Raw genomic sequence first — 60,948 nt, 5'->3', positions numbered from 1 at the left:
GTGAAATACACCATATGCTAACTTTTACCTATCAGTTGTCACCTAGGAGCCACGTTAGGGGAAATATTCAAGGCCAGGTTGGATGGGGCTTTGAGCAACCTGGTCTAGTGGAGGGTGACCCTGCCCATGGCAGAGGGTTGGAACTAGATGATCCTTGAGCTCCTTTCCAACCCAAAGCATTCTGTGATTCTCCCTGAAGCTACAAACTGGTGACATGCTTGTGCCTTGCATCATGGAGAAGAAAGGCTTTTGTTTTAATTTTAACCCTGATCTTCCTATATTAACTTTCTTTGTAGAATTGGCTTTACTCAAGTTACACTTGCTAAATAAATAGTTCATGATCTGTAGGTCTACAGGTAACATAACTTGCTTGGTTTGCTTCTAGTTTGGATTACATAAGGTAGAAAATTAAATGTAAATTATGTGTTACTCTCTTTGGGGTTGTTTTTGGGGTTTTTTTTTTTTGGGTGTTTGTTGTGTCGGGTTTTTTAGGAGTTTCCCTTCATGGTAGCAAAGTTGATCTTTGCTTCTGTTGTTTCAGCTTTATACATCTTACTGTAAGTCTCTTACTGTAATTCTTCAGCTTTGTGAATCTTGAAAATACAGGAGATTCCACATCTTCTACTTCTAAGGTTTATGTTGTGCTTTTTGTATTTGGAATGCCTGTTTCAGATTCCCCTAAAGCTGGCCATTGCTTGAGAAGTGGCAAGATAACTGAGTGGCATAGACTTTTAAAAATTACGTATTTTGGAGTAATTTCAGCTAGAAGCTTACTTGGGAATAGTCTTGCAGTCTCAAAGCAAGTTTAGGAATTGGGTTTTTTTTGCCACAGCAACAAGCTATATGTAGTTTAAGGGAGACCATCAGTCTTGCAAAATATTCTGGTTCTCCTGCCTTGTATAGCTGCTTCTTTCCACTGTCTCTTGGGGTTTTGTTTCAGTTGTTTTAAATAACGTTACTAGTTTATTGACTGCAGCTTACAAAATTCATATAAAATCTTTTGTAAACAGTGGAAGAAAAGTACTAAGTGTGGTAGTTCAGTGTCTGGAGCACACATTCAAGGTTAGTTTCATCTGAAAGAATCCATTTTGCTCACTTTACTAGACAGTGTTGAGTTAGAGGGCTGTCAACAAAAGCAGGCTCCCATCCACACTACAGTGGTAACACCTACACACCCTGCATCTGTTTCAATGTAGCCTATAGAGCCATGGATCTTTTGATGTACACTGGAATTGCTCCCACCTAAAGTGCTGAAAAGTCTCTGGTTTGGCTGTGGCAGCAAAGGTGCTGAGCACCACAAACTAAAACCCAAACTAATGATAGCTCATTAGCAGCTCTGGGTTCAAGTGACTGTAGTCTAAAGGGACAAAATAAGACACGTCATTTGCTTGTGTGTGATTGTTAGTGGCTCAAGAGTCTTAACTTTGTTTGACTGATTTCCTTAGGAGTAAAAGTTTTGGAAACCTGGTGGGGTTTTTCTGACTCACACAGCCTAACATGAAGGCTGTGTACAATAAGGCAGCACTAAATTTCCAGAGCTTAGCACAGAGTTGTCCCTAGCAACATCTCATAATTAACTGCAGAATTATGAAGTATTAGAGCCAAAAGAGTAAAGATCAACACTGTCATGCTAAAAGTGTGCTTGGATCTGTGTTAATGCTAACCTTTGGAAACCTTTTCTGATGCTTGCAGGTGGCGCTTCGTATCTAAATATGGAGCGTTTTGAAGATGTGTCAGATGGTGAAGTGGATCACGCTTTCTTTGACAGTGATTTTGAGGAAGAGAAAAACAAAGCCGAAGCCAGTGGTGACCATATAGAGAAAGGAAGTACAAAGGCAGCTTTGTCAGACCCTGATTTGGTTTCTAATGTGATGGATGCGAAGTGTTGTGAGGAGGAAAGTGAAGAAAACCAGAATGATTTGCTGAAGGATCAGACCCTAGAAAATAGCACAGATTTTTTTGGAGATGCTTCATCTTTGTCACTTTCTTCAGTTGCAGAGAATGCAGGTACATCTGGAGCGACATCTGCAGCAACTAGGGGAACGCAGGAGAATGTTCCTCCTGGAATCCCTAAAATAGTTAAAGAAGGTGAAGAAGATTATTACACAGATGAAGAAGATAGTAGTGATGATGGCAAAAAACAGAAAGTCAGACCAAAGTCAGCCAAGCAGCCAAGCAACATAAAAAAGGCTAGCAAAAAATACACTAATATCAGCTCCTCCTCCTCTTCTTCCTCCTCTTCTTCCTCCTCATCTTCATCCTCCAGCTCAGATACAGATTGTTCTGATACAGATTCTGATAGCTGTTTATCAGATTCATCTCATTCTTCCTCAAAGAGAAATGCTCCCAGGCATGCTCTTCTGTCTCCAAAACAAAAATTCAAGTCAGCAATGAAATCAGCAGAAAGAAAACCAAAACTTGGTGACTACTTGGAGGAATCTGAAGACACAGTGACTGATGTAACACCTCTGTCAACTCCAGACATAAGTCCTATCCAGTCTTTTGAACTGGCAGCATCAAATGACAAGAAACTAAAAGTTAAAAGACAGGAAAATGTGAACCAAGAATTCTATGGTAATTTTGAGGAATTTAACTACAACACAAAATTTGTCAAAGCTGTGGGGCTGGGCAAGCCAATCTGACATCTTTATTTTTCTTATTAGATTCCGAGTTCGATCGCAGGTACAGTCGAAAAGTCTTGCATGATGCCATGGACCTGAATCAGCTTTTGAAAGGTAACCTTTAAATGTTCTTTGTAGGACAACTGTTTTTGGGAACAGTTGAGATCCAGTACAAGATGATGAAGTTTTAATGTGCCACTGTGTTGTTTTTTTTTTTAAACTGGTTTGTGATTAAGCTGTTGGTCTAATTCTTGGAATTTTTATGTAGGTAAATAGTACTGATTCTGCAGTGGAAAGAAGCAGCATGTGTATCAGCATGTGGTGGTATGCATATATAAATAGGGTGAATCTCTAGATAAGATTCGATCTATTAACAAACTGAATAATAAAACTGCCCGTGCATGTTGAGAAATGAAAGTTTACTGTACAATGCCACAATTTACTGACTTCATTAACAACTTTTCTGATAAAATGCTGGGTTATCGACCTTCAAAATTGAAAGGCAGTCCAAAACTACTTTGCATGATAACAGTATTTCTATCTTTGAGTTTCTGGCACTTTTTTTGATAACAATGGAGTTATTCTTTTTCTGAACTAAGTGCCTGCCTTCTAAAACACCATAAAGTTGAGTGAAGGTATTTTAAAGGGAAAAATAGATAATCTTTTTACTAAAACTCGAGTGGTTGCTTCTTGCCAATAGATTTATTGGATCTTAATAATGAAGTCTGAGAGAACTTTCACTGCATTCATTGCAGACCTTCATTGCATGGGGTGAGAATGCACTGGACTGTTCCCTGTGTGTATTTTAAGGTCTACACAGTTCTTCAGTGTTTGTTTTCATGGCCCAGAGTTTTCAGTGGTAAAATCCATAGAATAAAAGAGGCCTGGCTCAAGAGATCTGCTGATCTCAGGTGAGAGAAGCTTCTTGCAGTCTAAATCTGGTATGTTTTAACCCAAGCTTGCTGTGTTGCAGTAGGTCTGGCATAGCTTAAACTGTGTGTTGTCTTTGCTTTGCACCTTGCCAGAGCTGAGCCCATAGTGAGTAAAGATTCAAAATATATTGTATGCATCCTTTAACTTTCCTGTGAGGGGAAAGGACGAGTTTACTTGTGTGGAAAATGTTCTGACAGTAAGAAAAGGAGACACAGCCAGCAAGAGAAGTAGAGCTGATTTTCATCTCTGACAGTCCTTGTGCTCCAGCAAGTCTTTTGTACTAGAAAAGGTTTAAACCACTTATCAAAATGTGATGTTAGGAGAGTTGTTGCTAGGCAATTGGAATTATGATGTCCTACATCTTTATTTGTTCCCTAATAGCAGGAAATTATTTAGTAACTGGTGATTATAGAAGGATTCGTCTCATCCCTAAAACAAATGGGTATTATAGCTCTGACTAGGTATTCGGAGATGAATCTCTGTTTGGAGGGGTGAAAGGAGTTTGTTCCCACGACTGAAAACCAGTTTGAAATAATAATGCTTAAGATTGAGTACCAAGAAGTAGAATTCATATAGTCTGGCAGCTAATGCTCCTGGTGCCTCTCTAAATTGGCAAGCACAACATAGCTTAATTACTTTGGGTATTTTGTCAGATGGGGCAAGATTGTTAATGGTGGAAAGTGACTAGTCTGGGAAAGTAGGAGCTAATGTTATTCTGAGTTACCACTTCCAGGTTTTTCTGTACTCATTTTAATTAAAAGTGCAAATCATTCCCCCTCAACCCAGTCTGCATGATGTGTCTGTGAGAGCTGCCTAAGCATGAGCATTGCTTCAAGTGACAACAGTGTTAAGCCCCAAACTGAGTGCATGAAAGGGTATTTAAACAATCATCAGGATGTCTATGACTTGGGTTCCAAGTATAATATTCTTCCAGTACTTCATACTGATGAAGTGTTTTGTTTAACTTTTTTGTTGATTATGTTTGTAATATAGTAGGGCCTAAGCATTTACAGCAGTTTACATGTGTTTATTCTCCCAAGGTCCCCTGAAACTTGCTGGCTTTCAGTGTGATCTGTTACTGTGTTGTTTCACAGGGGGCACGCAGGAATTTGTTACAGTTTTACCTATTGGTACTGTGAATATTTGGGAAGAGTAGAATCTCTTATATTAAAAAAGAATCACAAGAACAAGGAAAGGGAAGAATCTGTTTGAACAGCAAGTTTTGGACCAGAACAAGAGTCTGGTGATTAAGCAGTCAGGTGGTTTGTGTACCTTTAAAATAGACTTCGTTGGAAGCATTTAGGAAAAAAAAAATGTGGTTAAATTTAAAAAAGAGATGAAATAGGGTTTCCTCTGTTATGTGCCTTGGATACATATTTGTGCTCATATTGCAAACTCCTCATTTCTATAAGGATTTTTTAAAAAAACATACGTAGATTTAAAAAAAAAATCTATCATGCTCTTATATCTCCTAAAGCAATGCTTATTCTTGATAGAAGCCAAATTTATTCTGAATAATTTAATTCTCACAAATAATGTAACTTTAGCTGGCAATCTGGTAGTCTCTGTGCTGTATATGGTGCTTGGAATGCCTTTGAGGTGGGTATTGCTGTCCAGCCTTGTCACTGACTTTTAGAATTAGCCTGTAGCGACCAGAACTCTTAATAAGAGGATGACAAAGGTGTGTGATAGCACCAAGTTACTACATCTGAAGGTTGTTGTTTTGTGTGTGCTGTTACCAAAGGGAGCATTACTGGGTACTGTAACTTGCTATGAGGCCTCTGTTCTCCCTCTGGAAAATAACTGAGCTAGTTTTATTCAGAATGGCAGAAATCTTGTTGGTGACAGTCGCTGGGGGGCAAAGTGAAGATTATGCATGAAAACTGGAGAGGAGCAGGTTCTCACGGTTCCTGAAGACAAATAAAGTATGTGAATGTAGTCTTTATTTTGGCACTGACCAGACAGGAGTCCAGCCCTGTTTCAAAGTGAAGGAATAACATGAGTGGGTCTCGGAACCTGCAGGTTGTATGGCTGTACTGGCATGGGTTTGCATGCCTGCTGATGAAGGAGCAGCATGTGCACAGTAGAGCAGTCTTGACAGCAGAGGCAGCACAAAGGAAGATAAACATACCTGGGCTCTGTAACTTCTTTATTGTGCATCTGTAAGCTACTGGGTTAAGGTATGGGGTGCATGCTCACGCTCCTTCTGAGTGTCTTCCTGGTGTCTGATGTGCAGTTCAGAGCGGCATGGAGGGAGCACCTCCTGCAGCACCATCCCTGAAGAGCTGAGCTTGCCCTGCTCACCATCTGGCTGCAGAGCCTGGAGTACTAAAACCAGCCTGGGTTATGTTACAGTGCAGGGCCACCTGCATCATACTTGTTCCAGTTACTGCTCTCAGTGATTACTTATTCATTATCCCTGCATTAAGCATAAAAATCATGGGTTTATCAGTGATACTGCTCTGATAGCAGTGAACTGCTGAATTGTTTAATTGTTGTTGGTAGTTTTTTACTTGTGTTCATGAAAATTACTTGCTGTTTGGGTGGTATGCTTATTTAAAATGTATGTAAATGCATTTTTGCAGACATAGAAGCCAGTGTTTAGGGTGCATATGGCTGATACAGAGCTGATAGCTGTCATTGTGCTGTATAAGAGCTATTGTAGCATTGTGGAGTTAGCCAGCCTACTTTAGGAATTCAGATGTGTTCCCAAGAACACAGGTATTCCCAATTCCAGTTACTCAAGGTTAATAGGGTTTATATTTTACAGACCTTGACTTGTCTTTTTTCCACCACCTGCATGTGAAAAAATACAGGTGTGAATATGATTTTTTTTTCACATGGAAATACAGTTCTTTCGTTGCTTTATGTTACGTAGATTTCTCTATGTAATTCTTTTGTGAGTCAATGCTGGTTCCACTTTACTATAAACTGTAAAGATCTCTTTTTAGAAAATGGGAATAGCTGACTCCGAGCAATATTCAAACGCCATAATAATAAATGTCAGAGTGCTCTCCTCTGCTGTACTCTTGAGTAATCTGAACTCAAAAAGAGAATTAAATATGCCAACGCAGAGACATAGATTGTCAAAAATTGGGTTTGGAAGTGCTTTCATAAGACTCCATATTAGCAAGCTGGGAATAAAAGAATGGAGAAAATTTCCAGTGCTGTTTTGCAGGATCCTATGCTCTGATCTGATGTCACAGGTAACTGTAAGGAATTGAGGTTATGCAGATAGAGGTGGGTTAAGCATACAAGTGTGAACTAAACACTCATCCATTTCCATTCCATTGTGCTAGAGGCTTTAGACAAGTCTATTGACTTCTGCAGAATAGAGAGCTGTGTGCTAAAAATGTGTGTGTGTCTATCACGGGATTACCTAAGGTACGTAGAGGGACAAAGAATTTAGTACTTGGTGGTTTCTTCTCTGTAAAATGGGGTTGATACCTGCTTATTTTACAGAAGTGTCTGTGAGAATTAGTCTGTAAATCCGTGGTATTAGCTATTATTAACTTGAGGAGGTGGTGTGGTGGGGTAAGTAGGACAGTGGGCCATGGGCTGAAGACCTGAATTCTATCCTTGAAGCACTCCCTGACCTATATGCTCTCTGATAAATCCTTTTGCCTCTTCTGCACCCTGGATTTTTCTGTTGTGAAATACTCAGAGCTCACTTGGTGATAAGCACTGGGATACAAATATATGATTATGAAAGTAAAAGCTCCATGTTTCTCAATAAAAGCTATTGTGGGACATTAAACAGCAGCTTCAGCTGAACATGTAGCAATTGCTTTAACTTTTTTTTCTACTGTAATTTGTTGGTCAGGAAACAGAATACATTTTTTTTGATCAATGAAATTTTCTCTTCATAGGGATATGTTTATTATCTGTGTGCTCCTTTGCGCTGAGTTAGTGTATTTGTATAACAACTGTTAAACAATAGGTAAATATCAAGTAGACTCATAAATGTATACATAAACACCCAAGCTCTAGTACTGAACTCAATGTGTATAGCTTTTTCACTAAGTTAAGTTTATACACGTCTAGTTTGAACTAATTGTGTGTGTATGTGTATACATATGCATCATTTTTGCAGGTCTTGTAAATCATATCGTGGTAGAAGAGCAATTGCCAGCTTATTCTCATATTTAGAGTTTGAGAACAGATGGAAAACCATTAAGATTGTAAAGGGATCCAGACATTCCCCACAAAGGAATGGGGGAGGAAATTCTACAGCTGTAAAATATCTGTTGTCTTTCCCATGACATCAATAAATGCCTAGTTAGCCCTATTAAAGCATAATTTTTAAAGGGGAACATTTATACCTGAAAAGCACATTCTCCTTTTCTTCAAACACTGTCATAGCACAAAGCTGTCAGTCTTTTCTTAAGGAATTCTGCAACATGAAATAATGGATATTTGAGAAAATACTTGTTTAGAGATACTACAGGGAAATAGTTTTAGATTCAAACTGCAAGGCATTCGTGAAGAATTGTGATTTAAACCTTTTGTGTGTTTCAGTTGTTGAGGATGTGGTAGTGGAGCAGTGTAAAACACCAGGAAACTCAAGCACTGGAGCAATTTAATGTATTTCCCTCTACTGGGATTGCAACAGAGACCCTGAAACATGCATGACATTAATTTTAGCCTTACTGCCATCAGGACAGCTGTATCATCCTGTTCTAATGCATTTGACTTGCTAATTATTATTTGTATTTTATATAAGGATTGGCCTTCCTCGCTCAGCAAGGTCATTTCAATGCTTACAAATTGAAAGAAATAAACAGCTTGTTTGTTGCTTAGAAGGAAGTCAGGTGTCTCTCCATGGAAACCAGCTTTCATAGAAATCCTGTGAATACCAGAGAATTTTCTTTTACTGCTTACCAGTAAATGAGAAGCAGAACTGCATGCTGTGCAAGTCTTTATGTGAATGCTTCTGCTTATTGATTTATGGTCTGGCTGACAATCAAGTGGTAAATACTGATTTAGTTAAATGACTTATTACCCAGTGACAGAGTATGAAGTTACAGGTAAATCATAGCTAATTGTTCCAGGACTTAAAAACTCTTCCAAGCCTTAAATCATAACCTTAGACTGTAGTGTTGCCTCATGTTGCTGTTGCAGCTGCAGAAATAGTTAGATGAGCCATTCAGGCACTTACACTTCGTGACTGAAGAGTAGTGTTATGGAATGCAATGAATGCATGGTTGAAATAACTTTGAAACTCAAATATCTGAGTGGCATAACACTTAACTGTCCCTGAAATATTCAATAGCATTTAGAATAAATCCATTTACTTCTTTCTTGGGGTCTCGATTCTTTATTGACCGTGAAAAGCCCCTGGTTCTGTAGGTTTGTGCTGACCTCACAGAGACCACCCTGCCCTTGCCACAAAAGCAGTGTTGCCAGTGACCGCTGAAGTGCCTTCATTGCACATGGAACATACATCCCAGCTCTGGCTTCCCTGATTTGCTGTCCCAGTAAGCATGCTGAGAGTGGGAATATGAGGATGTCTAGTAGTGCTTTGCAGAAGGCAGTTTGGATAGTTTTTCATACCGATGACTTTGAAGGTAATAGAAGTCATTTGGAGGCTGCTGATTTGAAGTTCTAGGTTCAGAATCCTTGAACTGTGGAAATCCCTGCTTCAGGGAGACCTGCAGAACTTTTTCCTTGCTGCTTCATCAGACACTGTGGTTTATTTGAGCTTTGTTGAAGGAGCGATGATTTCCTGGATGTCCCTTGCCTTACACTTGCTTTGTTAGGAATGAACACTGTAGTATGAGTGAGTGTCTGTCAGTGAGTGACACAGTATACATTGATGGTATTTGCCTTTTTTCTGCTAAACTTTTAAATTCTCCTGTCACACAGTTCCTAAGGAGATGAATGTTGCGTTTGCAGTGATTTAGAAAAGACTATCTATGGATAGGCTTCAATTGGCTGCAGTTTGTTTTGAAGTGGTGATTGCAGCTTTAATTCTTCCTTAACATCAATCTTATTAGAGTTGTATTTTACTTAATTATCTTAATTTACCAGCTTGAAGAACAGCAAAACAACTGCTTTTAATGTTACCTGATCCAGTGCCGTGGTGTGTTGCAGCACTGTTGCTGCAAAGAGCTGCTCCTTAGGTCATACAGAGGGCTAATTATAAAAAGATTAGTTGAAGACTCATTGAAGAAACTAGTGAGACACTAGAGAGGTTTTTTCCTGAGGTTTTTCTTTTCCCCTCATCACCATGAAAAGCACTTGTTGGTGCACGTGCCTCATTGGGTCTGAACTTTTGGTGCAAAATTAATGAGTCTTCTGTAATTCAGCAGTGTATTAGATCAGCTACTGGGTTTTGGCAGTCTTCTGCTCAGGCTTTGCAGAGTAACCTCACAGCAGAATCTTTATGGTGGTCTTAAGAATTTTCTCACTTCATTAGTATGTTTCTTTTGAGTTGTGGTGAGTTGGATGTTACCACTTTTAGCAAGCTCTTAACAGCCTTCTTGCAACTCTTGAGGTTGGCAGTAGGAAGTCAATTTCTGCACCAATTAAGTAAAAATGATAATGAAGCTAAGAATGGACAGCATACTGAAGAAAATAGGATGGAGTTTCTTTTCTGCCTGCCCCACATGGGAAAGGCTTTTGGTGAGGTGCTAAAAGTGGATGAGGCACTGAAGAAAAGGAGAAAGCATTGAAAGGGAAGAGACTTGGGAGAGGCTAGAGAAAGGAGGAAGAAGGAAGAGATGAATGAAAAAAGTTTTGTGTTGGGGGGACTGAAGAAACTGGAAGGTGTGAGTGAAGTTAGTAAAATTTTGTCATGCTTTACTCCCATATTTAAATAGAACAATGAATGGAAATGTGAATAGATCTTCACACTAACTATGTAAGAGCTTCTGGTAAAATCCCAGTGGCGTTTGATGCTCCAGAAGTTGCATGCCACTGCCTCCTGGGAGAGCTGAGTGACATAGTGTGCTCCAAGCCCTGTGTGTAGCAGTTGCTGCAAGGCTCCTTGAATCAGTATTTCTGAAAACATTCACTGACCAACATTGAGAGGAAAATGGTTTGTTGCATGTCATTGCTCTGATTTTATTCTTTTATGACAGCTGTCAGGGAAGTTCCAGCAGAGAGATGTAATTACCTTGATGCTTGTTTACCTCAAAGCATTTCTACTCTGTGTTTATTGATTAGTTCATAGCTGCAGCATGAGAGTGTCCAAAGTATAGCCAGCTGCCCCACAGAGAACTAAAACTGTCGTGTACAAGTGAAGACACAAAATCTGTATTTCTAATTAAACATGCCCTCCTTCAGAATGCCACAGCTTTAAATGGAGTTTGAGTAGTTCACACCTTTCACAGGAAGAAAGAGCTGCTTGGAATTGGTACTGACAGTTATTCAGAAGCTAAAATGTCTGTTGAAAAAGCCTGCATCACCAGCAGCATTGGTGCCAGAAAGCTGGGTCAAGACTTCAGTTGAACAGCTGAACAACCTGATTTGCACTCTTCACAGGACATGTGGTCTTGTTAACCTGCAAGATGCTATGGATAGGAGGCAAAAGACAGAGTCATCTTTCACAGCCTTGTAATGATACAGTTATGTAATGTGAGGTATAACAAACACAGTTTTCAGATGGGGTGTTGGAATTACTTTCTTCCAGCTGTGTTCTGCAGTGCTGGTTTTGCAGGTTCCCATAAGGATTTATTTAATTATTTTCTTACAGAGAAGGACCCTGCAGCTTCATGTCCCAGCGTGGGCTGAGCAGCCCTGGCTACTTTCTGTGTGTTTCTTCTTGTTCCTTGTAGGGGTGTCCAGATGGGTCTCATCCTAGGTTTGTCTCCTCAGATGGCATTCACGGCTGTACTAGGTGTCCTGTGAGAATAACTTACTAAACTGGAGAGGTGCTGTTCAAGACATGCTTTATTAACCTGCTGATTCACACACTTGATCTGCAGCTGGTTTGCCTTGTGTCTTGGTTTTGAAGCAATCTGCATCTTCTCTTGAGAAATTAAAACAGTGGTTGGTAATGTGGAAAACCTCATGTGCAGTTTTTGCCTCTGCTGGCTACCTGTCTGATGGTACTAATTTCCACAGGGATTTTGGAATTCAGGAACCATTTGGATTTTGAGTTCTGGATGCTGTTTCTAAATTCTCAAAGACAGTAGCAGTATATTCCTGTATCAATTCTGGAATAAGCTCAGTTGAGGTACTGCAAGAAAGATTTCATTTGGCTTTGTTTTGAAGCAAGAACATGCTCATCAGTCTTTGAGGGTTTTAAGCTATTAGAGGCTGCCTCAGATGTCCCTTGCCAAAAATTACTGACATGAAAGTGCTTGCATGCCTGTTCTTTGGGTTGGGTTTGTTGGGTTTTTTTTTTTTGTCTGCTTTCTGGAAGCCTCTGCTTTGAGTGCTTGTTTTGTTGTGTGGGGCTTTTAGGAGTTAAGAGGGTTATCTCCAGAGGCACTGTGATAATAGACGAGTGTGGGGAATGACTTGAGTAAGGCTTCCTCATCTGTGTCTCAGCTCCAAAAAATCTGCTTGATCTAACCTGGTGCTGCTATTCCTGTACCACAGATAATGGTTTGATGGGGCAGCAAAGCTCTTAAAACAGCTGCCAGAAGATCTACTGCAGAGCTTTAGAAAGAGAAGACTTAGAAATAGGTCAATAGCAAAGCTTCAGTGGAACTATAAGAAATGTAGCTGGCTCTGGCTGAGAGTGAAGTTTTATCTCACTTTATCTTATTTACTATCTTATCTTGCAATATGCAAGTCTGCCTTGCTGTGTATTTTCAAGTGTGTGTTCTTTGCTCTTTTTGTCTTGAAATCTTGTATCCTGGTTTACTTTGGGGTGTTTTACTGTTTTAAATTGCCAGGCCCCAGTATTTTTTCTTCTGTTATATGTGCTCACCCATTTCTTTCCATCCATTTAATTTAATTTTTATCTTTTCCCCTTGCAATTCCTGCACCAACGTGATACAGGATATACTTTGGGAGCAAAGGATCAACTGAATCACTTCAGGAAATGCATTTTGTGGCTCTGAGTCATGCTTCCTCAGTGTCAGAGTCCTGCCTGAAACATCATTTCTGTTCTGCCTGTCAACCAAGACAAATATTTTGGATATCTTTGGAGCAAAGTTTAAATCTCTTTCCATGTGTCAACATCTAAACACTGATTTATGGTTTAATTCATGGTTCTGTAAGTTATGTCTAGTCCTGACTTCCTGATGCTGTGTTTTCTCTTGCTTGGAGATCTTCTCTGATGCTTATCTTGGTGCCACAAATGATATCACCTTGATGATGATTATGTTCAGTGTGGCTTCAGTGCTGTGCAATGGTTATGAACATATACACACACAGAAATTGCCTATGCTGATCCCTGGTACCATAGTAACTACAGTAAAAGATATCTGAGGGTGGAAGTCTGAGCATGGTGTGTCAATCTAGAAGCTGGGTGAAGTTAGAGGTCAAGGGTGATCACACTTGAAGGGGGGATCAGGGATACTGACCATGTAGAAGAAATGACACAAGGCTGATTCATATTCTGATTTCTAAACAACGGATACATTCTTCACAAATGTTTACAGAGTGTCTGCATGGGTATTGCTGATGTGTGTTGCTCAGTTGTTTGCTTCATCTGGTCAGTTCCTCTGGATTACCAGTCATAAATGGGGAGGAGGGGGCTTCCCAGTGAGAAGTAAGCAGGTGAGTTTTAACTAAGGCCAAAACTATGCTTTATTTTTTGTGGTGACACTTATATAAATTCAATGTATTGAGGACAGCTGAGCATCCCTGAAAAATTCTGACATGCTTAAGTCTGGACATGCAGATGGGGGGAGGTGAAATGTACCTTGTTTTTTCAGGTCTGTAAATAAATCCTAAAGATAAATACAAGATCTGCATTTGGGTTTAGTTTTTAATCTATTTTCTTTTTGCTCTTTTAAAGCTTTCCTGCAGTTGGAGAAAAAAGAACAAAAGCTATCCACTGATCAGCCACGTAAAGGAACAAGGAGAAATTACTCTTTCACAAATGAAGAAGTAAGGCAGATCGATCGGGAAAACCAAAGGTTGCTAAAAGAACTGTCCAGACAGTCTGCAAAGCCAAGGAGAAGTACCACGTTGAAGAAGTCAGCTGTACCACCTCCTAAACTGTACCACACTGCCCTCAACAGGCAAAGAGAGCAGCAAAGAATCGAAAGAGAAAACCTGGTAAGTAAGCTTTGAGAATTGATTTGGATCAGTAAATTGAGGGGTGTTTGCTGTCAGGTGAACTACTGCTAAATGCTTATGGGAGCTTTACTGCAGTAAGTCTGCAATGAGTTGCCTTTACTATGCTGTTTGCATAATCCTTCATAAGGTGGGAGGACAGAAAATGATGCACATTTTTCCAGGTTAAAATAGATTGTACTTTTAGGAGTTTGCTCTACTTTAGTATCATTCCCTTTAGGAGGAATACCCATTATTCTTAACAGGCTCCTGGCTCTGGATAGTAAGCTAACTCTATTCATCCAGCTTCATGCATTGTGATTACCAGCCTCTCAAGAACAGGGTTGTGAAAAATAATCAGTGTAATAGCATCAAACCCATTGTATTTGAAATACAGAGGATACAATGTGAATGTAAATTTTGGGGTTTGACTCATTTTATAGCTAGCTATCTCTTTCAATATTTGTACCTCTCTGTCATAGTATTTGTATGTAATGGCAATCACACTCCAGTGGAAAACAGATATTCAGACTCATAAGGAAATTGGCAAAGTTACTGGGTAACAACAATAATACTGATTTGAATAAGACTTTTTTTAGTTGTTGAATTGTAATACATGTAATGATGTAGTACAGCTACAGGCTGGCCAGAGAATGGATTGAGAGCAGCCACGAGGGGAAGGATTTGGGGGTGTTGATTGAGAGAGTTGGGATTGTTCAGCCTTGGGAAGGCTCTGGGGAGATCTTGCAGCAGCTTGCCAGTACCTGAAGAGGCCTACAGGAAAGGAGGAGAGGATGAGGGGTAATGGGTTCAAAGTAAAAGAGAGTAGATTCAATTAGATATTAGGAAGAAATTCTTCCCTGTGGGTGTAGTGAGGCCCTGGCACAGGGTGCTCAGAGAAGCTGTGGCTGCCCCTGGATCCCTGGCAGTGTCCAAGGCCAGGCTGGATGGGGCTTTGGGCAACCTGGGTGTCCCTGCCCATGGCAGGGGGTTGGAGCTAGATGGGCTTTGAGGTCTCTTCCAACCCAAAGCATTCTGTGATTCTGTATTTCCTATTTCCTAGTTCTTGTTTAGTGTCTTTAACTGTATTTTATTTACTTTTCAAAGTATTTGGAAAACTTGTAGGGGAAGTAATCTATTCACTCTTCTTCATCTGTGCAAATACAGGATGTAATTTCCTTTTAAATGTGCAGAGAGAGAGAGATAATTTCAATGCAGAGAAAGTCTAATTCGCCTATTGTTGTGGTTTAACCCCAACCAGCAAGAAGCATTGCACATCCCTTACTCCACCCCACCAAGTGGGATGGGGGGAGAGAATTGGAAAGGTAAAACAAGAAGACACTAGGGTTGAGATAAGAAAAGAACAGTTTAATAATTAAAATAGTAGTACTAGTAATAATAAACTGTAATGAGAAAAGAGAGAAATAAAACACAGGAAAGAAGAGTGATGCTAAGGGAAACAGTTACTTACCATTGATGGATGATGCCCACCCAGTCCCCAAGCAGTGGCCCCTGTGCCAACATTCCCTCATTTCATTGCAGAGCATGACACTATCTGTATGGAGTATCCTTTTGGTCAGTTGGGGTCAGCTGTCCCAGCTGTGTCTTCTCCCAGCTCCTTATGCACCCCCAGGCTACTCACTGGTGGGGTGGTGTGAGGAGCATAAACACTTGTTACAGATGTGCAATACTTCTCACTGGCTGGAGAGGAAATGGTTTTAGGCTTTTGTGGGTTTAGGTTGTAGAAGGGCTTTCTTCATGTGTTGTGGGGTTGGGGTTTTTTGTTGGTTATTTAAAATGTTGAAAGCAGGACTTGTTCTTCTCCATGAACCTTGATAATAGTATATTCTAAGGCTGTGGGAAGGAAGTGTGATGTTGCAGTCATGATCCAGTAGTGGTATACTGTACTGCATAGCAGATGATGACTGTAATGTTACTGTGTGTGAGGTTTTACAATGCACTTCTGTTTACTCAGAGCCACAAATCTCTTCTGTTTTGATACCCTGCAGCATTTTGTCCAAGAATGTCTTGCCTTGGCAACTTTTGAGTCAAAAACTAGGTAGATCTAAGCACACACAGTCATATCACATGGTGATGTTTTAGTACATTAGAGACTAATTGTGGTCGCTTTTAGTCTGAGAAATCATCACAGAATTGTAGGGGTTGGAAGGGACCTTGAGATTGAGTCCAACCCCCAAAATATCCTGCACTTACTCATTCATACTTTTGCTGTTGTCATCAGCAACGTGAGTGGACATGTTTGACACCAGAATCATTCCTTATGGTTTATTTTGGGACCCCCTGCTATTTTAGACTATAAAAGCGTTTTTGGTCTCCTCAAACTCAGTATGATAGATTGTGCTCTTTTTGGAAGAGTGATTCATCAGTACAGCTCTTGCCTTTTGTTTAATGTTGCTATCATTTCTGAGCAATTCTGTTTACTTTTGTATTCTGTTTGAAGTGTATGTGCACCTAGAGCATCACAGTTGTAACATTGATTATTTTTTTCCTAATATTACCTTCAAATTGACTTTTCTAATACTCTCTTTAGGAATTACAAGCATGACATGATTCTCTCAGCAACTATAAATGAAAGAACTGCCCTACTTACCCACTGAGAGGCTTTTTTAGCTTTATGTAGCTAACAGTGTGTGCTTTATGAGCTTGTTTTCTGGCCAGCAATGCTCTTCACCTCCATGGAACTCCTTTTCTTTCTTCTATTACTTGACATCAACTTTTTTCTTATACAAGGCCTGGGGGTATTGCATACAGAATATGCTGCTTGATGCACTGTTGTGAAATGTTTGTTGGAGAAAGATGTGGGATTTTGTAAATAATTCAGGAGCAGAGATCTACAACAGCAGTGTCTGCAGGGGGTCAAAGAGTTTGGATGCAGAGATTACTTATTTTTTTTCTGTGTTGGATTACAGCTTTTATAACTTCTTGCCCTGAGGGTTAACACCTTGCCTAGGGGAAACTTCAACTTGTTCTGCTAGAACATTCTTGGAATAACGCCTGTATTTACTGTTACCAGCAAGACAGCTTCATTTCTGGTGCAGGCATTTGGCATCAGAGGTGATGCAGGGAAAGCAATGAAAATATTTAAGAAATCAGAGAGGAATCTAAGTGGTTTGGTGCTCTCTAGCTTTGTGAAAGGAGGTACAGGGAGTGTATGTTGTTCCCACAGACTTTGCTAGAAAGAGCTATGATGCTCTGAAGAACAGTAGTTAAAAGATAATGATTAGTAATTTATGGAAAAAGCAAAATTGGCAAAATAGATTGTCATTAGAATTAATGTCAGGATTTTGCACTGGCTGCTTTTGGCTATGCTTTCATAAGTGGAACCTGCTTTTGATGGTTTATCTGAGCTTGCAAGACCAGAGTGTGTCTCCTGCCGATAGAGGATGCTGCTGATTCACAGAACAGTCTGCCCTTGTGTTTGAACGTACTCTTAACCCTGTCCCCTCTCCAGGGAAAAGGGATTTAAGGGTGACTGATGTGTCACTTCTTTCCCATGGCTGCATATGTGTGTCTCTATCTGTATCCACATATTATTTCTGCCAGTGTGAATAAGATGCTTAACTTCACAGGCTGGACACTGCACACCATCTAAACTACTACTAGTCTGTGTGATGCAAAAATCTATACTGATATATGGAGGTAAGTATTTGGGCACCTTAAAATACAGATTTGCAGCCACCACACCATTCTCGAGTCACTTCATGTAAACTTAGAAGTAATTAATATCTCTGGGGTTTTGTTGTTGTTGTTTTCATAATTTTTACTAATTCTGAATAGGATTTAGGTATTAGGTGACCTTAGTGAGCCAAGCTGCTATGTTCATCCTAGGGAACAAGTAACCATTTGAGTTTACACTGAAAGATCTCAGCAGGTCTGGGACAGCATTTCACAATCCTTAAATCAAGGGGAATGAGGGTTTTCTCCTTTTCTGTGGATATTTCATCTTCCCACACAACCTGTGTGTTCTTCCTACCCCATGCTGTTATGACTCACTCCACATAACACTTCACGTTGTTCATCTCCTACCTCATACTCCCCCAAAATGTAGCCTAAGCCCAAACAGATCCAACTCTGATCCCAGTTCCAGTGTTGTCATCTTCCCACAAAAAAAAAAAAACAAAATCACTTGCTGTGTTTCTCTGCAAGGACTTTCTTTTTTTACCTGCTTTGTTCCACACATTGTCCATGCTGCAGATGTCACTAATGCTTCTCCCCCACCATTTGCTCCAGTCATTGTGGCCTCTACCTGCACACAGATCCTTCAGCCAAACTGCTCCCCTGCTCTTGCAGCCTGGGATACATTTGTCTTGCCTTTGCTGGAAAATGTTAGTGTCCTTTAGAAATTAAACTACTGTACTGCTGTAAATGAATGTATATTTATTTGTCTTGGCTTGATTTAAGGGTGCTGATGGGCTGTGGTAACTGGGTGGAGAGAAAAGGGCAAGGGAGGGATAGTGGCTCTGGCCATGCCCCTAACTGGCTGCCACCATGTACAATGAATATACATATACTAGATGATCTCTCTCTGAGGATCATCTAGTGCAACTCCCCTGCTAAACCAGGATCACAAGACAGTGTCCAAGTGGGTCTTGAACATCTCTAGAGAAGGAGACTCCACGTTATCTCTGGGCAGCCTGTCCCAGGGCTCTGTCATACTCATAGTACTGAATTTTTTTCACCTGTTCAGACAGAACTTCCTGTCTTGTGATTTGTGCCCCTTGTCCTGTCACTGGGCACCACTGAGAAGAGTCTGGCCCCTTCCTCTACACAAACCCCCCTTTAGATATTTGTAAGTGTTGATAAGATCCCCTCTTAGTCTTTTCCACATTGAAGAGACCCAGCTCTATACAAGGGTCTATACAATGTGGTTGTAGGAAGCATATCAACGTTGTTCAGCCTTACTGGTCTCAGACTGGAGGAGAAAGCTGTAGGAAATGTGATTGTTAAAGGGAACATGGTCTTCTGGATGATCTTAGGAGCTCAGAAGTATTCATGGTGGGTTGGTGGCTCCTTAAAACACACAGGGCTTGAAGGAATTTTCACTTACTGGGTTCAAAGCCATTTTATGCCAAGTAAAGACAAAATGTTGGTATGTCCTGAGATTACAAAGTCCAATGCAAAAAAAGAGAGATGTTTCTGTGTCCCTCTCATCAGGGGAAGCTGCCAGGGTGTGGGATTGGCACACAGATGTGCCTGGCTGAAATACACTGTAGTGTAGTGCAAATACAGCACAATTCCCTGATCACAGTATTTAAATTATGGGCTCTTTGTGGTCAGCTGATTCTTGATCCAGACTCAATTCCTGAACTCTGTTCCTCTAGTTATAATAAAGACTAAATGGCAGGTTCAAGGAAAGTTTTGAATTGTTTTGTGGGTTTGGGGATTGGTTGGTTTTTTACTCTTAGCCTGCTTTGTGGTGATGCCAGGCACATGTAAACTTGATAGCTGTTCAGTTAAAAAGACTTTTCTGTAGGATGAAAAGCTTTAAGTTTCTTTTGAAATGTAGAGTTTGTCATGTTAGAGCTAACTAATGCAACAGGCAATTGAAAAGAAAATCCCCCATATCTGTATTGGTAAGAACAGAAACATGTCCTTGAATGCACCACTCTCTACTTCCCCCTCCCCCAGCTGGACTCTGCAAAGGGACAGTGTGGTCACTAACATCAGTGACATTAGAGGAGGCATAATATAAATAAATGTGAACAGCTGTCAAGGCACACTGGTCAGCTGGTGGGGATTCAAAGGAGGTGAAACTGAAGCCTTTGTGCATTTAGAAAGCAAAGTAAAACAAGAAAAAGTAGTGGGGTTTTTACCTTCTCTCTGAACTTGAGTACTGCATTTTCAGTGGCTCTTTTTCAACATAGCTGCATAGAAAAATGTGTACAGGTATTGGTGCTGATATATCTTGGTTTTCCTTTTTCCACCAGAATATTAGGATTAGCTTTAGTTCTCTCCTGATATACCCAAAGCTGAATTACTGTCGCTTATCTTGGCTGGTTGTACAGCAGCAATCTCTTGATACAGGGTTGAGTTCCTTTGTTCTCCAGTTGTTAGCAAGCTGACACTTCCTACTGTCATTGGCAATGTCTTTCTAGATAGTAATCTATGTCCAGATGCCTAGCTTTATACAGGATTATCCTGTTCCTAAAAGGTAATAATGCAGGAACACCTCCTGGGATTTTTTTTTTATATATTATCTAATTTTGTTGTAAACTCAATATTATAATAAAGTAGAAGGAGGTGGGAGAAATAGAAGCCGTGTGAGGCCTTTGCCAAGCTGGGAGGTCATCTTAGAATCACAGACTGGTCTGGGTTGGAAGGGACCCCAAGGATCACAGAGTTCCAACCCCCTGCCACAGGCAGGGACACCAACCTCCAGGCCTGGAGCTACACAAGGTTGCCCAGGGCCCCATCCAACCTGGCCTTGGACATCTCCAGGGACGGGGCATCCACCACCTCTCTGGGCAGCCTGTTCCAGCACCTCACCACTCTCTCTGTAAAAAATAGTCCCCTAATACCTAATCTAAACCTTCCTTCCTTTAGCTTCAATCCATTCCCCCTTGTCCTGCCATTGTCTGCCCTTTTAAAAAGTCGATTCCCCTCCTGTTTCTCTGCTCCCTTCAGGGACTGGAAGGCTGCAATGAGGTCCCCCCGCAGCCTCTCTCTGTAGGGGAGGTGCTCCAGCCCTCTAATCATCTTTGTGGCTCCTCTGAACCCTCTCCAACAGTTCCACATCTTTCTTCTATTGGAGGCCCCAGCTCTGGACACAGGACTCCAGCTGGGGCCTCACGAGGGCAGAGCAGAGAGGGACAGTCACCTCCCTGTCCCTGCTGCCACCCCTCTGCTGATGGAGCCCAGGATCCCATCAATGATATATTATATATGTATGGAGCTTGAATCAAGAGCTCTGAGGAGCTGAATCATTTACAGCAACTAGTGACATGCTTGCCATTAGCATCTGTTGTAGAGTTTATTTATTATTCTTTAAATCTGAACTGGAACATGTATTTGATTCTGAACACCCAGATTATGTTCCATGATCTGATTCTTTAGTCATTAAGATCAATGACAAAGTTTCTCTTTATTTTAGTAGTGCAGGATTAAGGCTTCAGGAATTCAGCACTTACAAAGAATGAGGAGAGTGCCAGTGTTCTCCAGTGCATTTCTCAAAAAGGAGAAACTAATGAAAGAATTAGCAGGTTTATACATATAATTGGAAAAGAGCACTTGGTCAAGGTGCTTGTACCATTGTACAAGGTAGTTCCTTGGTGATCAGTTGGTCAGTAATAAAACCACAAGAATCACGTTGGTTCCAGGTTACAGATTAGTAGGTCAGGGCTGCCACTTCAGCGTGGTGGTGATGAGCTCAGTTCTGTATGCAGCAAGCTGTTCTCCACACCCCAGAACTCATGACCACAAATAGCAGGTAAGTTACCATGCCCTTGGTACAGCTCACAGCAGAGGGCAAGGGAACTGCCAGAGCTGCTCTCTGAAGGAGCTTTGCTGGGAACACTTCTGCACCACGGAATCCCTGTCTGCTCTTCCCATAGCTCAGGGCTGTATCCAGTCCAGAGGAGTGGCTTACTGCTGAGAGGGGCCTCTTTTGGCTTCAGTCATGGGGACTTGGTGTTTGGCAAAATACAGGCATAAAAGCCAAAGCAGATAATTGTGTGTAAACAAGAATAAAGCAGACAGACATAAATATTGTGTGTCCAGAGTTGAGCTGGAAGTCACTGCACTGTTAACATATGCAGATTCCATGAGGCTGATGGAGTTGGAGCACAGATTGGAAACAGGCTCGACTCTCCTGGGGAAATAAGTCATTTGTGACTGAACTGAACGTAGCAAGAGCTTCAGTTTTTAATCCTGAAGGTGTATAAATGATCTCTGCAAGGCCAGTTGTTTGTAGTTGTGTTAGGAGATAGGGATGAGGTGTGAGTAAAACGTTGGATGTAACATTTAGTGACAAAGTCTGCCACTTCATGTCCTGCAGCTGGTGTTAGTGAAGAGCTATTTCTAGCTCAAGTCCTTCCTTTGACTTTTGCTTACTTAGGTATTTCCACTTGACGATGAACTGACTGGCACTTGACACAAGCACTTGTGACGCATGGCTGAGCCAAAATCACTTGTCCTTTCTCCCTAGTGCACTCTGTGCAGGTTGCATGAGCACTGGAATGAACTACCAAGACTGTAGATTCCTATTACAGCTACACAATGACAACTGACATCCTGTGAATACTATCTTATTTCCTAAGTCACTCTCTGTAATCTTCTTCTATTCTTCTTTTTAATTTAAATAACTAAATACCTCTGTACATGATTGGGAGTGGGGACAGATGTTTATTTCATAGAAAGGGCAGTTTAATGGCTGTACAGACATGACTTGTACTATGTAAGTGTGCACCCAGACACTTAATCATTATTACAGAGGTATTTTTAGTGCTTTGGAGATTCATATAAATCACAGTCTGTGTTGTCTCTCATGGATAGGATATGTGTTGTAACCCTGGCCAGCAATGGTTTTGTCATTGCCAAGTGTTTACAGGCCATCAAATTAACTGAAATTAGATAGTGGAGGGAATGTATAGATCTATGCAAGGAAAGCACTGGAGGTAGGAGATACTAAAAAGGTGAAGTTGTGAACTGGAAGTTGTATATAGCTAGGTGCTTCCAAATTTTTCTTGGCATCATGTATTTTATTTTTAGATGATTGAGATTTCTTAATCCTGTTTCAAGTAGTAGTAGTTACCCAGCATGGGAAACTGTTTGTATCTTACAAAATCCTGTAGCAGCTGTTCTAATCTAATGTTTGCTGCATGATTGTGGGGGTGAATATCAACAAGAGAAAATGATGTCTGTAACAGTTCAAACTACAATGCCTTAAAATTACATGATGGATCAAACAAATAGTGTCTGGCAGATGGTTGTGCTTTCCTTTTGATGTTACTTTCACAGAATTGAGGTCAATAATCCTCTCTGGGCATCCTTTAGAGAAATATAAAATGGTCTAAGTAAGTTTGAAAACAAATACTAAGAAAAACCCACTTCTCATCCTTCCATAAACTTTGAGAGGAGTAACCAAAGGTAGGACTAGCCCATCTTCCCACCCCTTTTACTGTTGCCTGACAGATGTGTTGTTTCAAGTTATGATAAAGTACAAAGAACTATATGGAGTACTAAAGATGTACTCAACATAGAATTGATGATATGTGAGGGATGTTTACTCTTCCTGTCATCTTCTAACACTGCAAAAAGAATTGCAAGTGAGCAGAACAGCACATGCTGGTCACCAGTGGAGGAGTTTGTGGTGTACATTCTAAAAGGTTGGGGGGCTTTAGCAGCTCAAATAAAAATTAGTTTGTGAATGATTGTTTTGTAGCCTCTTGTTCAACCTGTCTCCTTCTTGATGGTGTTTTTCTTCAATATTAAGGCTTTCCTGAAAAGACTGGAAGCAGTGAAACCAACACCTGGTATGAGGCGTTCGGAACAACTGATGGACTATCAGCGGCAGATGAGTTATCTGGGTGGTTCACCATCTATAAGGAGAGGAAAATCTGCTTGCAGCCACCTTAGTCCTTCCAGTAAGTACTCTGAAGCTGCAGATTCTTGTGTTTCTTTGCATGTGTTTTTTATAATTCAGAATTGTGAAGTACTTAATAGAAAATAAGTTCCTTTCTCTGTCTTCCTTTTTGATGGCTTCTCACACAGAAAACATTAAGGTGATTTATTGATATATTTTTAAATCATACTCCAAGTATGATGGCACGTTAATATTTTACTTACCATCCTACATTTCTAATAAGTTATTTTGTCGATCACCTTTTCCAAGCAAGTAAAAACATCACTGTTGTCAAGAAATATTTCTCACTTTGTCAGTGTGTGTTGTGGGGTTAAAGAGCCACGACAACACTAAGGCAGTTGAATTTCTATTTTTTTTTTTTCCTGACCACTTCCAAACAACTTGTAACACTTTGGATTTCTATTCAACTTAACTGTGATTTGGTTTGGCTTTTGCTGGCAACTATGGTAAGGGGTGTTGCATTACTAATATCACAGAATCACAAGGTTGGAAAAGACTTTTAACATCGAGTTCAACCGTTCCTGTCCCATGCTAAACCACATCCCTAAGTACCTCATAAACCCTTTTTTTAGACACATCCAGGGATGGTGACTCAACCTCCTCCCTGGGCAGCCTGTTCCAGGCCCTCACAACTCTTTCAGTGAAGAACTTCATCCTGACATCTAATCTGACCCTGCCCTGGTGCAGCTTGAGGCCATTTCCCCTTGTCCCATCTCCTGTCCCCTAGCTGAAGAGACCATCTCCCACCTCTCTACAACCTCCCCTCAGGTAGTTGTAGGTGGTGATAAGGTCTCCCCTCAGCCTCCTCTTCTCCAGGCTGAACACTCCCAGCTCCCTCAGCCGTTCTTCATATGATTTGCCCTTCAGCCCCTTCCCCAGCCTTGTTGCCCTTCTGGACATGCTCCAGGACCTCAATGTCCTTCTGATGGTGAGGAGCCCAGAACTGGACACAGCACTTGAGCTGCAGCCTCACCAATGCCGAGTACAGGGGCACAATCACCTCCCCAGACCTACTGGCCACACTATTTCTGACACAAGCCAGGATGCCATTGGCCTTCTTGGCTGCCCGGGCACACTGCTGGCTCCTATTCAGCCTGCAGTCAGCCAACACCCCCAGGTCCTTCTCTGCCTGACAGCTCTCCAGCCAACCTCCCCCAGCCTGCAGTGTTGCTTGGGGTTGTTCTGCACTTGGCCATGTTAAACTTCATCCCATTGGTCTCAGCCCATAGATCCAGTCTGTTCAGATCCCTCTGAAAAGCCTCCCTACCCTCAGGCAGATCAACACTTCCTCTGGTTTAGTGTCATCTGCAAACTTACTGAGGGAGCATCCAATCCCTTCATCCAGATCACTGATAAAGATGTTGAACAATATGGCATGAAGTTTTCTGTTGTACCAAGCATAAGCATTCTCACTCTGTGTGTGTGTTAACAGGAGGCATTTCAAGAGCATCTGCTGCACCAAGTAAAATGAGCCAGAGGAATGAAAAACCTGTGCCTGACTCAGCCAGTGGGGCATTGCAGAGACCTAAACCCACTAACGTGCGTGCTGCGTGGCTATAAGAGTGTCCTTTGCCCTGCACCCCAAGACGATCCTCAGGCTTCTGCTTTCAGTGCTTTTGTATGTTCTACCTGCAAAAACACTCCCTGCCTTGTTTAGTGATTAAAATGCATTGTGAGTGTTAAAATTGCTTGTAAAATGGTTTTAAGTGAAAGCTTTCACTTCAGTCCGTGTTTTCTATAACAGGAAGAACTTATGAAAGAGAAGGAGGTATTTAAACAGAGAAGTTAAATAGAAATAACTCATTATTCTCAAATCATAAGTGGAATTTGTATCCATAACATGGAAGGACAGAATTGCTGCACTATAGGTACAAGATGTAAAGAAAATCTTTAAAATGATACTTCAAAATCTTGCATTAAGCTCATAAGCATATGCTCCATTCCTAGATTGTCCTTGCTTTTCATCATGACTTTAGGTAAGCCTTCTGAACCTTGTGGGTCATGTTCTTACCATTGAAAGGATCTTTTTACAGCAGCATGAAGGGGTGAAAAGCAGGCTGTGTGTTCCTGCCTGGTTAGCTACAATACAGAGGCTGCCCAAGATGCTCTTCTGGCACTCTTAACACTCCAGGTGTTGAATGTTTGTTTTGTGCTCAAGGCTGTGTCTGTTCCAGATTTCAAAGAGCTTTGGGACTTGTATGGGAACTTTTGTGTAGGACAGAAGAATCTGATAGTATTTCAACAAGAGCTGAGACTGACGTGAGCAACAGTTTCAGATTCACTCTAAACAAGAGTAAGTTTTTTAATTACTTCTGTAGCTAGACAACACTAAGCAAGGGAAAGATTTCATACCCCTGCTTATGTAGATCTTTGCCCTTCTTGGTGGGGAGGTACAAACTTGAGCTTCAGGAAAACTTGAACATCTAATTTTGAGAGCAACTACTAACCTGTACATATATGTATTTAAAAAAAAGACAGTAGAAAACAGAGGAAAAACTTGTTATGCTGCTTAACCTGTTTTTTAATGTCATGTTCATACCAGATATTTGCAGTAGTGTCAGATAAGCTTCAGCAGCAACATCCCTTTACAAGGGAACAAAATTTAATGGAATTGGTACTTGCAGATTGTAGGTGGTATGCTTTATTGCTCTACATAAAGGCAAACTTGGAGTGAGCTTGTTTTGTAGGACTGTCCTCTTATAAAGAGCATAAATTGTGATGCCACTATCCATGGATGTCGCAGGAACCCTGCTTGCTTCCCCAGCTTCTTCCCAGGACAGATACAGGAAATCTCTTTGTATTGTGCATTAAAGAAGTAAAAAAAAGCAAGCTGCACTCAGTAATGTTGGATCTCAGCCCTATGAAAAGGAAAGCTTGTTCTGCTTTGCTCCTGCTTGCATGAGGGCTCAGGCTTTCAGGTGTTCTGCGTTGTAACAAGCCTTTTGCTTGGTCCTGTGTGGTAGTTTGGCAGAGCTGCTGCACCTGGTGTCCTGCAGATCGAGTTTAGCTGTTTGACAGTAGCTGAACTTCTCACTTTAAGCAGCATTGTGGCAAACAGATTGTCATTGCAATTTGTATTCATCAGTAGCAACTGTAAGGATTTATTTTTACTTTGCATAGTGCTGCTGTATTTATTTGTACTATTGTGCTAATTACAATTATTCACTAGTTAAAGGTTTTTGTCCTTGAATGCAAATGTCAAGGTCATGGTTTTAAATACTTTTGAATGTTTGAATGATTGGGGTTTTTTTTTTCCTGTGAAGAAATTTACTAAACAGATTACTTTTAATTGCTTCATCTTGTTTTCTTCAACTTTGGTATGAGAGACTGTCAATTTTGTATGTCATTTTTGTAAATTGTAAGAAATAAAATATTTATCATGAGTTAGTTGCCATTGCAGTGGCTTGTTTCAGAGTTCTGTAATTGCTACTAAAGGGCTGAGGAGGTAGGTGGTGGGAGGAGTGTTTTGTACTACATGTAGTGGGGGAAATGCAAATAATTGGTTTATTTATTCATACACTTTACCTGTTAGTGACTCTGTGGGTTGTTTTTTGGTTTTAAATAGGCCATATTGACACGTCTTTATTAGGTTTGGATAATCTGATCAAGATTTCTACAGCAAAAAACCCTGTTTCTAATAGACTTCTCTGTCTCTTTGTAAGCTGTCACTTTGTTTCCTTGTACCTTTTTTTTATGCCTTACTCTTCCAGAAGATCTCTCTGAAATAAAGTACAAGCTGCTTTGCTTCCTCCTCAGAGTGAACTGCTGCAGAGGTTTGACACTGGTAGGAGCCAGACTCCCTGCTGAAGGGACAGGATGGCCAGTTTGGGTGACAGCACCAATGTACTGATCTCTCTACTGTGAGAAATGGACTGTGGTACCTCTTACCATGTTTTTCCTCTGGAAGTGTCCCTGCCTCATTGCAGGGGCTCTGTGCTTCATCCAGGACAGGCTTCTGCTGTGTAGAGTCTCTACAATACTGATGGTCTTTAAGGTGCTAGTTTTCATCATGGACTGCATGAGAAGAGGAGGAAGGGATGATGCATCTCTGTCTGCATAGGTGCCATGAGCAAAATAGTGGATGAACCACGTTACCATCACCTGAGGAATGAGAAAGTAGATATAAAGCTGCCTCTGGAGCCACGTTCCAGTACTGCAGTTACACTGCAGCCATCCTGTTTGAGGTATGGGCAGGTGTTGCTAATGCTTGTGATGCAGAGCTGCTTTGTCTGTGGGATGCATGGTGTTCCAGTACCTTGCCCAAGAAAGCTGCTGTTTGTCTCCTGGTAACTCTCCTCGTGGCCAAGACAGGATTTTGTGACATTGAGCCTTGTAGCTGTCACTTCTGGTTCCAGGAGCACCTGTCTCACTGCACAGTCCTACAGTGCTGCTCCAGGCTCTGACTGCACACAACAATCACAGTTCTCTCCACTGTATTGGATGTGGTCAGAGCTGGGGGTAGGGGGAGACAAGTCTCTCTTCTTTCTGCATTGTGGCTCTTAGGACTAGAACATGTTACTGAGAGATTTTTCTAGTGTAAAGTGAGAGGAACAGGGGTGGCTGTGATTTGCCTCCTTTCCCTGACATCCGAGGCTGGCCAGTGGGATTCTCCAGCTGAGACCATCTAATAGCTGGAACTGCAGAATGTTCTGGGGTTTGAACAACTTAGCAAGGGCTTTGTTGGGTTTGTTTTTTCCCTTCTGCTATGCTTCTCCCCATGCCTTAAACTCTTTCCTATGGCTTCTAGATAACTGGTGGCTGCCTGTTCCCTGACAGCTGTAGGGCAGAGTGGAGCTTATTGCCTTTAGGGAAGGTTCAGTCTGCTGTGGGCTATGCTCTTCAGAGACAGGTGTATTCTTCAAGCCCACCTGAAGTTCTTAACTTCACCTCATCCAAAAGATCAGTGCACCTCCCTCCCTCCTCAGAGAGTGTCCCTTCAGAGCTGGGCTCTGCCCTTCTGTACTAGTAGGATGTAGTACCAGGCACTTCAAGTGTGAGTTACCAGGGAATAATGGCTTTGATGCAGGCATTTGCCTGCATAGTTAGTCTGTGGCTATTCAGAGGTGCAGAAGGAGTGGGACAGTGCTGTCAATCATTTCTGACAAGTGAGGTTGATTTGACTGGAATTCAAAAAGCAACTACAAAGCATCTTTATTTTCCAGCTTCCCAGAGCTGAGGGCTGGGGTTTAGGTTCCATTTCCAGCAAGCACAAGGCTGAATGCTGTGGCCTCAGCCCAGAGCTGCTGTCAGGTGAGTGGTGGTGTCACTGAGAGCTTCAAACTCTTATGCCAAGTATCTCCATGGAGAGTAGTGCCTGGAACCTGCCACAGGGTGTGCATGTGCCTGAGCGTCCACACAGAAAGAGTGCCACTCACCTGCATTTTCCATGTGTATTATTTAATGTATTGTCTCTGCCCTAGTGGAATCTTCCTGCAAATTCTCCTTTTAATAGCCTTTACTCCTCTGTGCTTTGCCCCTTCCCCTTCCCCCCCAGAATCTAGTAACTTTTTAATTTTCACTCATCAGAAGTTTCTTTTGCTTTATTCTCATTCTCTTCCTGCTCATTCACACCTATCCTCACCCTCTAAGGTTTTGTACCTCTGTTACAATGTCATATCCAGTATCTTTGTAGCCAACTTAGGAAAGACCTAAAGCCTCCAAACACTGTGAGCAAAGTAAATGTGAAATGAGGAGTTGCAGGTTGCTCATCAGGAGCCATTAGGAATGTGTGGAAGGACAAAAGGAAGATGAAGGGCAGAACAGAAGCTGGCAGGGAAAGCTGAAAGAGAAGACTTTCTTCACAAACTTATGGTTGAAAAAGTTGCAACCATGGTTAGTTACTAGTGGAAAGAAAACAGAGCAGGTAGATACTGTGAGATAAGATAGTGACAACAAAAGGAGGAGGTGAAGCCGTGAGGATGGGTTGAAAGACAAAAAATGATTAAATGTAGGTAATTTTAAAACACCATCAGTTTTGGACCTTTTTTTCATCCCCAAATGCTTCAGTTCTTCAGGTGGATATATGTTGCTTGCAGATACTGTTTTAGTAGCTTGTACCCACCTTCAGAGAGAATGGAGGTGCTGGTCTGAATTCATAACAGACACAGCCCATCATAGCAAGTGACAGAGGTAGGACCAGCTGCTGCAGTGGCCAATAAACTCCTTTCAAATATAGGAAGGGATAACTGGAAGCCAAAGCATGGAACTGATAAAGATACAAATCTCTTTCCATTTACTGCTACTCTCAAAACTGGTCAATCCCAAATCTGTGGACACACAATCTCAAGTGTCCACCCAGTCCCTCTGAGTAACTGGGTAGTTCTGAGAGCTGTATGCAGTGTGAAGATGGTGTCCACAGAACTATTCTGCTGGGGAGACTCATTCCATTTACATTCCAGAGTAATCTTTTTTCCCTCCCCAGAGCAAGGGTTAACACTCTTTGCATTGGCTTGCCTCTGCATATTGAATGGCTCCAGCTTTGACACAAGCTATGCTGATAGCCCAGGTGCCAGGGAGAGCATCTTACAGCAGTGACTATATCCACAAGAACACCCCAGCTCAGGCACTGATGCTCCTTCCCTAGAGCAGTATTGTTCACCCACTTGAATATAGCCCACAACAGGGGGAGAGTGCCAGCTGTGTAACTACGTAGCCTTTTACCTTCAAATAAGAGCTAGCACAATTCCAACACTTGGGTTTCCACAGTTGTTCTTTACCCTATTATTGAGAATAATTTTTAATCAAAAAATCCACCTTACTTCACAGGAGGAAGGTACAGCTGAAATAAAAGCTTAGTTGAGTTACTTAGTTCTACCCCTTTAGCCATGCAGGTAAGTTACAGTCTCACTGAACCATTCTCCCTCCTTTGCCTAATTAGCCTATTCTTCAGTGGCTTCACTACTAGGCAGCATATGAAGTTTAAAAAGTCTGTGCTGAAACTCTGTATTGAGCAGGTTATGATCTCACTAGCAATTAGTAGCTCCCATTCATAACAGTGTTGTCAGAAATCAAGGGGGTTTTAACTCAGAAGTATCCCATTCTAGATGTTTTCAAATGGAATTAACAGCAACAGCTTTGCTACCAACTGAAGACAGACTTACTTTAAAGTTAAGGGTAATACACAAGTTATCAAAGCAGTTAAGACTGTATGTATGGTAGCCTATCTGTAAGACAGCTGGTCACAGTACCCTCAGGCTGAATCCACTTGGTTTTGCTGTTGAATTATCAGTAGCCATTCCACCTCCATAAAGCTCTGCTGGAAAGCTTTGAAGAGACTTAAGCAGTACCAGTCACTGATGGTGTGCCCACTATCACATCACCTGAAAGGACATGTACCTGGAACACACTCAGTACACTGAAAACAGGAATAAGTTCAATATATTAATTTATTTAATTCTTTCAGGTTTAGTTCAATTGAACATCAGAACATACAACTTTTTTCTTTGTGCAGAAACAGGGAAATTTGAAACACTGTATTTCCATATTCTAAGTATGTTTGAATAAATCAGACTATGGTTTCAACCATATGACTGTGTAATTTGTCAGTGGAGAGGCTGCAGGTAGGAACTCAGCCCTGTAGTTTAGCACAGTTTGTATTTTCAGACATACTTTTTACTTGGTATTACTAAAAAAATACAGCTTCATAAAAACATTACTTCAATTCATGTTACAAATGTCACACTGTAGGGTAGCTAGAGACATTTAGTGTAACAGGTATCTCATTCTATTAAGAGGTCAAAGATTTTCAACTAGGTACAGACTACCTAAGTCTTGTCTCTAGACAAAAATGTATTGCCTGAAATTTGAAGTATAATATATACACAGGAGCCAATATAAATGTTGGAGGAATTTTCATACAAAATATAACTGTGATGTAGTGGACAATTCTTTTAATCCTTATCTCAACCAGGTATGTTGAGAAATATATTTGGAAAATATATTTGGAAATATTTTGTTGTCCATTACATCACAACAGCCTATTTTTTTTAAAAAAAAAAAGTTGATTGAGAACAATTGAACTATGTTAGGATGTTGGTTTAGACATATTTCTTGATTTCATCATAAAGTACTAATACAAAAGCTCCTCCCATGCCTCTCAACACGTTCGACCAGGCACCTTTGAAAAATGCTTTGGATCCTTCATCTTTGGCTATCTTCTTCCAGCAATCAATTGTGCCCTTGTACATAATATCAGCTGTGGGAATAGACATAAAGGTCAGAAGGCTTGAAGTTACATGGCAAGTCTGCTTCTACTTCCATAAATACTTAAAAACAAGGAATAAGCAAACTAGAGCCAAGTATTTAAAATTAAAGCAAGCAATTAATGAAAAGCAGTCATTTTAATTCTCCACATGGAAATCAAGACAAATCAACTCTCAACCCCTTAAGTGAACATGGCAACCAGGAATGGGATTCCAATAGTACATTTAAGGATTCCAGTAATCAAGTCATTAGTTTTCCTTAAGACCACAAAATACCCATCATCCCCCATCATATCAACACTCTCTGCTGCCAGACCACCACAGGAGCACTTCTACTTACCTCCCTTTCGGCCAGACTGCATCATCATCCTACGTCGCACAGTATCAAAGGGGTAAGAAACCAGCCCTGCTACTGCAGTGACAGTCTGGGCAATCATCCAGCTCACCACGATATGCACATTCTTTGGATCAGGCAACATACCTGCCACCAAGAACAAATGAGCAGAGTCAGTACAGAGGCAAAGGGTTGTGGGAAAGATAGCTGTGGAAGGAACGACTCCCTACCCACCACCTGGCTAACAGAGTCATGCCCACAACTTCACCCTACATCCATGTTTGACTATTAACAAGTATTATGAGTTAAGTCTATAGGACTGTTGGATTTTTGGGATCTAAGCACTCTTCATGCTCCCCAATCAACAGGTCTCCCCTGCAGAACCCTGCCATGCTTGTGTCTTAACCTGCAGTGGGTACCAAGCAACCACATGAGCCCATCTATACAAGTCTTAAGAGAAAGAAACTGGGAAGAGTCTGAAAACACACTGCAAACCCAAGGCTTCTGCTCAGAGCAGCAAGTTGAGGGAAGCAGGAATGCATTCCAGAACACCTATGAATAGCCTAGCACTAGCACCCTGAACTGGGGCTGAGCCAAGCCCTGCATGTCCCCATATCACTCAATGCCCTTACTGGATGGATCTGCCCTTACAGCCACTTCTACATGCACTTCTTACCCTTGGCTGTGTCGTAAACCCCAAAATAGGCTGCTCTGTAGATGATGATGCCCTGGACAGACACACTGAATCCCTGGTACAGGCCCTTCAAGCCATCAGACTTGAAGATCTTGACAATGCAGTCACCCAGCCCGGTGAACTCCCTCTCGGTGGCTCCTTTGCCCACATCAGCTGCCAGCCTGGTCCTGGCGAAATCCAGCGGGTAGACGAAGCAGAGGGAGGTGGCCCCAGCAGCACCCCCGGAGGCCAGGTTCCCAGCAAAGTAGCGCCAGAACTGCTTGTGCCTGTCCACTCCCCCCAGGAAGATCTGCTTGTACTTGTCCTTGAAGGCGAAGTTGAGGGCCTGGGTGGGGAAGTACCGGATGACATTGGCCAGGTTGCCCCTCCAGAAGGAGATGATGCCTTGCTCCTTGGGGATGCGGACTATGCAGTCAATGATGCCCTTGTACTGCTTCTCGGCCGTGATCTGTTTGCTGGCATGCTGGACCTGGAGAGAGAAGGAGGAAGGGCGGGAAGGGTAGAGAGGGGGACGCCGCAGGGGTCACCCCGCGCGGCGGCCCGTTGAAGGGCACCAAGGGGCCTGTCCCGCCGCCTGGCCCGGCTCCCGCTCCCCCGAGGCGCTGCTGAAGCGCTCAGGCAGCTCCCGCGTAACCGGAGCCGGCCGAGCTCCTTCCCATATTTAGTCACGCCGGCCGGCACCCACCTGTGGCACGGCCCCGCCGGGCTCCCGCCGCTGCCAGAGGGGCCGCCGCCGCCCTCGCCCATCCCCCCCCCGTCCCCGTCCCGTCCCGGCCCCCACCGCCGCCTCACCTGCAGCAGCAACTTCACTCTCTCGATGGGGGCGACAGCCGTCTTGGAGATGGCGGCGGCGATCCCACCGGCCAAAAAGTCCTTGAGGAAGCTGAGCGCTTGGTCACCCATGCTGGGAGCCGGTCCGACACCCCCTGCCCGGAGAGAGCCAACGAGCCGCGCACCTCCCCACCCGGCCGCCCCCGCCAACCACCGGCCAAATAGCCCCTCCGCCCCGCGCCGCCCTTCTTATACCCCGCGGCCTCTCGCGATAGGAGGAGGTGTAACCCCCGGGGCACGGGCATTGGCTGGGGCCCCTTCGAGCCCGCCCCCGCCAGGGGCGCGGGGCAGCCCCGCCATGTTCCTCAGGCGGGACGGCGAAGGCCGCGGAGCCCGGGACGTTTAAAGGGCAAATTAAAGTTATCTGGTGGCTGCCGGGGAACGCGATGTCAGAGCATGTGCCTGCTGTATTAATAGCTCCTGGGAGGCACGGGGGGGGACCGAGGAAGCTGGCAGGACTGGCTCGGGCAGCGTTAACTCCTTGGTGCGGGCAGGAGGCTGGTGCCTGGGGCCGAAAGCTTCCCCAGAGGGGGCTGGATGAGGCGTTGGGTCCAGGTGTGGATTGAAGCCAACTCGAAGGAACCAGAGTGCTTTAGGTTTTGGCTTTGAGTGCAGGGTTTCATCCCGTGGAGGGGGAGGGGGACATAGGTGCTGGGCAGGGCCCTTGGTGCGGGCGTTGTGCCCTACAGCAAAGGTCACCGGGGATGCACAGCGCCTGGGAGGTGGCGCAGCAGAGCGGCGTTCGCCCCTGTGCATCAGCAACCAGAAAAGGGCTGGACCTCTGACTCAAGGACAAAGGGAGCTGCTGTGTGGACTTGCAGGTGTTAAGGTCTTTAAATGCCCCAGCGTGCGCCAGGACCTGGCCTTCCTGCGCTGTACCCAAGGTCAGACCCTCGCCAGAGCTGCAGCCAGTCCCCTCCGGGGGAGGGAGGGGAAGGGACTCAGGGACGCCCGTGCCCAGGCACGCTTAAGGTCCTTGATGCACACCAGATGTGAAAGAAGAGCAAAGGCTGCAGTGAAACCCTGCCTTCATTCAGTGTTTTGTCTGTGGGGAACCCTTTGAGTCTCCAGTGAAGATAACGTGGCTCCCTCACCAGATCCTCTGTTTCTCATCAGTTCTTTCTGGCTGATCTTTGTAAGAAAGCAAGAGGTTATGATCATTGTTGAGTGACTTTGTTATGTGCAACAGTTACAGGAAAGCCAACGCAGCAGGTTGCAGGTACATATCTAGGAGTTTGCCTTAAAAAGGCATTAATTTGTGCCCCTGAGCCAGCGTTGTACTGAGCAATGCATAGGGTAGTGGGGACTGCTTTGATTTGGTAATATGGTATCAATAATGGAAATAGGATTCATCTTAATGTAGGCACTAAAAGACTGGCCATTCCACGAAGAGACATTCTCTTCAGGACAGCAAATCTCTCCTCGCTGACGTGTGTGCCAGCGTGAGTCAATGAGACTGTAAATTTGATCTGCTGCCTCTTGCCCTCTGATGCACTTCGGTCTGTTAGAGGTCTCTTCTCATGAACCTCAGCTCTGGGAAGGAGATGACAGCTTTAACTTCCAGGAGTACCTTTGCCCCGTGACCACCCTGAGCAGATGGAGCCGTTCCCCAGCTTCTAAGAAAGGGGGAGACAGAGCTCCCCTGAAAGAGGGCTTTTCCCTGAGCAAGCCCTGAAAGCCAGTGCAGGCAGGAAGCATAGGGGATCTCTAGACTTAGGCTGTGAGTTGAGGGGAATATTGTTTGACTTCTGTGCCCTTGACCTTTGCTTTTTCTTCCTCACACTTTGCTCACCAGGTCTGGTGTCTCCTCTTTTCACAGGAAAGTGATATATCCCTTTAACATCTCAGGGCTCTTACAGCTGGTTCCACGCAGACCCGTGGGATGGTGATGCTCACAGTCGCTCCCCAACTGTCCAGACTGATGAGGCCTCAGTGGGTACACTCTGGTGTCAGCTCGTGCCTGGTGGATGGTGAGTGAGAGGTGGGAGAGAAAGGGAGAGGGGGGCCTGCAGTGAGACTGTGGAGGCAGGGTCTAGCCTGAAAGGGTCTTCTGCCTGCCCCTCCCCCGCCATCTTTGGTTTAACTCATTAAATTGTTGTTGTTTTTAAACAACATTTTGAAGCTCATTTAAATTGTGGGGGGGATTCTAATTACATTTTCGTGAAGTCTTTATCATAAGAACACCAGTTAGTTTTAGCAGTGCATTAAAAGGGGTGAAAAGGCAGCCAGGTCTTCAGTTAGCTTTGAACAGTAGGAGGAAGAGGTAGGAGAATGGCACAACTGGAAGGGGAGACAAATGGTTCCAGGTGAAGTAAACCAGATCACAGACCAACCAGGAAGTTGAACCTGAAGGCAAACTGAGGAATGTGTTTGGCAACCAGACTTCATAATTCATGAGATAGGGCTGGAGGGTAAGAAACAGAACCTACAGTCACATCTGTGCTAGAGAAGAAAGATAAAGCAGGATGAAGTGAAAACCATGGAAAGAGCAAATGAGGGGACATGAGGAAGGTCTTGGCAGGTGAGGGAGCAGGTCAGAGAAGGATAGGGCAGCAGAGGTGAGGGGTGAAGCAACAGTTGTTGCAGACCACATCAAAGGAATGGCTCTCCGAGGGAGTAGGACACAGAGTGAGGGGTTCAGGTGCAATGAACGGACTAGGGCAAGGTGTATGGGTGTCTGTTATAGGGTGACAGCAAGGACATCAGTGTGAAGCTTGAAAGCTTCCTGAGGACGAGTGTGAGAAATTTTGAGGAAAGGAAGAGCAACAGTTGAAGTCACAGAGGAAGGGTGATAAGTCTGACAGTTCTTCAGTGAGGAAAGAGATGAGATACTGCTCAAAAGCACATAAAAAATGATGGGGATGGTGAGGGCAGCCCCAGTGTGAGAGTAAGGGTTGGGGTGGGAAAGAGAAATGGAGAACTTTAAGAGACTGAAGCTGCAGAGGGAGATTCTGACAAGGGAATCTAGGATATGTGGACATTGAGATCTAATAGGCGTGTAGGAAATACTTGAATTGTGCATCTTCCAGCGGCAGCACGTGGTGAGAAGTAATGGGAGTGGAATGGGCAGAAGGACAGAACAGGAATGCAAGAAGGGCTGATTGAGAAATGAAAGGTGAAATCTTGAGAGAGCGAGGGCAGAGAGGTGTGCTGCAGGAAGTGTCACTAGGGACAAAAAGGAGGCAGAGTAAGAGGTGGGGCTTGGTGTCTCTGGCTGTTCAAGAAACAAGAAAGAGTAAAAAGGGAGAGAGAAAACAAGGCTAGGTGGAGAAGAAAAGCTAGAGGACTGCCAAAATAAATTGCAGCAAGAGGGCAGGGTGGAGATGTGGAAGAGTAAACCAGAAGCAGGGTTAACTGGGATAGACAGAGTCTCTCCAGACTCCATTGACCGGTTTCTTCTCCATGCAGGTGTGTGGCCAGGCTTTGACATTCCCTTTTGTCTGAACTACTAATGAAAGTCTGTGTGTTGACTGATTGCCTTCTGCTGTGTTAAGGATTGTCCTGGTGAAAGCAGCCAACCTGAGGTTAGAGCAGGGCCTGGGGATCCAGGGAGAAAGGAGACAGATCTGGCCCTAATCCTGCGGGGTTTGCTGCCTTGTCAGAGGTTTCTTCCTTCAGACAGTTTTCAGAACCTCCATTTCTTCTTTAATTCTGCTGCCGTGTTAGTTGTGGAAGGCTGCTTTGAGTCAAAACAGGCACTAATTCCTGCCACACAAGTTGTCTGAAGAATTGAAAATGCCTTTTTTACTCTGAAATTCATTTTTGCTTCTCTGTAGGAGTGTATAGCACATATTTGGTACGCTGTAGACAGAGTAAGAGTATTGGTAAGATTTAGAAACTCAGTAGTTTTTCCTCATAGGTCTCAACATACCTTGAGAACAACATCCATCTTTTATGTCACATGTGTGCATTACAGCAAATAATTAATGGATGCTACAGGCTGTCATAAACATTTATACTGATTTAGAACATCTGTTCATTGTTCCATAATTAATGCCTTCATGCCACAAACACAACACTACACGTTACAGATGATGGTAAACTCATTAATCAGAACTATTGTGGACAGTTCCCAAGCCACAGGCATAAGCAAATTATTGACCTGATGGATTCCATAATAGTTGGTTTATTATTTATTAACCATTTTTTTGGTCAATTTGGTTTTGATATCAGGTATGAACTGTTATCCTCAGGCTGTGTTTTGGAAGGAAAGGCAAAAGAAAGTGAAGCAACGTGCGTACGGTTATTCGCTCAGCTTTTGGCAGAGCGCAGCACGCATGCAGGTTTCCTGGCTTTGCCAGATCTCTCCCATGCTTCCTGTTTGTATGTATTTTTTAATTTCCTTTGCCTCTGCACCTCTATTTTTTTAATGATTCAGAACAACCAGCTGAAATTGGAAATTGAGCCAGAAGCAGAGATGTTTATCAGCAGGATCAGCTTGCTCTCCTAGCCTGGAACACAGCTCAGAGCTGAAATGGATGAAGCAGCAATGTCCTCAAACACATGTAAGTAGGAAGATGGGGGAACCCACATCAAATCAGGTTTTGTCTTTAAAAAACCCCTCTAAAAGAGTAACCTTGAATGGTAACTTCCACTGCTGTATAAATTCTGTTTCCCCTCTGGTTTGGTGTGTGGTGAAACAAACAGCAAACGTTAGCTGGGATAAATTTGCACGATTCAGTTGCCCAGTAACATTCTGCACAAGTCCTGAGTGCACAACTGCATAGTGTTACACACACTACCTCATTGCTATTACAGGATTAATTTACCCACACTGAACTGTGGGTATGGTGCAGGAGCTCACTCAGTCATCATTCATGGGCAGGACCTGCAGAAGACAACAGAAAAGGAAATAGACAATAGAAAATGGAGCAAAACCATTCAAAGTTACCCCTTTATGTCCTGATTGGGAAAATTAGTTCTTCACCAAGTTCTCCTGCTTACCTAGTGGGGTTTTATGCTTATTTGTTGGAGAAACATGGGGTTGTGTGAGTGCAGAATTCAGATGCACCTGCCTGAGCCATGTGACCTAGAGAATAGGTCCCACTTGTTCTCAAAGCTTGGTAAAGCAAAGCTATTAAAAAGTTAATTTACTAAAGTAGATTTTTCTGGCTTGGCATTTGCAACATGCCCTTCTTGAGAAAATCTTTTGGGTTGAAAGAATGTCAAGGGGGGGTCACCTAGCATTCCCTGCATAGTGGGACATTGTTCTCGTCACTCCTGCAATACCCCGAGGGATGGACCTCGTGCTCAGTTTTGCCCAGCTCTGGTGACTCTTGCAGATTGTTCAATTGCCTGCCACTTCTTAGAGTTGTGGGCACCTCTTCTTGCTCTTCTGTGCATGTAAACCAGCAAGGAACCTGTTGAATCGGTGATAGAACATTGGTGCAAGTCAGTGCACATGAGGAAGTGGCAGAGGGTTAGAACTGGATGGTCTTTAAGATCCCTTCCAATCCAAACCATTCTGTGATGGTATGATTCTGAGAATTTCAAGGCTTTTCTTAGTTGTGGAGTTTTTACTGTTTTGTTCAAGCTTACTCTTCTAAACATTATTTGTTATCAGTCCTAGTGGGGTAACAAAAGCACTCAGTTCTTCCTCTATTCAATTAATTTTTATTGTACTTATGTACAGTAATTTTGGAGTGTCAGAAAACTATTTAAGTTGACTTTTTATGTTTGTCATCTTTACTTCTGGGTTCTACTTGCTAAATTGCTTCTGTGTGAAATTTTCCTGTTCTAGATATTTCATCTTTTAAAAATCCACTGTTTCAGGCTGACACATTTGAATTAAGTGAAATACTGGAAGTGATTTATTTGGTTTCCCTCTGCTATTTCTGACAATGCAACCAATTATAATAATTTTCTTTTTAATAACAATGTCAATATTGTTAGCTCCTGCTCAAGTTGTTACCTCTTCCTGTCTTTGGGTATTCTGTAGAGTTTCTCATTCTGTGATTTTACTTTAGACTAGTCTTTCTCCTGTGTTCATAATTTTCTTGCTGACAGTAATTGTATTTTCATATATCGAGGGAAATGACTTCTGACTGCTTTGTGCAGATAACCTGCATTGCAATGGCCAAACAAGGTAATCATATTTTTATATTACAGAAACAACTGCAGGCATTAAGTGCCAGTGTCACTGTTACACATAATTGCCACAGCTATTACCACAATATTTTAATAGAAATTCAAGCTTATTTTCAAGTAAGTGAAAAATGAACAAATTATATTGCGCAGTCACCAATCTATTTCTTATCACCCTACATGCTGGCTGAATAAAAATAGATTGTTATTGTAAATCAAATAGCATTGATTGCAATGCCAGATGCGTTTTTATAATAAACTGAAGTATTAATCTTTCTATATTTTGCAAGAAAACAGCAAATAAAGGCCAGTTCCACACCACACATCATTAAAAGTCTAGCTATATTGATCAAAACCCCCTTGGCTTTGAGAGCTACACATGCTCCTCTCCATCCTTTATGGAGATGCAGTTTGTGTTGGCAAAGGAGGGTTTTTTTGTGATACAGCTTGCTTCATTTGAGGTGCTTGGATTATGCTAGTAAAAATCTTTTTTTCCCCCCAGAGAAGCTGCCTCTCTGCTAAGGGGCTTTGCTAACAAAAAAAGCAGCTTTCTCGGGTATGCCTGAGTGTGTAACAGTTTCCCGTATTTGCTCGTTTGCTTGCTGTACCTCTGTCTACAGGACAGCCCACACTGAAACAACAGAGAAGGAGTTAGTAAGAACAGATGTGTAGAATGTCTGCAGCCTAATTTCAGATCATGTTGGAGACAACAGAGTGGGACCATTGCTCCAGAAAATACAGTATTCTGATTTAATTGATCAGCTGAGGTTGGTGAAATGGGACAGTGAAATAAAGGGATGAGATGTCTTTTAAATTCTAGGCACACAAATAGCAACTTTCATTTTTTTACAAGCTTGGGATCCCTTTTTGTACCAGTGAGGTTTTTCTCCCGAACCATTCTCCTCTAAAACTACCTGGAGCACAGCTAATCAGGACATTGCCAAGAACTGCATTTTTTTTGTTGTCAGAAGTTATCCAGATCATTAAAGCATAAGCAAGGCAATGCATTTGTTTCAGGAAAACAATAATCCTCAAGTCCAGCTTCCATGCATGAAAGAGGGAAAGGTCTGCAGTACAGCCAGTGCCTCAGCAACTGGGAGGCCAATGCCGAATCATAGAATCCCAGACTGGTCTGGGTTGTAAGGAACCCAAGGATCACAGAGTTCCAACCCCCTGCCACAGGCAGGGCCACCAACCTCCAGGCCTGGAGCTACACAAGGTTGCCCAGGGCCCCATCCAACCTGGCCTTGAACACCCCCAGGGATGGGGCATCCACCACCTCTCCGGGCAGCCTGTTCCAGCCCCTCACCACTCTCTCTGTAAAGAGTTTCCCCATAATATCTAATCTAAACCTTCCCTCCATCAGCTTCAATCCATTCCCCCTTGTCCTGCCGCTGTCTGCCCTTTTAAAAAGTCGATTCCCTTCCTGTTTCTCTGCTCCCTTCAGGGACTGGAAGGCTGCAGTGGGGTCCCCCCGCAGCCTTCTCTTCTCCAGGCTGAACAAGCCCACCAGAAGACAATAACTGTTCCACTGAGGGGAGAGGATAACTGCTGAGGCAGTCCCTAGATGTCAGAGTTTATTCCTTCTGCCTTGTCAACAAAAATCTAAAAAAAAATGGAAAAAACCCCAGTAGAAACAGCAAGTAGACAAAACAGAAAGAGGTGGAAGCTGGAAAGAAAGTACTCAAGGGTGTGGATGACAGAGGAAACAGCCAGTGATGCCTGGGGCAGAGCTAAAGAAGATGAGGGTGCACGTGTCCGAATGGACACCTTCCTTTGATTCTTCTTGGCACAGTTTGTCTAGAGACCAGAGTGACAGAGATTTGCTGCTTTCTCTCCACTCTGGCCTCTGCCTTAAATCACGTGAGGCTAAGGAGCTTCAGAAGTTTTAATAACTGGAACATCCTCTGCTTTGCTTGTTTCTTGGGCGTAGCTTCTGATGGATCAGGTCTGGTTTGCTAGTCTGTGATATTTAGCCTGGTAGTTAGTCTCTTATTTAGTTCATTAGTCTAGTATTTAGTTTAAGTAGTCTGATATTTAGCAGGTGTTGTCTTAATGCTGTCTGTGAGCAGTATTGCTCAGCCTTTTTGCTTGCAGCGATCTGGTCTTTCTAACTTCTGCTCACTTAATCAAAAATTTTGTGTAATAAACTGGAATGTCTGTTAATTTAGATATTAGTCCTGTATAGATGACTGTCAGTAAGTCATCTTCACGCCCTTCGTGTCTGTATCACTGAGGAGAATGCAGATAAGAAGAGATGTTTCCACTTCTGCACTGTAACAGGCTGAAGCTGCAAGATAAACCCATTGTTAAGCTGTGGTAGTTTGTGACCCTGCTGCGTCTTGCGTGACTTGGTCTTGTGTCTTTGAAGAAGAGATCCGAGATTGATTTAAAATAGCAAGTGGTGTCAAATCTGTTGTGTCCCTCAATGGGGTATTTTACTGCTTCAGGGCTCACTCTGGAAAAGAACTACTTCCAAGAATTCCTTTGGATTGGAATTTGCCCAGCTGAGCTGATAGACAGGATATGAAAGGGAAGAAATTGTGTGTGTGGAAGCAGAAATCAGGAAATAATTAGATTATGTGATACGTCACCGCAGCTTGACAAAGCCCAATCAGTATTGCATTCATTCCTAGAGAATGACTGCCTGTTTCTGATTCCATGGGAAAGGAGACCTTGCCATACTTTCTTAGAAGTCACAGGAAAAAAAAAGGAACTTAATATACATTCTTAAATGTTGCTTTGTTACTTGAAATTGATAAAGATATTATCGAATCATAGAATGAGGGGTGAACTAATATGTACATCAAAGTGTCTTACAGGCCAACACTGCAGAATCATCCTTTTGCTCCATTTAATGCCTTGTCATCTGTAGCAGAGTGCAGTAATTAAAGAAACTGAGCTGTTCTCTGTCCTGCATACAGCCATAATGGGAAAAAAAAGACAGGAGATGTTCTGAGTATGTATGGTGAGGACAATGGGCATCGTGGGAACAATCATCCAGACATGAAGCAGTCCTGAAATAATCAGACTTGGAGAAATTATCTGGACCTCATAAGTTACTTCCAGGATCGTAGTGACAGAGTGGTCACCCACGAGCTGTGATGACTCTCCTGCTTGTATATTATTTTCCTTTCAGATCTTCAGGCTGTTGTAGGCTGAGACCCATTTTCTGTACATAGAACTGGAGCAGCGACTCAGCAGTCACAGTTCAAATACAATGGATAGATCTTTATGCAATTGAAAAGAGTCTCTGTGGCTTCCATGCATTTCCATCCGTGCCATGCTTCATTTTTGTGAGGCATTTTTGAACTTGCAGGCTTTCTTGTTCACTTGTAATAACCCACATGCAGGAAGAGCTGAAAGAGCTGTGGGGCAGCAGTGTCCATAGTACCCTCCAGCCTGTTATTCCACACCTGTGTCCCCTGTTTTGCCCCTCACCTCTGCAGAGTGGGATAAAAGAAAACCCCTTAATCAGAGCACTCCTCTTCCCCTTGTTCCTCCACTTCCAAAGCAGCCTGTCTCCCAGGGAAGAAGAGATCCCCTTGCCGTTTGAGAACGCTGCCCTGAAGCTCTGCCCTTTCTCCTGCTGGGCATTGCTCAGCCGGGGGGTTGCGCTCAGCCTTGAGCTGTAGTACGGGGCGGGAGGAGGCTGCTCAGAGCCGGGGATCAGAAGCACGCGTTTACACAGGCCCCTTTTCCCTGCCACCTCTCCACTCTCCAGCAAGCACGGGTTTATTTTAGCATTGGCCTTCTGGAGCAGGATTAATTTTCCCCCCGAATAGGTCAGCCTGGGACAGAGCCAGGACCCATGGCCTTCCATAGCTGGGGTGACTTGGGAAGCCGGAGATACCTACTAAGTAGACAGAGCCTCTAACTGCTGGGCCCGTGCCCAGTGCAGAAGTATCCTGGAATAACCTTCCTGATAAACAGCAGAGAGATCCGTATGGGGTCTTGTTTCAGAGGCTGCTGTCGGGCTGGAGCAGGCTGTGGTGCTACCCTCTGCTGTTGGGATTCGGGAAGAACCTGAAAGGCACTGAGAACATCCAGCAAAGCGTTAACAGAACGTACCAGGGGAAGCAGCAGTGTGTGAATACACAAATTATTCCAGCCTCTCATCTCATACCGTGCTTCAGCCAATTGAAAGATGCCCTCCCATCTCTGCTAGCCGTTCAGTTCGTAGCAGCAGATGACAGCTAGTAAGTCTTCTGGTTTTTAGCACTGTTAGTGTCCCTGCGGATGTGCAGAGCATCTTGTTATCCAGAAATCATGTTTTCTGGCATGCTTGCTTGTGTTTCAGTGTGCAGGAGAGATACAGGGGATGGTGGTTGAGAGATGCCCAGGGAGGCGGTTGAGTCACCATCCCTGGATGTGTTTAACAGATGGGTAGATGAGGTACTAAGGGATATGGTTTAGCATAGGATGGGAACGGTTGGACTTGATGATCTTAAAGGTCTTTTTCAACCTTGTGATTCTGTAATTTCCACCAGTAAGTCAGATTTTGTAACTTTGTTACTTTTCTTCCTATATAGAATGACTAAATTCCTTACTTGATAGAAAGTTCTGTAGGAAGCTGCAGTCATCAAAAATTATTCTTAAACCTTTAAGTACAGGATGCATACAGGTGTTGAGGACTTTTCTTCCATAGTTAATTTGTGAGCCAGTATGGAAGCAAACCAGAAGCAATCCAATACTTCCATCAGACCTAGAGGGAAGTGCCATCCATGGGCATTTCCTAGCCCTAATGCAGTACACCCCTGCTAGCCCTGGGGCACGGGTAGCCTTGAGCCCTTGCACATCTGCAGATACTCCTGGCAGCTGTTAAGAGCTGTGCTCAGGGCTCTGTTCTGGAACAAGACAGGCACATCTGCACTGATTTCAAGGCCCTCCTCCAGTCAGTGGGGTTTTGGTATATGATTCAGAAAAAACACTAGTTCACTTCCCAAAACATGTTGTAGTCATTGATACTGATTTTAAAATCCTTGCCTTTGGATTCTTTGCCTCGGAGATACTGTCCTGACTCTGCAGGGCTTTGATTTAGCTAAATAAGTTTGATTCCCAGTATGACTTCAAGAACACAAGTGTTGGCTCCCTGTCAAAGAAAAGAAACTTCTAATTTTCTGACTAGTAAAAAAAAAATCTAAAAAATCCACAGTCACAGTAACCCTGTGACTCACACAGTGTTGTAGAGTGATGAATAAAAGTAACTGTAGTCATCAATACTGTCAGCAACTCATCATTTTACTGTACCACGTGCAGAGGTTTGTGGTGACTTTCTGTGCAGGCAGTTTGTGAATGATGAAATGAACCAAACCTATCAAAATACATAAGTTAAGTGTGACTTCTTTGGGAAGTATCTGTAACTGGGGAGCTGTGAGGCTCGTCACTATCTCCCCGTGCCTTCGGAAGCGAATCTTTTGATTTCTGGTAGAGAAACCCTTTTCTAATATTCAGGCCTGTAACCTCAAGCTGAGGTTTAAAGGTAAGGCCTCTTGTGCTTGTGCTATAAACAGTAATCAGGCCGTAATGCTGGGGCTATTTGAGGAAGACAGAGAACCAGTAAAAAGTGCCTGTCCAACTTCCTTTTCCACTTGGTTTGCTCTTCAGTTTTGGGATCATCTGGCTTAATTTCCCAGGCTCCCAAAGCAGGAGAGAGAGGAGAGAAACTATACCATGGGGATGATGATTTGCTCAAGCAATATTTGTACCTCAGACAGGGTGGCAGGAGGAACTGGTTGACTACAGCAGTGATCATATAGATGTCTACATAGCATTTGTAGAAGAAAACAGTTCTAATGGAAGATAGAAAACTGATGAGTTTTACTTACAGGCTCAGAATTTGAGGGTGTTGACTGAAAAAAGTAGGAACGAGTGAAATCTGATCGCATCTTTTCTTTCATAGATTTCACAGAGAAACAGGAGATGGGAGAATCAGTCCAGCATCTGGTATGACTGCAATTGAAGCCAAGTTGGCAAACTCATTTCAGTCTGATTTCATTTCACTCTTGGCCCCGTTCTAGTAAGCATCTGTCCAATCGCATTGATTTTGTTTAACTTCTGAACCCTCTGTGAGTGTAAAGTGCTGGAATCTGTGGAATTTAAACCACAGAAAGATCACCTGTGATAGAAGAGGGGGACCTTTCTCCCAAAGATAGCAGCCTCTGGTCAGGAGGCACCTTCTGTGATGTCACGGGCACCTTCTGTGATGTCACAGGCACCACACAGGCACCTTCTGTGATGTCAGAAAATCAGGCATTAGAAATGTCTCTGTTATAGTTAGCTCATCCACATGCAGCTAAGGACTCTGAGCATCTTCATGGGGAGAGGTGAACTGCATGCTGATTTCCTGCCAGCACCGATCCTGCTGCAGGAGAGTTGCTGAGCACTCGTGGGCTGTGTTGTACACAAAGTGGCAGCATCACCAAGCTGATTTCAGAAGGGGCATTGGCACACGCTTGCAAAGACAATCAGGTGTCCTCCTTAGATGGCTTTTATAGATCCTAGGTGTTTGGGTTCTGGGATGAATCTTCCTGACTCCTCTTTGGTTACCGTGAGTTGCCCTGCAGGGACTCATCCATCAGTGTGCTCTCCATCCCTTACAGAGGCAGGCAAACCTTAGGCAGTCATCAATGGAGAAACCTGCAGTCCCTGTTGCCATTGCACTCCTCCTGTAATATGAAGCTGACAAGATAAATATCCCTTGTGGAAGAGAAGGAAAATATCCCTTGTGGAAGGGAATTCCTGATGTTAAAGAATTTCACTAGACTTTGGGTTACTCTGGGCTTGCTTTTATTAACAACTCAGAGTCAGGCCATCACCTCAGTGAGTGGCAAACCAAAGGTTATGCTTATGATCTTAAATACTCTTTTAACTCAATTACATAATAGATAAAGTCCCCTGTTTTGGCTGGCTGAAAGTCCATAATTTGCCTTTGTCTTCTTCTCTTTGGGTATTGGTGATTACTGTCTCAGTCCTGTTTTGGATCTTAGATTCTGCCAATCTGTCTCAGAGGTCACTGTCTCCTTTTCATCTTTCCCAAGGCTTCAATATTCTAAGTTAAACACCTAAATTCTTAGAACTCTACCTAACCATAAAATACCTCATTCTTCTCTTAAACTGAAATACTATATTTTAGCACCTATCCTAGTCAATCCTTCATTTATAACTATATACTCAGCTGAGGACTAACTCCTCCATGGAAAGTGCTGTACATGGGACACTGAGGCAGCTTAGTATGGTTACAGCTTATTGTTTAGAACCACCTGTGATTGCACACCTGTAAATACCTCATCGTTAATCCTACTCCTTCATAATAGTAATAAGCTAACTCTAACATACTATTTGTGCTAAATTCTATTTTACTTTAACACTGGGTAGGTTAGAAACCTTAGCATCTGGCTGTCAGCCAGTGGGTGTCTTATGTGCTCCATTCACTGCCTACTTCCACTCCCAGCTCACCAGAAATGCCAGCCCCTGGAACCCAGAAGGATCTTTGCTCTCTTCTCTTGCAGAATGCTGTGGCTGCCCTACAGCTGGGGTTTGGTTAGCAAAAGCTGAGTGTGGATGTCCCGCTACGGATTTATTACTCATGCTTCTTAACTGGAGGCTGGGGGCTCTCCCAGTGCAGCAGCCTTTCTTCCGGGTGACTTCTAGTCACAGAGAACCAGTTTAGAAGTGTTTAGTTTGAAACAAGCCAGCAAAATGTCCTAAAGGATTCACTGCTGTGCTCAGTTGGTTGTTCAAGATCTCTGATATGTTGTTTATATAAGGCAGCATTTTTGTATGCCATTCCTGGACAGTGTGGGCTGGAGGTGTATACTGGGAGGGGGGAAGGGACACAATTTTCCACTTACCATATAGGGTAGGCAACATGTTTGAAATGAAATAGGATCCTTTCTTTTAGTGATGGAATCTCCAGTTAAAATAGGTCAGTCCTTTCAATAACCTTCAGCTCATTTGTGTTCAAACTGTGTGTATGAAATTCTGTTTTCTTTGTATTGTTTTGTCTTTTTTACATTTTTCTGAGAAAAATGGACAAATTTAAGAGAAAGGTGATTAGTCAGCAGGAGTTTCAGGCCACAGTTGGGTGCAGGTAAGAATGATTTTCTTTATCCAGAACTCTCTAGCTATGGGGAAATAGAATTTTAACTTCCTTAAGCACCCTTTTTCACAGTGCCTGCAGCCAAGTGCATTCAGGGCACATGTGTTGTATTTCTGTATAAGGGAAACTATGTGGAGTAACCACACTGTTTAAGGGGCAGAGAAAGAAAGGATTTTCAAGTTGATTTTTCATTTTTAAGCCACAGCTGGACAATCCTCTGTCACCTCCCCATCCTCTGTGTAGCCAACATGTTGATGTGCTGAAGGCTAAATATCTGACAAGCTTTTCATTGTTCTTAGGATGATTATTTCGTGCATGTCCCAGTCAGTCACATTACAGATTCTTGTCCTTTGTCTGGAGCACTGTAGTATCTGTAGCTTCAGATGGTTGTACAGGTCATTAAATGTCCTGGATCTTTAAGGGGAATATTGCATGGTTACTTGGGTTTATTCCCACTATGTTCAGAGAGCAGTTCACCCTTGCTACTGAGGAAGCAAGGCAGTGGCACCTCTGAACCTTCAAGAGTTCTCTCCTTGGCTACACATTGTTTGCTATCCATCTCTAACAGGGCCATCTCACCACTGTTTGGGGATGAGTTTGACAGCTCTGGGCAACTTCTGGTCATAAATCTCCTTCCTCTTCAGCACCTTCCTGTAGGTCAGATTTATTTCAGATCCTTAGGCCACAATGCAGAGGTTTTGCTGCTGTCAGTGTCTTCACAGCACCAGATACACAAGGGCCCTCTTTTGGATGGAAGCCCAGCTGCACCCAGCTTCTCTCTGTTCTGGCCTCCGTACACCTGTGAGTGGCTTGTGGATTCTTCAGCCATTTCACCCATTTCAGTAGGGTGTTGTGCTGGGTAGATGGGAGTCACTCAGAGCTGGGAAAGAACAGGTGATGGTTGGAGGAGATCCCACTTCCTGCTCCACAGATACAACCCAAGTCTTTCCAAGATTGTGGAGGATGTGGAGCTGTCCTGTCAAACAGCTTAGAAGCTGGCATTCACAGAGAGCTTTCTTCTGTGTTCACCTCTGGGAATAGATTCCTTTTTGCATTGCTTGTCCCAGGCTGGGAACAGCAGGCTCTGCTGCACCACCTCCAATCTCTGTTACACAAGGAAATAACAGCTGTCTTGGGTCTCACCAGTAGCTGTAGTTCTTCCCTGCTTCTTCCTACCTTGTTTTTTCTTTAGATAGATTTAAAGGGACCCATGCTCTGCTGACAGCACACCCAAGTATTTGTATAAATGGTTTTAGCATACATGATCTGCATAAGGAAGCAGATTACTTGGTAAGTAACCATGCCAAACTACTCCTGGGTTCTGGACTTCTTTCTTGGCAGGCAGTTCCTTCAGACAGAGAGAAACTGCTTATGGACAGATGAGTGCTACTAATTCCCATCTTGTCTGTGTGATTTAGAAGCATCTTCTGAGGGCGGGGAAAAAAGAAGTTCTTACTATTTTTGAACCCCCTGGCACTGAACACTGTACTCATTTCCAGAAATGAAAGGATGTGGTGGAGTGCTGCATGTATCAGTTTAAGCCCCAACAGGCAGGGCATCACCAGTCTTTAACTCCTGGGTCACAAATGGCAGCACAAGGTAAAGTAACACAATAACAACAGCCAGAGCTAAAGCATCACCTTGGAGGTGCCATTCCAGTACCTTGTTGCATTATCAGTGGAGCAAGAGGCTGGACTTGGGCCATTGGCTCTGAAATGTCTCTCTTGGATAACTGCTACGACAAGCTAATTGAGTAGATATGGTGGATTGGTGCTGGCCAAGAGCTAAGCACCCACACAGCTGCTTGCTCAATCCCTCCCAGGGGAGAGAGCTAAGGAGCAGCAAAAGAGAACAGAGAGAATGCAAGAAAATTCTTGGGCTGAGATAAAGACAGTTAAACAAGTGAAGAAGAGAATGAGTAAGTGGAGAATACAAAGTGGTGGAAAGGCAGTCACCCACCAGCTCCCACAAGCACACTGGTTGATGCCCAGCCAGTCTCTGAGCTATGGATGAAATGGCTATCTGAAAAGACACTCCTACTACAAATTTTTACTGCTGAGCATGACATCATTTGGTGTGGAATAACCCTTCTGGCTCTTCTGGCTCTGTGCCCTCACAGCTTCTTTGTGCTCACCCTCCCCAGCTTCCTGGCTGGAGCAGGGCAGTGTGAGAGAAAGCCTTGGTGCTGTGTGTGCACTGGCCATAGCCAGAAGGCTGGTGTGTTATCAACAGTGCTTTAGCCACAGATCCAAAACACAGCAGCATCTGGGCTGCTGTGAAGGAAGTTATCTCAATTCCAGCCAGCCAGAGCTGCTTAACTCTGATGCACGTGAGATCAGAGGTTGAGGATACAGTTTTGTAGTTGGTGTGAGGATCCTGATGACTCAGTGGAGGCTCTCAGCAGCTTCTCCCTTCCCATCACATGCTCCCCATCTCCTCTCACGTCAGCAGTGGTCACGCAGCCTTGCAAAAACTGAACTTTCAGCACGTCCTCAGCAGGGAGCTGAAGCTGTTGTGCAGGCGTGGGGCTGGGAATGCCTGGCTGGGGAAAATGATAGAAGTGGCCTTTCTGGAATAGACCTGTCTGTTTGTGGCATGGCTGGGTGGTTTTTATAATGTGGTTGTACTTCACCATTCTTACATGCCCATAATTAATCTCTCCAACCTCCACTTACCTCCTCCTAAATGACTGCTATACCCATGGGGGCTGTAACTCCTACTCCACCTTTAGAGCAACTGGATAGAGAAAACTGTATATGGAGGGGGGGAAAAAAGCATCCAATGGTGTGGTTCTCTGAAGCTACAATGCATGAATCCCTCAGTAGCAGCTAACTAGGAAAAGGACCTAGTTGGGTATACAAGTCGCTCCTGTATTATGTATCACAGTGCAAAGCAGATAGGGGAGATCACCTCCTTACTCTGTGTGTGCTTAGCAGCTATCTGTGCAGCTCTTCAGAGTGTGGTCCACAGCGTACAGTATTTTGCAAGTTTGTTGGTTTTGCCAGGTTTTTTGAACTTAAACCTGAAACACGTCCAAGGCTAGGGGAAGGTTTCCATCCGAGGTTCCTCCTCTGACAGCCGGTGGCATTCTGGCCATGTCCGTGCCACTAGATGGCAGGGCGCCCTTGGGAGAGAGGAGGCAATCGGCAGCCGTCTTGGCAGGGATCTGCTGTCACTCATTGAGCTTCTTGAGAGTTTGGCTGAGGTGCTGGAGAGGACTGTAATTATGTTATGGCCCTGTGACAGCACTGACATGCAGGTTTAAATTTTCTTTGGGACAATGGATATCTTAACTGAATTCCACAGGACTTGACGTGCTAAGATACTCAAGAGAAGCTGTGTTTTAACCAGGATTAAATCACAGTTCTGTGAGTTTGTCAGAGAAATCTCTGCTTCTTGTACTTGTGCTGCGTTTGCTGTGCCAAGGACTGAAATATTCAATCAGTCCTTGAAGTGAATTGCAAAACTGGCCCAAGATGTGACCTTGGAATCTGGCTTTAAATAGTCTGGACTGGCAGTTTGCTGCAGAAGATGCAGTTAGTGTACAGAAGAGTTAAGAGCTCTAATTTTCACCCCTTCACACCGATTTCATCTCAGTGTAACCCTAACAAATTCAATTGAATGAAACTTGTGTAACAGTGCTAAGAAACAGGATGCTCATGTTTAGGTTGGAGTTGTTGCAGTCATCAGAATATGAAGATGAGGAAGTTGTGTGTGTTTACTGATCCCAAATATCTAGATGCAGAGTGGGTGCAACACCCTTCCATTCTCACATGGACCATTGCAAATGGAAATGATCACACTGAGGTCAGGTCCACATCATGGAGCCAGTGAGATAAGGACAGTTGAAGGTAAGTTGTGGCCAGTAGGTCTGGGAAGGGGATTGTGCCCCTGTACTGGGCATTGGTGAGGCTGCACCTCGAGTGCTGGGTCCAGTTCTGGGCTCCTCACCATCAGAAGGACATTGAGGTCCTGGAGTGAGTCCAGAGAAGGGCAACCGGGCTGGGGAAGGGGCTGGAGGGCAAATCCTCTGAGGGGCAGCTGAGGGAGCTGGGGGTGTTCAGCCTGGAGAAGAGGAGGCTGACGGGAGACCTTCTCACCACCTACAGTTACCTGAAGGGAGGGTGTAGAGAGGTGGGAGATGGTCTCTTCAGCCAGGGGACAGGAGGTAGGACAATGGGAAATGGCACAAAGCTGGGCCAGGGCAGGGTCAGATTAGATGTTAGGGAAAAATTTTTTACTGAAAGAGTTGTGAGTGCCTGGAACAGGCTGCCCAGGGAGGGGGTTGAGTCACCATCCCTGGATGTGTTTAGAAAAAGGGTAAATCAGGTACTTAGGGATATGGTTTAGCATGGGACAGGAACAGTTGGACTTGATGATCTTAAAGGTCTTTTCCAACCTTGTGATTCTGTGACATACCCAGCTGGGTGCTTTGTTAAGGTTATGGCAGAGTTACACTTCTTTAGTAACACATGTAGAAAACGTTCAGGTAAGTTCTCAAAATTTTGAACTTCTGTCTTTAAAAAGCTAATTTTTAAAATAATTGTTTTATTTTAAAAGTATAATGACCAGTTAACACTGACTTTATCAGAGCACGTGATGCTCTTAACACAATTGCTTAAAACAAGATTACCAGTTCCACAAAAATGTCAGCATTGTTGTGGTCCTTTAAATGGATTAATTTCTCTTTTTCTGGAATAGTTTTGATACCTTATTCAAAAAATGTGAAAATTCACTTTAAAAAAAATAAAGTAAGTTCATTTATAAAAGGAATGTGCTTGACCAAGTGGAAAGTGGAAGTTCAGTGAAGTAACTACTTTGTGAAAAGCTGTGTCAGAGGGGCTATTGTTCAACACATTAACTTGTGCAAAACATCTTCTCAGATGGTGTATGACATGACATGCAACTTCTTAATCACGTTTTCAGAAGCTACTTACTTGTAGTATTTACCACTGGGTAGGTTTTGTTACAGGTGACACCACTTAAGCCTGTTGGATCACGACTTGAATCCTTTGGCTTTCATGAAATACAAGATGTTTTTGCCAAGTTTTGCCCACACTCAGTTTGGAAAGATCTACATCTGCTTTCAGAGGCAAAAGCACCAGGTTTCCTGGTGTGTTACACACAATATAGCTCTCTTGAGGCTGCCTGCACTGCATGTATGCTACTCATACACTACTTGGCTTGCACTCAGCATTCTTACCTGCCTTACTCACCTGTGGGCACGGGCAGATTTTAGAGCAGGCTGCTCTAACTGGTGGACTTCCAAGTGCACCTGGACTGGAGTTGAAAGTGTATTTTTTCAGGGTATCAGACATGAGGTATCTCTTGAGCTCCAGGGGGAAATGCTGTATTTTTAGCATCCTTGTGAGCACAAGGGAGCAGCTGGAGTGTGCAGCTCCCAGCTGTGAGAAGAGCAGGCAGTGCTGGCAAAGTGCTTCTTGCTGAGAGGCGTTTGGTTGCATTGCCCAGGCAGCCTTAAGTGAAAATGACTGGAGTAGCAACTGCTTTAGTCCATATAACAGGAGATTTTAGCTGTGCTGTAGCAAAAATACCTCCAAGTTGGTTGTGACATTTTTGAAGGGCTGGGGTGGGGGGTTTGTCTCAGAGGAAACATCCTGCGTGGATGAAAAGCTTTTCTTTTTTGTTGGGGTTTTTGGTTGGTTGGTTGTTGTTTTCTCTTTGTTTGGGTTTGTTGTGGTGTGGGGTTTTTGGTAGTAAAGACTCTTTTGCTGTCTGCACTGTCTGAACAGCTGCTTTTTGCCGTGTCTGCATCTGACTTCAGAAATCTGCTGAAGCATCTCCAGCTCTTCTTCAGGGTTGGGAAACCACACCTCGAACTACCAGATACTGATGTTCTTGAATCAGGAAGCTGCTTCCAGAATAAGTCCTTTTCAGCAAGTAATAATAATTTATTTTGTTTGATAGCCTGTTACCCAGCCTTGATTTTTCACCCACGGTGTATAGGTGTGGCCATGTTCCTAGGATCAGCCAAAGCAGTTCACACGCTCCGTGTGACGTTGACAGCCTGGATGAAAAGCTGGGGCTTGCATCATCCTCCTTCATAGATATCACATAGGTGGTGGGGAGGCTGCTGGGCGACTCTTGGATAACAGACATTCTCAGGGCTCAATGGCATGAAAGCTACCCCTGAGCACAGTGTAAAGCAGCCTTGAGGGTGTTGGATACAGCACCCAAAAGTGAGGGACACATGATGGGTCCTGCATTGGTGTCCCTGTATCTGAGCTCAGCAACCAGAGGAAGATAACTCTGGTAATTCTTCATCATTTGAGGGAATTCCTGTATTCTGGCAGAATCCTCACAAGGCCAGGGATATAGGGGTGGGGTTTTTTGACTTGTTGCCTGCTGCTGGAGCAGTAGTAAAGAGATGGAACTAAAGACTTTGCCCTTTCCATGGTTAAGGTATGGGTGGCAGGGTAACTGTTGCCATTTGGTAAACTGACCTCTTGCTTCAGGGGCTATGAGGCAGAACCCCAGCAGCTGGGAAATGCCCACAGTGGCAGAGCCTCACAGTGCTCTTGCAGGCATCGGTTTGACCACAGAAAAATAATCATCAAGCACAATTCATCGTTTCCATCTTCATTTTCTCCCAATTCTGTTGTCTCTACTGCTCACTCAGCAGCAAGGGAGACCGTGGCATGTTCAATGCAGACAGGTGGTGACAGCTCACAGCATTTCAGCCACTACCTTGTTTAGACATCCTCTGAGCATGAGGATTATGGTACTACAGAGAACATATGGTAGCACTGAAATAGCTTTGCCTGAGGGGAAGCTGCACAGAACTGGGATCTGGGATCACCTTTGGTGAGGGTGGGAAGGTATTGGACTAAAGGGGTAGTTGATGTAAGAGTTCATGAGACCTGGTTTTATTTCCTAGTGTTGTGTGACTGTGGATCACTCCTTCTATGGCACAGTGACTGTAAAATCCATCAGTTTGTGAAGGGGGTGGGTACCAGGGGATGGCAAAACATCATGTAACTATCTGGACACTCTGAAAAGTCACATAACTATATGGACACACTGAACAATCTGGTTAATGTACCTAAGGGGAGAAATGATGGTGAAGGGTCTGGAGGGGAAGTCTTATGAGGAGAGGCTGAAGACCCTTAGTTTGTTCAGCCTGGAGAAGAGGAGGCTGAGGGGAGACCTCCTTACGGTCTGTGGCTTCATGATGAGGGGGAGAGAAGGGGCAGGTGCCAGTCTCCTCTCTTTGGGGACCAATGATAGAACCCAAGGGAACAGCAGGGGAGGTTTAGGTTGGATATCAGGAAGAGGTTCTGTACTCAGAGGGGGGTCGGGCACTGGCACAGGCTCCCCAGGGAAGTGGTCACAGCCCCGAGCTGGGCTGAGCTCAAGAAGCGTCTGGACGATGCGCTCAGTCCCATGCTCTGACTTGGCTGGGCCTGTGTGGAGCCAGGAGTTGGACTCAATGGTCCTTGGGGGTCCCTCCCAGCTCAGGAGATTCTGTGATTCTATGAAATAATCCAAGACACAGAAGGAAAGGACAGGCACACAGCAGACAGGTAGGTTCAACAAAATCCTGTGCACACACCACATGCTGCGTTTTAGCTCTTAATAACATATTTTTGACACAGTATGCACTTGCTTGCATTTTCTCACAATGTATCCAAGCAATAACAACAGGGAAGAGTTTGCTCTTCGTTTCTCATTTTTTACATTAGCAATGTCAGAGCCTTTTTCTTGAGGTGTTACTGAGGGGGTGGGTGGGAGAGTTACAGCGGTGGAGGGACTGTGGGCATCTCGGCTTGCGAGACATCCAGAGCCTGAAACACAGTGGTCTGTGCAACCCCACTCCCTGAACTCTGTCCCCTCCCCTCACTGCCCCAGCGCTGTTGTGTGCTTACCTAGATGTTAGACCCCTATTTTAATGAGGAAACAAAATACACTCCTGATGCTGCCTTTCCTTTTCACACTTGGGTTTGCCTAAGTCCCTGAGCTGGCTTTTGAGTTAAGCATGCTCTGAAACAGCGTCCCAGTATGTAAATCTAAATGCCAGGAACAGCGGGGGCTGGTTGATGTGACATGTTGGGGAATAACTGAAAGGCGAAGGAAATTAATTAATTGGAAAAACATCCTGCAAGAAAGATGGTATGGCAATAGCATGAACTAAGGATTACTTGAATCGCAGTACCTGGGTCATTTGAAGCACTGCAAAGCAGATGGGCAACAGCATGTAAGGAAAGAATGAGTAGGAGACAATCTGGTTTTTGTGTTGTTTTTTTTTCTCTCCCTGCCTCTAAACTTTGCAGGTCGGCTTTCCCAGGCAGTGCTTCACCCAGAGATTGCAGCAGGTCAGCTTTCTATGCCTGGTTTTCACCTCAGGTCTCTCCTTCAGGAAAGCTGCCTGCCAGGTGAAGACTGGGGAGATACATCGGGTGTCTTCCTTGAGAGCAGTGAGAGGATTGAAGGGCCAAGCAGGCACCAACACCACAGATGAGGACACACAGGTCCTCACAGTGTTTGTATTGTGAGATGTGGAAAAAGGACAGTTTTCTGGAGGGATATTGGGCCTGTGATTTATGCCAACAAAACACCATTTTAGATTCATTGAATTCCATTGTTAAAATCTCTTTTCATAAATATTTAAACACTTGCCCAACTTACTGTTGCTGATTCCTTAAAAACAGCCAAAAGAGAGAGATGCCTCTGATTCCTTTGAGACTCCTTGAGTCACTAACATTGCTTTCACAGGCAAGGTAGCTGGTGATCTCTTGTAAAACACAGAGGAGGTGCTGAGGAGAGGCCATGCTGGAAGAAGCAAATGCAGCTGGTAGTGAATTCATGCTCTGCCTGCCAGCAGAAACCACGATTTCCACACATAGGTGTTGATGCCTCAGAATCAGTTTCACTGAATCAGTTTGCATGTAGGAACAGTATGGCTGTGCTCCTCACAACTGCCCACTGTTTCTCAACAAGTGCCCTTGTTCCCTGGACAGATCTGAGGTCACACTACTGGAATAATCCCCTTAGCTTATCTTTCTGGTTATATCATGCCCTGTTTGAAAATTCCTCCCACTTACTTCTCCTTACAATGAGATCACTATGAACATCTCATTCTTCTTTCAAAAACGTCCATCAGAGTTTTAGGCTCACTTGATCCCTCTGACCTGGGCTGCTGTCTTTTTTTGCTTTGCCACCTCTGCTTCTGTAGCATCCTAGTCTTCACACCCTACTACGTTCTCCCTCTCTGCTTTCTGTGCTTCTTCCCAATTGCTTTCCTGCACAGGATGGGTTTTTGCATCTTCCCTCTTCCACTAATGACCTCTTAGAAACCCACTGTTACCTTGGTACCCAGGAGTGGTGTCATTGCAGATGATTAGAAGAAAAAGTTGTTGAATTTCCCAAGGTGCCTTACCTCCCTCTCTGTCTCTTCTGATTTAAGATCCTAGAGGTGACAACTGCCTTTATTTGGGGATGCAGCAGGTATTGAACATGTGATAAAATGGAAATAGCCATTTCCCAGTTTGCATGTGCAAATGTAGGTATCGGTACCATAAACCACATGTGACTTTTTGCAGGTGCTCCCTTTGCCAGGGTTCTGGGCTTCTTGCCAAAGCATTTTCTCTCAACCTCACTGTTAACCAGTCCCTTGCGTTTTGCATCAGCTTCTGCCTAAATAGGCTTAGCCCTCCAGTTAATAGATATCTTTTTCTCAAGCCCTGGCCATTGCACCTGCCTTTGAAAATGTGCCCTGGAGAACCCAGTGATTCATTTGTTGTGTGCTGTTGCTGTTTGATTAAACCATTGCTTAGTTTCAGGTGGCTGCATTTGCGTGCTGGAGCACTTGATCCTCCTGTTTACTGCTTTTGTATATCGTGGAAGTGTTTGTAAAGCTGGAGGGGAGGTTCAGAATGAAAGGTATAATATCAGTGTTCGGAATAACAAATGGTATTGGCCATACACGCTCTTCATTCAGTGCTGTTTCTGTTTCCACACCAGTGAGCACGATGGATGTAATGTAGTCACAGCATGTTTCCAGAAATCCTGAGATCAGTAATGTAAAATAGGTCTTTGGAATTTCAATAATGGAGAAAATGTCAGCATGCAAAGTTGGTGCAGGCTTGTTCCCCCCTTCCCCCAGTTTTACTCATTTAGACCAGTTTATGTGTCTTCTGACCTTGCAGATACGATGTACGATGGGGATGGGAAACCCTCCAGAACCTGGCACCTATTTGCCTCCTGTTCCAGTAGGATTCACCACCCTATGAAGTAAATGTGTACAGCCTTACTTTTAGACCAGACCTTCAGGATCAGTTCCCACCTCCTTTGCATTTGGGAAGCTTGGGGACCTTCAACCCTGAAATGACTCTTGACATCTCCTAAGCAGGACTGTGACACCCAGAGATCTCCAGTTTCTTTCCACACCACTGTTTTCCCCAGACACATTCAGGGACGAGTTGTGTGTCACTGGCAATGCTTCAGTCAAAACAATTCAAAGGCTGTTTGGTACTACCAGAGGTGAACAGCAAAGTGTTGAAGAGACCCATCCTCCTTGTAGAAATGACATTATTAATTTAGCTTATTAATGATGGTGGGGTTCTTCTCATAAAACACATTTGTACACTGCCAGGTGTATGTCTGGGGTTTCAGAGATCAGCTATCACAGATCAGGTATCACAGATCACAGCTACAGGCTAATGCTGGGAATGGGAAACTATAAGAGGAAAGAGATTGTTGATTCTTCCATGTGGATATAAATACGTCTGTTTTGGTGGTTGACAGTTCAGTAGGTCTCTTGAACATTAAACTGAAGACATGCCCCCTTTTTCTTTCTTCTTCTCTTTTTGTAGTCTTTTCATGTAGCTTCATGGAGAGAGGTTTGTGACATTCTTCTTACAAGAGGAGTATGGTCAGAAGCTCTCACTGCCATTGCTGCAGTGGTTCACCTCATGTTAAGAGAACTGCCTGTCTAGTTCAAGCTACCAGGCAATAACAAGTTACCAGCCTCCCTAAATGAAATTAAATGAGCAATTATTCAGAGCTGTGCTGAACCTGTAGAATGAGAAATACTCTCAGTAATAAAACACAATCAGATTGGGTTCAGTACTAAGAAAATCCTTACTTGTTTGCCTATCAAGTGTTTTTTGTTTGTTGGGATTTTTTTTTCATTTGGTTACCAGCAAAGAAGTGAAGATTTTTCTCCATTTTACATCAAAAATCTTCTTAGTCAACACTTAAAATCAGTTTATGTTTTTTTTCATACAAACGCTTACATTGGCATGAGAGGGGAAAAGTAATATAAGGCGGAGCTCCCAGAGAAGTCTGCCTAATTAGTGATTGAAAGACAATTTATTTGCAGCTAAAGGTGCTGAAGCGATCTGTGTGTGAATTTCTGTCTGCTTCTAGGTGTTCCAGAAAGTCTTGTACTAAGGCAAAGTTGCCAGGCTTCCCTTTGGTAATTATTTAGTCTTGGGCTAAGAGAGGACAAAGTGGATAGTAAATATTGAGACGTAACTTCCAGCCCCATGAGCCTGTTGTCCTTTCCTTATTCCTGTTTTTCAGATTACAACTCTTTAGCCCCAGAGCAATGTTCAAGAGAGCTACATTTTGCTTTTCTAACAGCTTGTGGCTTTGTTGCCCTCCTGCCTATTTGAAGATAGTGATGATGGATATGAAAAGCCTCTTTCTTTGCCCCGAATATATCTGCTTGCTATACAAAACCCCAAATGTTTCCCTTAGTGCTGCTCTTTTCCTTCCTTGGATCTCCTGTGTTACTTTACATGGAACCTATTTAACTTTATTTGTAAAACTGGTTTCACACTGACAGGTAAATATATTGACTGAACAGTCTGTCCTAGTTGCAGAGCTAGAAGTTGGCCAGTTTACTTAACTTTCTGGTTCTCAGTATAGACACAGCGCTGCTTGTTCTCAGTGCAGACACACCTTGCCTTAAATACAGCCTGAACTCCTTCCTGGGATGGCATCCCTTGATGCAAGTGATGGAGAGAAGGGTTAGGAGGTAGCAACAAACAGGAGATTTTGTTTGATTATCACTCTTATCCATTCGTTACATATGCAAATAGCTAGTCTTCAAATGACCTGTGCAACTGTGTTCAACCCCAGCACAGCTATGGATTCCTGGAAAGCTGGTCATGCTGATGCTCCCCAGCCAAGTGAGGATTTCTATTCTTCAGAGGTAAAAAATGCTGCAGGTTTATGTTGCTTCTGTGCAGTTTTATGTGCACTGATGGAACTTGGGCTTCCTGAGGTGCACGTGACTAAATGAAAAGTGAATGTAGATAAGTGAAGTTTGAAAGCCGGGAAAATAAGGTACCATCAGCTGAGGGCAAATGCAAAAGTGGCTGTATCTGCCCTCCTCAGCAGACTTCTTCAGAAATAAAGCAGGGGAAAGGATTCTACAGAATGAGTCATTCACCATCCTCCCAACCTCTGAGTCAGAAATCCCCCAAAATAACTTAAGGACAAACAGAAAGGCTTCTTGAGTTTGGTAAAATAGGAAAGTGTGATGATGATGAACCCCAAACCAACAAATAAATGCCATGTTTTGTATGCCCTTTCATTGCCCTGCCTAAAAGAAAATATATCCCCCAAAAGTCAGCTGAGTTTTATCAGCTTTGCAAAATGATGAATGAATGAATGCCTTGTTCTTTATTACTGCTTAAGTCATTCCTGTTTATGCTGGTATTTCAAGGATTATGTTTTGATTGTTCCAGAGAGGTGAAAACACTTTCTCACTGATGAATAAACACTGCCACTTTTAAATATTTGTATGCAAAATGTCTTTAAAGCCATTATGAAATGCTTTCCAAAAGCACTAAGAAGCTGCTTCCCAAAAAGACACTTTTTCTCTACATTTTCTTTCATGCTAAGCAGTCCAAATGAAAAGCCTTTCAGAGTTAACTAGTTTAAGCAATACCAGTGTTTTAGTGTAATGAATAACTTTTTTATAGAGGACAATTGCGTGCAGTTCAATATGCTGGTATTTCTATTTCTGTGCCCCACCAGTGCCGGGATTCTAGGGTAGAATTTCTTTCTTTGAGAAAGCTGAAGCGATCAAAACCCTGATTAACCTCTGATATTCACGTGGTGCTCTTGATCTTGAGGACTGCAGCAGTAACAAAGAGTTAATGGCAGCCATATGCTCAGGGTATTGTGGGTACTGTTGACCCAAATGTGAACTCCGCAAGTGAGCGCCGCTAACTGCTGTTTGTTTCAGGTTTGGTGTGGAGATTACTGATGAAGAGTTTGAGCTGCTACTTGACAGAATCCCCCTTGATGAAGATGGAAATGTCAGATACCCCCAGTTCATGGCCAGGTTTGATTCTTGGTGTGCAGCGTAGGCGTTTTATTTCTCGTTTGTGAGTGGAAT

At 43.4% G+C, this 60,948-nt stretch overlaps 2 protein-coding genes across 2 annotated transcripts; one reads left to right on the top strand and one right to left on the bottom strand.

Moving 5' to 3' along the window:
• Positions 1-1,682: 1,682 nt before the first annotated feature.
• CFAP97 (cilia and flagella associated protein 97) lies at positions 1,683-24,891 on the top strand (the record flags this gene model as incomplete). Its single annotated transcript, XM_084266608.1, has 5 exons — positions 1,683-2,574; positions 2,664-2,735; positions 13,471-13,733; positions 23,182-23,332; positions 24,764-24,891. The coding sequence occupies 5 exons, from the start codon at positions 1,683-1,685 to the stop codon at positions 24,889-24,891; spliced, it is 1,506 nt and encodes a 501-aa protein (XP_084122734.1).
• A 5,807-nt stretch (positions 24,892-30,698) lies between these two features.
• SLC25A4 (solute carrier family 25 member 4) lies at positions 30,699-33,542 on the bottom strand. Its single transcript, XM_084266732.1, has 4 exons — positions 33,353-33,542; positions 32,543-33,029; positions 31,873-32,013; positions 30,699-31,525 (listed from the first exon to the last, which is right to left on the bottom strand). Exons 1-4 carry the CDS (start codon positions 33,461-33,463, stop codon positions 31,368-31,370), a joined length of 897 nt encoding a protein of 298 aa, XP_084122858.1. The 5' UTR covers positions 33,464-33,542; the 3' UTR covers positions 30,699-31,367.
• Positions 33,543-60,948: the final 27,406 nt, after the last annotated feature.

Source organism: Gallinula chloropus, assembly GCF_964237585.1.
Source record: "Gallinula chloropus genome assembly, chromosome: 7".
Lineage (NCBI taxonomy): Eukaryota > Metazoa > Chordata > Aves > Gruiformes > Rallidae > Gallinula > Gallinula chloropus.
Note: the sequence above shows the minus strand (reverse complement) of the source record. Positions and strands in the feature narration are given on the sequence as shown.

Bases quoted from the DNA above. Each gene is read 5' to 3' on its own strand.
- SLC25A4 (XM_084266732.1), bottom strand. From the start codon at position 33,463: ATGGGTGACCAAGCGCTCAGCTTCCTCAAGGACTTTTTGGCCGGTGGG. The intron at 33,030-33,352 runs GTGAGGCGGCGG...TTCTCTCTCCAG, and splicing joins GAGTGAAGTTGCTGCTGCAG to GTCCAGCATGCCAGCAAACA. The intron at 32,014-32,542 runs GTAAGAAGTGCA...TCTTGGTGGCAG, and splicing joins GGTTTACGACACAGCCAAGG to GTATGTTGCCTGATCCAAAG.